Here is a 72,089-nt window from a genome sequence, read left to right on the forward strand (position 1 = left end):
AATTTAATAATAACATAAAAATTTACATATTACTTCTTTTGCTACATATTTTATTCTATGGCGGTCACAGTTCTAACCTAACCTAACCAATTTTTTCATGGTTTTCGATTCTGCGGGGGCCGCAGTTCAAACCTAACCTAAACCACTTTTTTGCTAGGTATTTCATTTTACGGAGGGTCTAAGTTTTAACCTAACCTAACCCTCCTTTTACTAGGTAGTTATTTGTTTGTGTGGAGTCGCAGTTCCAACCTAACCTAACCCATTTATGTCATGCAACTATTATGCCACACAAATATTATGCGACATCACTTGTTATAACAAATAATATGCTTTAGAGTATGTTATAATTATGGCCATGTATATTAGACGAAGTGTAAATATACCTTATGACCATTATACCAACAATAACATTATGTGTACCGTTAATTAGCTATTACGGTAGTATGCCATTCATTACGTTATTCGAAATAACGGTATATCAAACTATAATATATAAAAAGTAATTATAAAGAATGTAATGCACCCGTCGTATCAGGCTATCAAGGAGAAGTAGAACCACAGAACTAGTAATAGTACCTATTCCGTGAGCAGAACATAGGGTGAGGAAATTACTCCACCGATAAGAGTTTAACTATATGATGTTGATGGTACCTTAGTAAATAATCTTCTAATGTCAAATCAATCCCATTCATATTCATCCCTATTACTCCATCATACGCACAAGCAGACAACCAAAGACGTTCTTAATCCAATCAAAACACGATTGAGTTTTAATCCAATTGAGTTTTAATTCAATTGGCACGTTGTATTCCTGTCTTAACGCACCCTCCCAGACGAGGCAGCTAATTATGCGCCTAGGGTGTCTAGGGCTGAAGCCTACTTGCCGAAACGGGAATTAATTCTGATTTAGAACTTGGTGAAAGTGGTGAAGACTCTAATTTGTATACAAATTGGCTGCACCTGGGAGGGACGTGAATGCACAATTGCACACTCTTATAATTTAGTGGGATCGTCCAAAGTGTAGTGATTTTTTAACAAGCTTTTTAGTGTAAGAGGTAAAACATGATTGACACACTTGCTTGTAAAAGGTGTTGTTGCACACACACGATGCGGTCCGTAACAAAATTTCGACCTAGTGCTGTAATGTACAACCGAAATTATTAGGAAGAAGTTTAAGTTTTTCTCTTTTTTTCCTTACAACTGTGATTAAAAACATTGTGTGCGCCACGGGCGGTACAGGAATTACGAAATCGTGTTAATTAATTCAATTTTATTCACACTTGATCGTAAAGTCTTGTTTACAGCCCGTCTTGTTTGTTTATCGTGTGTCAATTACTAATTAAGTTCAACGATTGGGAAACAGACACAAGATTAGAGCAGTTCAGGGTTAAATAATGAGATAATATAACGTTGTATACGAAAACAAACAAATTTAAAACTATAAATCGTTACAAATAAAACTAGAGTACATATTACATATGTAGTAGAAGCAGAGGACTCAGTATTGCTCAGTATACACTGCGACATCAAACTACGCAGACCCCTTTCAAAACATGTGGCTATATATAGCACTAGCGTTGATTGCCCTTGTCTATTATGTGTTTAAAAGCCTCAAATATGATCATTGGGAGAAAAAAGGAGTACCCACAGCGTCCGGAAACGAAAGGTTTTTTGGACACTTTATACTGGTGAAAAAACATTTGATCGAATTTTATGAAGCTATGTACAAGTAAGTTCCAAACCAGTTAGAGTTAGACCAAGAAAAGTCTGCAGAGATTATGACAGCACACGCAGTGCAGATGTTATTTTAAACGTAAAAACTTGTATGAAATTATGGCGTATAAATAACACTTTTCTTGGTCTAACTCTAGCATTTACTTCATTCAATGCATTGACTTATAAGAGATTCACGCCCAGTTTCTATGGTTTGATGTCAAAATAACATCAACTCATGGCGCAAAATGCTGGTTCTCTATGCCGGTTCTATACATTAGTTATAAAAGTTAAATGATTCCATACTGTGACATTTTCAGGGATACAATTTTCGGTTGTCAATGCTTTTCTCTATGCCCGTAAAAATTATCGAAAATGCTCTTCAGAAATCAATGAAATAGACTTAAATAAGAAATATGTACTTATTTATTTATAATGTTTGCACCTCGGTAATCCAAGCTCGTAATAATACAGTTTATTTATTTACATAGGTATAGATAGAGTATAAGAAACTAGGAAGTTTATTGATTATTTTTTGTTTGTATATTACGCCTTCCTGCATTACTCATGTAAAGAATATCTATTACTGTGTTTGTTTGTAAACAAACTTGGAGATTCATTCGAACGTATATTTTGATATGGAAATGATGTCAGTTTTTATAATTTGTGTGTGCAAATCGTGCAGTTCATGCACTCGTAATCGTTTGTAGGTACCTACATGTTGAATCAGGCGCGAGTGAGACGCACAGTTGAATAACAAATTAACATCATTTTCACATCAAATTGTAAGCTGAACATGGTGCTGTGTACAAATCGCAAGTCACTTTTTAGACAATGACAGGATAGGTACCAAGCTCAATTGATATTTGTTGGAGCAATTTTGTAGTTAAAGCTGGAGGCCGATTCAAATATAAATATCTGTTATGATTTTAATCATGTTATTTCATGTTAGTGCATCTCATGTGAACCAATAAGTGCGAGCGAACTACCTAATTTGCGTCTGTCTGTTACCTCTTCACGCTTAAACCGCTGAACCGATATTTAGTTGAAATTTGGTATGGGGATAGTTTGAGTCCCGAGGAAGGACATAGGTAGTTTTTACCCCAGAAATCTTTAAGGAGGTGAAAGTTTGTATGGGTAATCGATAAAAAGCAGATTGGAGAAAAATAAACTACCCAAATTACTAACTCCGCGCAGACGAAGTCACGGGCAAAAGCTAGCAAGCAATAAACGGAGATGAGAGGAGACGTACAGGATAGGATCATTGGTTGTAATTATTGTATTAATCCAGCGGAGCGCAGAAGAGATATATTATGGATTACAACCAATGCTATTGGTTGATTCCCTCATGTCTTCTCTCATCTCCGCCTCAGTGGAAAGGCAGTCTAAAGGGGCCCACTGATTACCAGTCCGCCGGAAGATATCGGCCTGTCAGTTGTTCGGAACTGTCAACTTTTTGTTTTAACTGACAGGCCGATATCGTCCGGCGGACGGGTAATCAGTGGACCCCTTTAAGGATGACTCACGTTAGACCGGGCCGTGTCCGGGCCGGAGCTTCCGGCGCTTACTTTTCTAAGACAGGTGATCACGTGATGCGAAACGCCGGAAGTTCCGGCCCGGACACGGCCCGGTCTACCGTGAATCATCCTTAATCCGAGGGCCATGAAACGCGCGCTCCGAGCGTCGACGCTACGTCTTTTTGTACCCAAGGCATAATGCTTACTTTTTATGGCAGAGAATTTCCTGACGCACCATTAATCGGGTACTATATGATGTGCGTCCCCGCATTGGTGGTAAAGGACATGGATATCATCAAAACGATTCTGATATCGGAATTTTCCAGTTTCAACTTCAATGGATTTACGGTAAGACTCTTAATTAGCTTTCCGTATTATGTAGGTATAGTACGGCTCTTCTGAGGTGAACTTTTCGCTTCGAACCTTAATCTTTCAAACAAAGGCCATTGTCTCTATTATCGCAAAACCGCCTGCTCCCGACTTAGCACGTGCCAGTACAACATTGATATTGAAAAACAACCGGTATCGTCATAGTATTAAGGTTCAAATTTAATGTCACTGATATTCTAGATATTACGTTTTGGTAGTGTAGGACGATAAACCGCCCCGAAGCGATACGGCGCTCATATTATTTTGATACTTAGTGTGGTGTTAAAAATGAAATGTGGTTATTTATTATATTGTTTTATTTAAATTATTAGCTTGCGGTGGTAAATGTAATAATTGACAAAGGTGCAGCTGCAAGCATTGTTATTTTTTCTTATCTTTAAAATAACGATACTGTGAAATTAGCACCTCTGATGTGATGCCGACGTATAGTGACAATAAAAACACCGATAAGGCAAACGTGGAGCTTTGAAGCGTACAGCTTTTCTAACAAAACGTCACGTGTCAACGGTCAGAAGAAAGGATCTTATATTTACATTGTTACCTTAGATTTTGTTATATAACAAATATACAACGCTTTATCATAAATAACCGTGTTTCATTTTTAACACCACACTAAGTATCAAAATAATATGAGTGCCGTATCGCTTCGGGGCGGTCTATCATCCTACACTACCAAAACGTAATATCTAGAATATCAGTGACATTAAATTTGAACCTTAATACTATGACGATACCGGTTGTTTTTCAATATGAATGTTGTACTGGCACGTGCTAAGTCAGGAGCAGGCGGTTTTGCGATAATAGACACAATGGCCTTTGTTGGAAAGATTAAGGTTCGAAGCGAAAAGTTCACCTCAGAAGAGCCGTACTATAAGAAATAATAAAACGTCACTTTTGGATTTAGGTTTTTAGAGGAATTTCTTTCAAAAGGATTTTATTCGAAACATACTACTTATTAATGATTATGGGTTTAATTTGTATCAAACGTTGAAATCTTGAACCTCTTAAAACGAGTTTTGGAATGATTGGCTAGCTCGGGCAGGCGTGGCCTACTCCGCGATTTCGTCGCGTCACTACTAAGTACATGTGGCCCATATCAATTTTGGTGTCTAGCATAGTAGTCGCACCGCTACGGAACGAACGCCTGCTGCTCGCGTTTGCGCCACGTAGCGGTCATAGCCGCGCGTTTTGTTAGAGAGTGAATCTTCTGTACCTAATAGTACTATTAATGTGGCTCGGGTATCAATATGAGCCATAACTTTGCCCCCTTGTAAAACAAATAACTATTTTGTTTCTTTCCTTTTGTGTCTTTTTTTACCAAAGTATTTTTTTTTAATTATAGGTAGACAAAAACGCCGATCCAATAGCTGCTGCGCACCCGTTCGTTCTCAAAGGCGAGGAATGGAAGTCTGCTCGGGCTCAAGTAACCCCATCTTTGAGTTTAGCCAAGCTGAAGGGCTATTTGCCCAGTATACTGAAGGTGGGAGACGAAATGGTTAAATATGTGAAGAAAAACTGCGTTGGAACAGCCGAATTTGAAGCCCGCAAAGTAAGATTGTTGTTAGGCAAAGTTTTATTTTGTTGTTGTATTTTGCTTTTGTCAGATTTCAATAAATTTTGCTTGATAGATATACTTCCATATTATGTATAATATAAGCTCAATTTTACTGTATGTTCTACGGAAATCTCGACGAAAAAATAAAAGGTCACAGCAGAGGCATTTGTATTATATGGTAGTGTTTTTTTTTAGAGTAGGTAAACTATAATTAAGCATCTTTTTGCGTTTTTTATGTTATGTCTTAATACTCGTTTGGAAGAAAACTAGGTAAGTACTATTAAACTTATTTATAACTACCGTTTTAAAAATAAGACATTACATTTTTAAGCAATTATCTTAGCTTTTTTTTTCTCTTTCATTACAGTTATCTATGTTGTATGCCACAGATGTCATAGGAAGTGCCTTTTATGGTATTGAAAATAATTCGTTTGAGAATAAAGACTCATTGTTGTCTTTGTTAACAAATGAGTTACATTTTGAGACCACAGTTTTCGAGAATATCAAACAATTTATTCAACGTATGCCGATTATAAATAAGTTTTTCCCAGCGAGGTAAGTCGCTTTCCTAATTGCACAACGCACTATTATTTGAATATTTTGAACCTTTTACCATATATCTACATATCAGCAACTATACTGTACAAACAGATTTTATATAATAAAAACCAACCATTTTATAAACTGAATATTGTTTTTTCTGCAGGTTTGCTTCACAAAAACTCACGGACGTGATGGTCGCGATCACGCGTAAGGTAGTAAAGGAAAGATTGGCGACCGGTGAAAAGCGAAATGATCTTATTCAACTTTTGCTTACACAGAAGGAAAACGATACTAAAGGAGGTAGGTATTAGTTTTCATTTCAAATCAGGATCAGAAGTAACGGATCGTATTACGCGGCAAAAGGATCATCTAATAACCATTTGAAGTATTATTACTAACGTATAGAACCGGCACAGAGAACCAGTATTTAGCGTTACGACGAGTTGATGTTGTTTTGACATCAAACCATAGAAGTGGAGTGTGAATCTTGCGACCTAAACGCGTAAGCGCCATGAATTTTACGGCGCTTACGACGTTTGACGAATGAAATGTAACAGTTTGTGATTGCGACAATTTCATTGTTTGGCATGGCTTCTCTATACTAATAATAACTCAATGCAAACAACTTAGCAAAATGAGATATTTCACTGGATATTTCCTTATTATGTACCTACATAGAATAATTAGACTTTGACAGATACTTTATAAATTTTATAATGCAAACTGTAGAATATGTATAAGTACCTACTCTATTTGGAAAAGTGTACCAGTGTGGCAGATACTTTGGCGCATTGTTTCATCAGCTACTATTGTACGTCCTACATTACAAATACTGTATACAGAATATTTTTAGTGTAGGACGTATCATTAGAATACAAATGTAGAATTAACATTACGTAAAGAGACCGTGCCAAGGAGTATTAGTGCACATAATATGCTAATTTAAATGATATGATCCGTAATGCTGTGAGCCTTCTACAGAAGATATAAGTACGTAAACGAGTACATATAACCTCCTCCTTTTAGATTTGGAAGTCGGTTAAAAATGAGTAAATACCTAACCACTTTTATAAAGGTTTTTTTATGATACTGGAGGCAGACGAATCGCCTGATGGTAAGCGACCGCCGACGCCCATGGATATGCAACATCATGTGTACATTAAAGTGTCATTCTATGGAACTTTCTAACTATGTAAACAAACCGCCATATTAAAATTGTCTATAAATGTCAATTTACTAGTCACTAGTAACTAGTGACTTAGTTAGCAAGTTCCATAGAATGACACTGTAAGTACCTATACGTTATTTTATGAAGAACTGCATTTTTTTTACTTAATAAAAAATACACAGCAATTGACATTAGACATATTTTTTCGCCAAACTGCGCGACAGTTTGCTTACGAACGGTAGATAATGAGTATTAATGAATATGCTGAACGAAATAATTATATTTTGACATGATGACTAATACCTACCTATTATGTATGTAGGGCTGGCTAGCCAAAAATTGTTGACAGCTATTTCGTTGTTGTATCACCAATAGTCTATGATTAAAAAAAAAGCTAAAAGTCAGTTGTCAATTTATGTCATTCAATCAAATTGTTTGCGGTTTATAAGGGGTTTATTTTAAATAATATTAATAATGTCTATACTGAGTGAGGTCCGCACACTATTATTTAAGCTTGTAAATAATTACGACAATGTGCGAAGTCGACGTGTAGCGTTGTATGACGAAAAACTGCAATGTTTACAATGCAATGCAATGTCCTATACAAATGTAAACAAATTAGGAGGTTAGTGCTCTATAAATATTTTGATACTTAGCATTTAGCATATTTGGCATAGTACCTACTTATGTAATTTTTTTGGTGATGGATTAATATTACGGTATGATCAAGCTAGGTCTTATTTACACTACATTTAATTTTCGCCTTGTTACAATGGTATATGGTGAGAAAGTGTGTTTATCATTGACTGTACTTTACATAGTGGTAGAAATTATGTGAGCTGACTTTGAGTGCAGGTCAACGTATACTTTAACTCATATCCTTAGGTACCTTACGTGTGCACAGAAAATCTAAAATATTTTCTAGTATCTAAACTATAATTCCTGCTACACAAAGTGTGACCAGCCCAAGATTTTTTGAATTTCCCGCCAAACATTTGTGTAATATTTCAGTAACCAGACTTTATACCTATCAGGGATTGGGCCGGACATTTTGTGGCGACAGGCGGGAGCGTGTAAAAAGTTGTGACGAGTGGCGAAAAACAGAGAAGGCCTTTGCTCAGAATATGGATATTGGACACGATATAGGCTATAAAGGCCGACCGTCCTCGACGTTTCGAAAGTAGATTTAAGAATAACCTGGCGCCACCCATAAGTTCTGTACTAAAGCTACACAAATCAAGCCCAAACATGATGGCAATCAAAATTTACAATAAAATCAGCGACGACCTTAAATTGCAAACTTCAGACGCGCTATTCAATAAGCAGTTGAAGGACTTTTTAATCAACAAATGCTATTATAATCTTAATGACTTCTTGGAAGATGAAATGTAATTATTATGTAGTTTAGTAGGTATATTTATTTAGAAACTAGATTAAATTAACATTATATACCTATTGATATTTTTGACATAAACTGTAACAATTTTTTAAGCATGAACATTTAGTAAAATCCTATATAACTGTAAATATAAGTACAAGTATAAGTAGCGTAGTATAAGTAGTCTATTGTGTGCCCTTACAGGGTGTCATGAACTGGCCTCTTAAATTGTAACACCTTATTATGTACATGACAATGCAATATTGAATAAATGACTAAATGACTAAAAAAACCGGCCAAGTGCGAGTCGGACTCGCGCACGGAGTGTTCCGTACCATCAACAAAAAATAGAGAAAAACAAGCAAAAAAAAAGCGGCCAAGTGCGAGTCGGACTCGCCCATGAAGGGTTCCGTATTTAGGCGATTTATGACGCATTAAAAAAAAACTACTCACTAGATCTCGTTCAAACCAATTTTCGGTGGAAGTTTACATGGTAATGTACATCATATATTTTTTTTAGTTTTATCATTCTCTTATTTTAGAAGTTACAGGGGGGGGGGACACACATTTTACCACTTTGGAAGTGTCTCTCGCGCAAACTATTAGTTTAGAAAAAAATGATATTAGAAACCTCAATATCATTTTTGAAGACCTATCCATAGATACCCCACACGTATGGGTTTTATGAAAAAAAAATTTTTGAGTTTCAGTTCGAAGTATGGGGAACCCCAAAAATTTATTGCTTTTTTTCTATTTTTGTGTGAAAATCTTAATGCGGTTTACAGAATACATCTACTTACCAAGTTTCAACAGTATAGTTCTTATAGTTTCGGAGAAAAGTGGCTGTGACATACGGACGGACAGACAGACGGACAGACAGACATGACGAATCTATAAGGGTTCCGTTTTTTGCCATTTGGCTACGGAACCCTAAAAACGGTCACCTATCCAAGTACTGGCCCCGCCCGACGTTGCTTAACTTCGGTCAAAAATCACGTTTGTTGTATGGGAGCTAGGGTTTGCTCCCGGGAAATACCGGTACCGAAAGTACCGGGAATTCCCGGGATTTAGAGCCAAGCAAAGAACCGGGATTTCAAAATTAAAATCCCGGTACTCCCGGGATTTTCGGGACTAAAATTTCCGGTACAATATTTAACTGCTTTCTGTTACTTAGCATGAAATATCATGTTTAATAAAGAAAATAAATATATTTTATCAATCTAAGGCTGATGGTAATACTTTTACGGCTTACCACTACATTAAAATAAATTTAAAAAAAAGTCAATGGGTTTGACAATGCCGACAATATAAAATTGCGTAATTTGATACTTTAAGGGCATAAATGTTTGTACGATAAATAATTTTATACGAACAATTAGTTATATCATATTTGTATACTAACTAGAAGCAAAAATAGAGACAATTTTGTAATTAATAAAATACTACTTTTAATTCAAATTCAAACACGGTATAAGAAACTCACATATGATAACGATATTTTAAATGAATTAATAATTCTGGCTGAATAATTTCTTGATTTGTCGTATTGATAGTTCTGTTATTATATGTTCGAAGTAGGGCATGCTCCCGGGAATTCCCGGTTCTTAATTTCCCGGGAATTCCCGGGAATTTTGTAGTGTCAAAAGAACCGGTACTGAAGACCCGGAACCGGTACTTCCCGGTTCTCCCGGACCCGTGTTTAAATTACCTTTATATTGCTATTTTGTAGTAAGTAGTCATAATATATATGGCGTTATTCATAAACGGCTACTAAATTAATCAGTTGATGATCGTCGTTATGCCATAGAGAGGGACAAACGACGATCATCAGCTGATTAACTTAGCAGACGTTTATGAATAACGCCGATAGTATTTTAGCTAGGTGCATTAAGTAGCATTTAAATTTAATCATAATTATTATAATTTATTATGTAATTAGTTTTAAATATTTTAGATATTTTAATCACATATGGAATATTTCTGGAATAAATTTATTTCATTCATTTCATTCATTCATTAAATATGTTGGTTTGAAACGGAGGACACAAATAACCCGACGCGAATGACGGTCAATTGTAAAAAATAGCTATGTCGGTGAAGTCCGAATAATATTTCGTATAGTCAGACCAAGCTAAGTTGGTAGCGATTTTGATAGCACAGACTGTGCAAGTGTTATTTTAAACGTCAAATTCTATAAATTTTGGCGTTTACTTTAGTTGGTGAAGAACTATGCGAATGTGATTACCTTTTCGACGCCGTGTCAAACACAAAAGCTGTCTCTCAGACGCCACGTCACCGAAGTGTCAAAACTGAAATTGAACTTTATGCATATACACCTAGGTCTATGTTGCTCTGTGGTCTATGGCCGATTAATACGTCTTTGGCGTTGGACCTGCGGTGCGTATATATCGGTCATTGGCGTCCAAAAGGTTAAATAGTATTTTATGGCCATGACTAGATGATATTAAAACGCGATGGACAACCTTGGCCCAAGGAACGACCCGGAGCGTGGTCGAGGCTCTTCTCCTTGTCCTTTGCTATTATTTCAATTCTAAACCCAATTTTCGCTTTGCAGAATCATTCCGGCTGTTCAGCTTCTTCCTATCTAGAGAATGCACCAGCGACTGCTACGTACCCATGCCAGGATCTGAACCCTTCAAGATCACCAAGGGTACACCGATCGTCATACCAGCAGGGGCCATCCATAAAGACCCCAAATATTACCCGGACCCGGACAAGTTTGACCCTGAGAGGTTTACCGAAGAAGAGGTGGCTAAGAGACCGAGGTTTGCTTTTATGCCGTTTGGTGATGGACCGAAGAAGTGCATAGGTAAGTCAAATATGAAAAATGTATCTTTTTATGATACCAATTTAATTAACGTAAGAATAAAATCATTAAAATCGCTTGCGGGTCTATAAAACAAATATCTACAATTCTACACCGAATAAATCAAAATTTGAATAAACTGCCACAGTGGCACATTATATGCAACTAGCTTTTTCCCGCGACTTCGTCTGTGTGGAGTTAGTAATTTGGGTAGCTAATTTTTACCCCATCTGCTTTTTAACGATTCCCCATACAAACTTCCACCCCCCTTTTCACCCCCTTAAAGGGAGATTTTGGGATAAAAACTACCCTATGTCCCCGGGACTCAAACTATCTCCATACCAAATTTCAACTAAATCGGTTCAGCGGTTATTGATGGCCCATACAAATGTCCACCCCCCTTTTCACCCCCTTCATGGGTGAGTTCTGAGATAAAAAGTATCATATGTCCTTCCCCGGGACCCAAACTATCTTCATACCAAATTTCAACTAAATCGGTTCAGCGATTTAAGCGCGAAAAGGTAACAGACAGACAGACAGACACACTTTCGCATTTATAATATTAGTATGGATTAAAAAAAGAGAGAAACAAAATATACGATGCCACAGGAAACATTTTATCAATATTATTTTTAGGATAGAAAGGTGAAAGGTGTCACAATGGGTAATTGTGGTTGGGGGATAAGTGTGGCTAGCCTTCACATTGGGGGCATATTTACAGATTAATTTGCTACTTGTTATACTTGTGTGGCAAATGTATGAACTCGCAATAAACACTAATCAATTTGTCAGCTTCAATGCGAAAGCCAGCCACACTTACCTCGCAGACACACTTATCCTTATTCACTTGTTTCAGGTGCTCGGCTTGTCACATTGCACATAAAAGCAGCTATTATCAAGATCCTCGACAACTTCAGGTTGACACCTTCACCAAAAACCAAATACCCCTTCGAGATCGATCAGCACTACATCCTTACTTTCAAGCCTAAAGGTGGCACTTGGGTGAATTTTGAACCGATTACTCAATAATTGACCGAAGCGTAGCGAAGGTCTACGTTTTGACTCTGGCATTTTGCTTTTGTATGAAGCGCTGGTGGCCTAGCGGTAAGAGCGTGCGACTTGCAATCCGGAGGTCGCGGGTTCGAACCCCGGCTCGTACCAATGAGTTTTTCGGAACTTATGTACGAAATATCATTTGATATTTACCAGTCGCTTTTCGGTGAAGGAAAACATCGTGAGGAAACCGGACTAATCCCTAAACGGGCCTAGTTTACCCTCTGGGTTGGAAGGTCAGATGGCAGTCGCTTTCGTAAAAACTAGTGCCCACGCCAATTACTGGGATTAGTTGCCAAGCGGACCCCAGGCTCCCATGAGCCGTGGCAAAATGCCGGGACAACGCGAGGAAGATGATGATTTTGCTTTTGTATGTCCGGATGTTCTCCTCTACAGGTGACAATTCTTAACCGATTCTTGTGAAATTTTGTGACCAGATTCTATGAGTAAATAATTTTTTTTTTGTCGATCCCGTTTTTGGAAAATTGCAAAAATGGAGGAGTAGTGATATCTCGCGCTTAAACAAATAGTCGTATCGATATCTTAGGGCCCGGCCACATGTCAGCGGTGCGGCGCCGCCGCCGCCGCGCGGCGCGGCACCGCAGAAATCTGCGGCGCCGCAAACCGCTCTGCGGCGACGCCCGCCGCAACGCAAAATTTTGCGGTGCCGCGCTGCGGCGCCGCAAAGCGTGCGCGGCGCCGCGCGCGGTGCCGCAAAGCGGTGAGTTTCGCCGCGCGCGGTGCCGCCGAGCGGCGTGCGGCGCCGCAGATTTCTGCGGTGCCGCGCCGGTATTTTCTTTTGAAATGATTTGCATCTTCATTCATTATACGAAGATATGGGTTCACCCAAAATTTTCTTTTCAATTGCTTTTTTTTTTCTGCGCCTTCTTAATAGCGCTGGCAGTACACCGAGAAATTCAGTATAATGCTGCAAATGATGTTAAAGGTATGAAAATCGGTACGATTGATCTTTAGGACATTTGAAACAATTTGACCCGAAGCACCATTAAATAAAAAAAAACGAGATGAGTTACCTTTTTTTGTATGGAATTTGAAAAAACTGTTTTGAAACCTATCGTGTGTGGTATTAAACGAAAGGGCTTTCTGAGCCGATTCCAAAAATATCATATCATTACATTTCAGTCATTTTTTTAAATTATAATAAAAATAATTTTCAAAACATACCAAGTTTGGGCTTCTCCAGATACAATACCGTTCAATATTTTTTTGTAAAATATACCTCAAATTATACCTAATATCCTCATATCTAACCCTAAGAAAGCAATTTTGAAAATATTTACATTTAGTATAATGAGAGGCATCAAAATAAGAGTGTGGGTTTAAGAAACGAACGTTAGTGAGTTTCTTAATAGGATCACACGAGTTTTAATGCCTAATTATGTACAGTTACATACACTACTTTATCTAAACACATACTTAAAACTAATTAAAAGATAAACTGTACGCCAAATGACGGTGAATGAAAACTTTTTTCACGCATGTCACGCATCCATAGTTTTTTTAATTCCTAGACAAAAGAATAGAGTTCCTATTCTCATGTCACTCGAGATCAAATATCGTGCGGTTAATATTAAAAAATATACTAAACTGACGTTTCATATCGATAACTGTTTTAATATCTATGGATACTAGAATAGAGACCCACTTGAGTTTTGACTGCTGTTCCAAATTTAAACTCATAACGATACTAAAAATTTGTAACGTTGTAACTACTTATAACATTACAGTACAAATTTTCCTACTACCACAGATAAGAAAGTTCTCATAGTAAAATTAGTTGTAATAAAGCTGGTCATTTCCTACGGTTTCTGAACGCATTATAGAGCACTAATGACATGTGTGTAGATAAAATTTTTAACGGTATTGTATCTTGAGAAACCCAAACTTGGTATGTTTAGAAAAATATTTTTTATTATAATTTAAAAAAAATTACTCAAATGTAATGATGTGATATATTTTTGGAATCGGCTCAGAAAGACCTTTCGTTTAATACTACACACGATAGGTTTCTAAACAATTTTTTTTAAATTTTATACAAAAAAAAAGATGACGTCATAACTCCTCTCCGATTTTCATACCTTTAACACCATTTGCAGCGTTTTTTGGCGAACCGCTATCGCTATAACAACAGCAAGAGCAGAAAACGTGTGAAGGAATCCATGTCTGATTAAACAACTGGTAGTCGAATTTTATTCTTTACTATGCAGCGTGGCATCGCACGCGGCGCCGCACGCCGCTTGGCGGCACCGCGCGCGGCGAAACTCACCGCTTTGCGGCACCGCGCGCGGCGAAACGCACCGCAAAATTTTGCGTTGCGGCGGGCGTCGCCGCAGATTTCTGCGGTGCTGCGCCGCGCGGCGGCGGCGGCGCCGCACCGCTGACATGTGGCCGGGCCCATAAGAGTATTTTCTTTTTGAGACATATTTACATAGTAAATTGCGAAAAAACGCAGAAAAATTGCTGGTTTAGGCGGTATTTAGATATTTAGTTTGTACTCGAGAATGAGTAGCCGAATTTCGTCAGCTTAGCTAAGAACTAATAGGGCGCATTTTGTAAACAATCGCTTTTTTTGTTTGCACGCAGAAAGTCTGGGTTCGATCCCCAGTAAGACATAACTTTTTGTATTTTTTTTCACTTAAACTTCGTATTTTTTTGTAATAAATTAAAATCTTTATATTGTTGATTGATCAAACCGCTGTGTGGCGCTGTCATCATGCACGGTCCCAATAAGCTATGCTCGCGAGGTCTACAGCTCACAGAGCCACTAGAATATGTCCTTCTTAAAGCAAGTACTTACTATAAACATAGGGTTGGCACTTGGTACACCCTTGCGCCCGTAAAGGATAATACGCCGAAATTAAAAACACATTTTGAGTATTGCTGACAACATACCAAAAAAACCTCCGTAATTTAGTCGCTTTCATAGTTGCACGCCAAGCTTTGGTATGAGAACAACAAGACGCCTTCCGTTTTGACTTTTGACTTTGACCGTGGTACTAAGGACTTTTTAATGTAAAAAAAGGAAAGTGAGACAAACAGACAAACGATGCAGCGCTTTTTCTTACTACTAATAAAAGTTCCATAAGACCATCCCGTTCGGACTTGGTATTATAATTACCTTGTCATCTCTATGGTATACTTACTTTTGCCTTTGTTTATTGTGTTTGGGCACATGAGTTTCTGTTATAACTTTTTTGATATATACCTACTCTAGTAATAAGATAATATTATGAATTTATTTTTCCATATTAAAAATACAACACTAATGTTGTTAGTAATATTTATTTCAATTTGTGAATTTTTTAGGTTTGTTCAATTAGTATTAAGGCAATTTAAATAAAAAATGCAAAAACAGGCAGTATTGCTTATTTTTTTATACCTTGATGCTCGTAGTAACTACTTAGATGGAACATAAAGTCATACAAATGGGGTTGGCCGGTCGAAGTATTTTACAGATGGCGCCAGCATAGGTTTTATCTGTCATAAAGTGTCAAATTCTTGTTTTATTGGGCTTTTATGGCCTGGATACTAGCCCTTAAATCTCATAGAACAAATCTAGAGACATGTAAAACCTATGCTGGCGCCATCTATTAAAACCTTTGACAGTTGCCAGCCCCATTAACTACGTCTAATTTTACTCCAAGTAGAGGAACTTGGAGTAAAATATTGTATCGTTTTGTAATTATAATTAATCTTAATCATAATAGTAATTTATTGCAAGCGCGGCGCGCTCATTCTTTCTTCCGTGGTATTACCAAAGAGAATACGGAGTTACATATGTCTTTGGTACAGTCTGTGCGGAAAAAGATGAGTCGTGGAATGTATGGGGCCCAATACATTTCACGACTCTTCTCTTTTCGAATAGACGGTACTCTATCACAAAATGTTCTTTAATTTTAGTCAGTACAGACATGGACCCTACTATTATCATGGTTAAGGTGGTTCTCCTCATCCGAATTTCATACAATTGTGTTTACATATTTTCTAAAAGAAAAAGCTGATACAATTGCAAGAAACATGTTTATCCCTACATTTTCCTGCTTCACGGACCAACACAAAAACACAATCAGTCTCACAATAACTAAACCAACACTTTATTACGTATCGGTATTACGAAACCCTTTGTCCACAAAAAGGGAAGGAATATCAGTAACCGTTTTCCGTGGCGCTCGTCATTCAATACCCGGTGATATCTCATTTTGACGCGTGAGTGAAGCGAAGAATGGCGATTCGGCCTTTGAGGGCGGACGCAAGTTATACGCAGCGTAGATACTACGTAGGCGAACATCACGCGAACGCGAAGCGAAGCGATGCAGCGCGGGGTGAATAAATCCTTTAACGCGAACGCCGTGGGCCCGCCGCTCGCTACGCGTTCGCGAGTTGTTCGCTTACGCAAGACGCAGCGATAGAGGAATAGTCTCTTGGTAGTATACTAGATGATTTTGGGGTCGTGATCCTGAATATTTAAAACGTGTGTTAAGAGGATCCCCATTGGACTAACTAGAAATTCATGTTTTGTTTTGGAATTTTTATGGTCTGGATGACATAATTAGACTCGAGTAAAACCTATCATTAAGGGCCTACTGCAGCCGCGTCTGGCGCTTCGTAAACCACGCCCGCTAGTTCTTCCCTCCCCGCTAACACGCACACATGGAAACGCTTCGCGCCGCACGTGAAGTTTGTGTGACCTTTTAGCACCATCTAACGTTACAGAAGTTAACTACCATTATACGTGGTCGCTGCGGTCGGCCAGAAACTTAAATTCGGAAAAAAATTAAACAGATGGCGTTGTTACTTGTTCATAATAGCAAACAATAAAATAATTAATTCATAAACCTGCATATTTATTGTTATTTTGGAAGATGTTAACATCATAGAAGCAGCAGCGTATATAGCATATAAGTTAAGAGTATTGATAATAAGAAAATAGCACAAGAACAGAAAAGAGATTATTTTTGATAAAATATGATGAAAACAGATTTACTTGATTACGCTCACCTGACTTTGCGGTCACTAAATGCAAATTTCAACCTTATTGTTATGGGGTTACAATAACCCTGGGGTTGCAGGCGTCCATGGTCGTTATTATTATAAATGCTTTGGTTGAAATGCTTTTTAACCCTCGAATTTTTCATAGGTACAGTCACCTGCAATAATATGTTACTCTTCGCCGCCCGAAAAATATGTGACACGCTCTTATGGCTCTACAAATAAGATCTAACATGATCTACCGCAAAACGGCCTTCGGTGTGTAACATATTATTGCAGCTGACTGTACTCGTATTCATTGTTGTATAGGTAGGTATTAATATCTTTTATCCGATCGATTTGCATTTATTTGAAATAAATCACAGTGTTTAGTAATTATATGTTTTATTGAATAAGAGATTATTTAGGTATGTAAGGAATACAGGGTGCCTTTTTGAAACACTCATTTTTAGGGTTCCGTAGCCAAATGGCAAAAAACGGAACCCTTATAGATTCGTCATGTCTGTCTGTCTGTCTGTCCGTCTGTCCGTCCGTATGTCACAGTCACTTTTTTCCGAAACTATAAGAACTATACTGTTGAAACTTGGTAAGTAGATGTATTCTGTGAACCGCATTATATTTTCACACAAAAATAGAAAAAAAAAATTTTTTTTGGGGGATTCCCATACTTAGAACAACTGAAACACAAAAAATTTTTTTTCATCAAACCCATACGTGTGGGGTATCTATGGATAGGTCTTCAAAAATGATATTGAGGTTTCTAACATCATTTTTTTCTAAACTGAATAGTTTGCGCGAGAGACACTTCCAAAGTGGTAAAATGTGTGTGTCCCCCCCCCTGTAACTTCTAAAATAAGAGAATGATAAAACTAAAAAAAATATATGATGTACATTACCATGCAAACTTCCACCGAAAATTGGTTTGAACAAGATCTAGTAAGTAGTTTTTTTTTAATACGTCATAAATCCCCTAAATACGGAACCCTTCATGGGCGAGTCCGACTCGTACTTGGCCGCTTTTTCTGGATAATTTTGAATTTCAATTGTCAGGGGTGCCTACATTATTTTTTAATACATTTTACAACGACAACAAACAAAAGTTCAAATTCGCCGTATTTTTATTACCCGGGTCAGGTTTATTATAAGGATGTGTGTTTCTTCATGTTTTATGTGTCTTTTTGTACAATAAAGTGTTTTACTGCTACTAATATATCATATTAACGATTAACTAAAAAGGTATTTACATCTAATTTAACTGGTAAATTATTAAAGTCCGCTAAAATTAATATATATTCAAAAAAATATTTGTTAATATGTCCCAAAATCATGGCTCATTTTTTACCTGACTTACCAAACATATCGCAACGAAGGCAAGGGTACAACGCGGCATCGTGAACCTAATAACGTAACGTTTCAGTTACTTTTTTAGTCGCCGACCATTTTATCCGGGGTAGGAAAAGAGGTATTAGATCTATCCTGGGTCTAATATGTTATAAAAACATAGTTTTTTGAAAAATGTTCGTAGGTAGTACACAAAATTTACATTTTCTTTTAAATGTGATTTGGGTCATCGTTCTCCCTGGTGACTTTTCTGGTGACCCAAGAGACATCAATTTTATTATGACAGGAGACTTTTTTCTATGCACTTTGATTTTTTTGATGCGCTAATTTTGTAATCTAAAATAACTTTAAACTGCTGATATACTTATATCACTTTGCTGATGAGTGGAAGTGGAATTTAAACTTAATTTATTGTTCTCTCCCTTGACATTTTGGCATACATTTGACATGCTGCAGTGCACTCCTAACGTTAATAAAGACATAATTTTTAGAAAAAGCTTTAGGAAAACTCACTCTTGAGCTTAAAACGATTAAGTCCTTATCATATTATGTTAGATTTTTAGTACAGACCCCAAATCAGAGAAAATGTGTCTTAGCCAACTAAATTTGTCTCTGGGAAAAGTAGGTACGATATCCCTAAAAATTGTACGTACATTTCGCATTTTTCTGAAGGAACGGAATTCATAAATTGGGTTATTATTATTTTTTCAGATTATTTGATTGCATTGACATATCACCAAGATAGATAGAACATTTAAGTTACCAGAAGAAATGCATTTGTGTTCTTTTATACAGTGTGGAAAAAGTAGGTTCGATTCCCGGGCGCGACTAAGCGAATTTAAAAAAAAAACAACGTGTTGCATTCCGGGAGTGCCGACAGAAGTGAAAACTCAATGACTAGTCCAAAATGTCTGCAGCACTATGTATAATTGACCCATCCTCCTTTCTATTGAAAACTTTTGGTTCCGAAATTGCTGGTCAGTGAGCTTGTTTAAAATTCGAAATTCAAATTTATAGCATTAATTGTTTAAAATTCGAATAGAAATTGTAAAGTTACCTTGCAGACCTCGCGTCTAAATATATTTGGTCATGATATTTTGAGTTTTATTCACCAGTACTAGAGTTCACTTTTATTAGCGATTTCATCAAGATGTAGCTTTATTGAATTATATTTGAGTGATATAAAGTTATAATACTGTGAGATCCTCGTATTTCAGCCCGTACAAGATTATAACCTTTTTCATGTAATGTCATTGAGTTTTTCTTTATTGATTTAAATGCCATCTAAACCTTACGGTCACATGATCGCCTTACGCTGTCTCGAGTTTATCATTTTTTCCCCACCTCATAAAGTGCCTAGCGCCGCTAAAGAAGTTTTACTTCAAAAATCTTTGAATGCAGTTGTTTCTTTAAAAAACAATAATGTTTCATTTAAGTAAAATGAGCAAACTTAAGGTTTTAAGGCACTTTCCCTCCAGGGCCCATAATTTTTTTCCACCCGGTAGTAGACAACTATTTTTTTCGACTAAATGAAGTTTTATTAGATAAATCGTTGATCACATGGTTCGTTTCACACATCACATCAAATCGTTTGTCATCACAATCAAAATTTGTCAAAAGTAATGAAATTTATGCCAAAAAAACATAAATAAAACATATAAATTCAACACATTTTTTTAATAAAAATCTTTCTCGATGATATAAAAAAGAACATCGACAAATTATGTTCAAAGAATTAATATCAAAACAGATGTCATAATTAGGATTGGCTACTTTAAGAAAGGGACAGAGAGATTTAATCCTCTCGCTCTGCACGTTTTTCTCATTCCTCCTTGTCAAGCCAAAATAAACTATAAAATGATAGTAACACAGTACATTGTAATATTCACTTTTTCCACGGTATCATGTCATTGTAAATTACTTATGTGAAATTGTAGTGGCGTGCGACTTTCAAACCGGAGGTCACGGGTTCGAACCCCGGCCCGTGCAAGTGAGTGTTTGTAAGTAGAGACCTTTTTTAGTGGTACTTAAATATAATAACTTTTCGTATTATTGAAATAAAATATTTTATTCAAACATACTTAATAATATAATAATTAAAACGAATAATATCAATTAGTTTTTAATATTTATTCAATTATTTTAAATTATTTGAGCATGAAACATACTAGATTTATTTTTATCATTACAATAGAAAAAAAGCAAAAAATATATTCTTATAGATATTTTATTTTCAAACAAAAATAAAGCAAAAAGTTACGGTTAGATTCTGATGGCTAAATACCAAACAGCTACCGATACATTTCAATATCTGTCGAAATTTCCTAACCCGTTGTAACTGACAAAGAGTATAGATTTCGACGTAGCATGACGTAGCTAAGCAAACACGCACACATGCGTAACGTATAGGCCTGTAAGAAGGCACCATCATAGGTTTACCTCCGATTCCGTTACTACTCAATGGAGTTACGACTCAACGTTTATTGGATATTAAAATTTTACGTAATTTGGAGCGCTGCGCGAAGTGACATAGATCTTACCTCTTTGAGGCACGACGGCCATCTAACATTACTGGCATAAAGGATGCATTTATGACTTTGACGCATGACAGAAAGAGAAACCGAACTGCGTAAAATGGGCGTTTGCTGTTGAATTCATAAAATCAAAAATCGATAATAAATCCATCGGTAAAGGATAATAAGTTAATATTTAGTTCTTTGAAAGTTAACACGAGATGAAAACCTTTGCTGTAAGGTGGATTGTGCTGGATATGGATGTGTTTTCTAGTTACACGAAGCTAAAACCGAAAAATGAACACGTAAGTTTGGATTTATTTTCTATCGAGAAAATTTTAAGCATTCGTGTTTCGACTACTACGGAATGTCTTATCATATAGTCAAGAAACATATATCCGAAAATCACTACTGTTTGTTTCCGGGGCTAGCCACTGCCACGTTTCTAAGATCCTGTTATTTTTCGATGCACGGCCTTAAAGGGAAAATAAATAGAAGGAGAGAGAGGGGAAGACCAAGAAAAAGTTATATGATCCCAGTAAAGGAGCATGTAGGGGCCGTGTCGTACCAGGAAACTAAGGGGCTGGCGTCGGATCGACCAAGGTGGAGACGACTTCATCACGCTGCACCGACAAGAGCCCGCCAGCTCTTAAATTGCATAATGTTGAAAACCTATGCTGGCGCCACCTATGAAAACCTTTTAACAGTCCCAGTAACAGTAACACCCCATTAAGTTATTACGAAATACAGCTATCTTTTTCATGTGTAGTGTTTCCTGGGGGTTAGATTCTTTCTCAGATGTTACACATCATAAATATCATAAATAAAAAAAAAACATCAATCTTTGCAGCTTGGTGTTCAGTCCGATCTTTTATAACTTGCTCCACGCTGAATTTATCTCGCCAGAGGCTGTGGCCTCTCGGCACTGAACATTGAATTTTGTGTCGCGTAGCATTTTTCCGAATATCACCCCCGACGACGCAAACTGTCTTGCTTTAAATATTGAGGGTCAAACTTCAGTTTTAGGCATTTACCGCTCTCCTTCCTTCTCTGATTCAAGCTTATTTTTGAACTCCTTAGACACTTTTCTCAATGTTACAAACTCACGCCAAATCATCATAGCTGGCGATTTAAATATTGACATCTCCGATAATGCTACGCCCTCCCATCATAACCTATCAGATTATCTGAACCTTATGTCGGCCCACGGGTTTTTACCTGCGATTACTAAGCCCACGAGGGACAATGCGTGTCTGGACCATATTTTTATTAAGGCCGCGGTTGATTCGATAGGTATTGTTTGTAAATGCTCCGTAACAGATCATAACATTGTTATGGCTGGTCTCAAGTGTCCTTCACAAAATTCCCATAACAGAAATCGCTGGGTGCTAAAAACAGATTACAAATTAATTGCTAAAGAGCTGTCGGAGGTCGACTGGAGTCCTATCTCTAATAGTAGCGATGTTAACACTGCAGCTAACTACTTCAACACTATCCTATGCTCTGCAATTAAAAATAACACGAAAAAGATAAAAATTAGCCGTGCCAAATTCAATATTAAGCCTTGGGTAACACCTGGGGTAATTAGGTGCTTAAAACACAGAGATAAACTCCATAGGGACTCAAGAGCCTCTCCTAACAATCCGATCACACATATAATATACACCCGCTACAGAAACTTCTGTAACAACTTATTATACAATTTAAAGACTGAATTTCATAACAAGCAAATACAAGAAAATAAAGATAAACCTAAGAAACTATGGAAAACAATTAAGACTATATGCCAATTCTCAAACAATATAAACGATGCCGCCCACCTAACCAAATCTGGAAACTCCGCTCAAGAATCCCTTGATAGTTGTAACACTCACTTTACTACGGTAGGTAGTAATTTAGCTGATCAGATACTTTCCAAACTCGCGGAATCTCAACATACTCTAGCTGACAAGTTTGTTCCCTCACATACCACCCCACACTCATTTTTCATGCAGCCAACCGATACTTTTGAGGTAGAGATCCTTATTAGGCAACTCAAGTCTGACAAAGCTCCTGGATACGATGGCATTAAACCTTTACTAATCAAGGAAATAAAAGAGGTAATCCTTGAGCCTTTTGTCTGTCTCTGCAACCTTAGTCTAGAAAAAGGATACTTCCCTGACTGTTGGAAATTAGCTATTGTCTCCCCGATTCACAAATCCGGCCCAAAAGATCTGCCCACTAACTATAGACCCATCTCTCTCTTATGCGTTTTCTCTAAAATCTTAGAAAAAATTGTAAATATTCGTCTCGTGAACTATTTAGAGAAACACTCACTGTTGTCAGAACATCAGTTTGGTTTCAGACGCGGCAAATCGACTGAAGATGCCGTGCTTACTCTCACAAACATGATCTCTGGTCATCTAGATGCCGGTAAATGCTGTATAGGGGTATTCCTTGACCTGGCGAAGGCCTTTGACACCGTCTCAATTCCCATTCTTCTCAAGAAACTAGAAGCTCTCGGAATTCGAGGCTCTGCACACGACTGGTTTTCCAGCTACCTAACAAATAGACAGCAATCGGTTAAGATCGGAGATTCAACAAGCTGCAGATCTCACATCTACTTCGGCGTCCCACAGGGCAGTATCCTCGGACCCTCGCTTTTTATTACATACATTAATGACCTTCTTCAAACCACTATCCCAAACTCAGAATTCATCTGCTATGCTGATGACACCGTAGCTCTTTTTAGTGGTAATACTTGGGAGGAAACATACTTGTCAGCTGAGGCAGGACTATCATTAGTATCGAAATGGTTGGATCACAATCTTCTCACTCTAAATATGAACAAAAGCTATCACATCCCATTCTCAAAGACATCAGTCTCCTCTGCTCCGCTCACATACCACTTAAAGTTACATTCCTGCGACACAAATAACTTAAACTGCTCATGTGGGTCCATAAGTAGATGCTACACCGTCAAGTATCTGGGCCTTATCGTTGATGAACACCTTTCTTTTAAACAACACTTGACTAGTCTATCCAAAAAAGTGAGAAAACTGATTTATTTAGTGAAACGGCTGCGGGACTGTTCACCTCTAAGTGTCCTTCGCGTTGTCTACCATGCCCTGTGCCAATCTGTTATAAAATATTGTATTGCAGTCTGGGGCAGCGCAGGTAAGACGGCACTCCTAGAACTAGAGCGTGCGCAACGTGCTGTCATCAAAGTCATGCTAAGAAAACCTTTTAGATTTCCTACCGACTTGCTGTATAATGAAACGGGGATCCTCAGAGTCAGACAATTATTTATTTTCAGCGCAGTGTGTAGAGTTCATAAAAGTATTACAAATTTACCGGTAAGAGACCTCATTTTGAGCAGACGTATATATAGAGTCCCGGTACCTGCTGTCCATACATCTCACGCCAAGAGGTTTGCTTCCCATATGCACCCATTTATATATAACTCTGTTTGCAAAATTATCGATCTAAAAACGTGTACTTTATCAAATGTTAAATCTAAACTCAAAAAATGGTTTGTGACCCTATCCTACAATGATACGGAAAATATAATACGTTCTTATGTTTAGGTCTGTCATCATCTAGTCCTTACTCGCTCTCCTACACCTTTCACACACACACACACACACACACACACACACACACACACACACACACACACACACATACACACACACATACACACCCTAAAAGCATACACCTTATCACCCTCTTTCACACATCATTTTAATTAGGTTTAGTTACCGTATGTTACCTACTCTTTTGTAAGCCCCAAGATACAGGCTCAGCCTAGTTTGGTGCTTACCGGACACCTTTGTGATTGCCTACCTATTTTATTATAAATAAATTATTCTTATTCTTATTCTTATTCTTATATAAGGACAAAGATTATGTTGTATTGAGAATTTTACAATACAATCTTATGACTGCTGCTGCTGCTGCGTTGTAATTGGTTTTAGAGACCATAAAAAACTTTGCACCGACGTGGACCACACGAAGGGTCACAATTGTAACCAAACTTAACGTTATGGTTTTCACAGGTTGCCCATTAGGTAAATTAAGGCCCGTAGGAAGACCTATTCAGTGAAATAAAAATCAATAAAATAAAATATCGGAAAAAAATAAGACAATTATTTTAGGTAACCTATACAACATTTGTAATAAAAATATTTAAATCATCGTAATAGTTTAATTATAGAAACGCAGCTTAATCCTACGAATTTATTACTAGTTAATTTTTAAATCACTGGAGCACTGATACATCCTTGGTGGTGTTTCTACATAAAAAAACCTTATGATAAAAATATAGGTACTAATTGACTCTATTTTTTTATCAATGCAATCATATTTCTGCAATGCTAAAAAGTAAATACGTAGTTTTTTTCTAACAACAGTTAGTAAACTCTTACTTAGGTAGGTACCTACCCTAACTTACACACTTATCGAGTACCTACCTATTTGTTGTCAAATGCAAATAGCGAGCAAGTTTTACGCCATCAAAAGCTAACTAATTATTGGAGCCAGTTTTTTTATTTATAATTTGAGTTATTGTAGTTAGTTGTAGTCTTTAATTATAATTTATTGCTTAGGTATATTACTTGTTTACCTATTTAATAAAGTCATCTGCTTTTCTGTTACTAATTAATTGGTTCAAAATTAATCCAAGAACCGCCTTTAGGTCGAAGAGTAAGCGTAAATCGGGGGTCTATCTCAAACGGATACTTCGTTTTAGGTGAAGGAGTCAACTTGAAGTTGTCGAGGATCTTGATAAGCGCTATCTTTATATGTAGTGTCACCATGCGAGCACCTGAAATAAAAATAAATAAATAAAAAGCTTTTATTTCAAGCAGTTAATCAAACTCAATTGCATACAAAAAAAAATTAAACTACGTATGTTATTTAAAACTAACTAATTGACACTCATGTTAAAAACAAAATTTAAAAAAAATAATTTAAGTTACATAGTTACAATAAAATTAAGATCGCACATATTAAGTGCCGAGTCATTTTCTATTCTGGTCCATGTGAACAGAAATCCAGCGCTTAACTTCTTATATAAGAATATTGTCAGAAACAACCACAAGTATTTTGAAAATGATTTGTTAGAAATGAAACAAATTACATGTATCACACTGCATAAAACATTAAGACGAAAGTGGACGACCGCCCCGAAACTGCCTATTCATACAATATTAATAATATTGATTTTTTTTATATTAACCCATTATAGACTAGCGGTGGAAAATGGTACCATATTTTGTATGGATAAATGTTAAATGACCTAAAATTACTTCAAGAACTATACTAGAAAAATTTCACTGGTTACAAATGGGTTAAATTTCACTAGGCCGGCAATTTCCCATTTTCCAACTAGGATACTTTCCAAAACTTAAAATATAGGACTGTGTTAAATTACCTATGCACTTTTTAAGTCCCTCTCCAAACGGCATATATGTAAACTTCGGTCTCTTAGCCACCTCTTCTTCAGTAAACCTCTCCGGGTCAAACTTGTCCGGGTCCGGGTAATATTTGGGGTCCTTATGTATGGCCCCTGTGGGTATAGCGACGGATGTACCCTTGGTTATCTTGAAGGGTTCAGATCCTGGCACAGGTACGAGACAGTCTCTGGTACATTCGCGAGAGAGGAAAAAGTTGAACAGCCGCAACAATTCTGTGGAGTAAAACTAGCTTAAGTAAAGTACTTATGGAATTTTATTTCTGTACACTTTCGTAGCTTGTGACAGTAACAATAATATGAGGTCCTTAGCAGCATCCATATTCATTGTCACGAGGCACAGTCACAGAATAAATAATAGTACTAGGTACAGAAGGTTCACTCTCTAACAAAACGCGTCTATTACGACAGATATGACCGCTAGGTGGCGCAAGTGCGAGCAAGCGTCCGTTCCGTAGTGGTGCGCGTCAACTACTATGGCTAGACACCAAAATTGGTGTGGGCCGCATGTACTTGTAGCGACGCGACGAAATCGCGGAGTGAGCCACGCCTGGTACAGTCATCTTCCTCGCGTTGTCCCGGCATTTTGCCACGGCTCATGGGAGCCTGGGGTCCGCTTGGCAACTACTCCCGGTAATTGGCGTGGGCACTAGTTTTTACGAAAGCGACTGCCATCTGACCTTCCAACCCAGAGGGTAAACTAGGCCCGTATTGGGATTAGTCCGGTTTCCTCACGATGTTTTCCTTCACCGAAAAGCGACTGGTAAATACTGGGTAAATATCAAATGATATTTCGTACATAAGTTCCGAAAAACTCATTGGTACGAGCCGGGGTTCGAACCCGCAACCTTCGCATTGCAAGTCGCACGCTCTTACCGCTAGGCCACCAGCGCCCCGCCACGCCTGGTACAGTAAACAAATAAAATAACAATACCTACACAAATCGACCTTGTCCCACAGTATTCACAATTAACATTCATAACTCAACAAATATTTGTGATAAACACACAATTAATGCCCTTACCAATCTGGGACCTTTTGCTCCGTAGATAGGGTCATTAAGGCCACCCCACTCTGGGCCCGATTCGGATTTTGTAATAGATATCTATTAGACATCGCCAAGATACGATAACGATATGTTTAAGATCTAATCTGTCAAATTTGACATTTTCGCGATTCTGGAGATACTTTTGAACGATTTCCACAATATATTACTTAGAGATCTAATTCACATCTAATAGATATCTAACACGATCTATCGTAAAAGTGACATTGGTTGCCCGAATTGCGCTGCAGAAGAAAACTATAACGTATCTAGAATGGATCTAGTACGTGTCGTCTCTTGTGAATATCTTGAAGTTCAAATACGGCAGTCTAGCGTCTCCCGAGCGTCGGCGTTTAGTCAACTCTATGGCTGCTGCTCGACGCAACGTTGACGCCTTTTTCCTTAGCGTTAACTAGACGCCGACGCGCAAAAGACGCTAGTGTAGGGTAGCCCTTAGGGTTCCCTAGTCAACAAGGAACCCTTATAGTTTCTACATGTCTGTCTTTCCGTCTGTTTTACTTTACCGTTATACACCATTTCAAGATATTTTGCGCCTTCAATATCTTCAGCGGTGAATTCTCCTTTGTTTCTTGCTTTTATATCTTTGATTTCAGTTCGGAGTCTTTCCTGGATTTCAGGGTGTATCGAAAGCTGGAATATAAAGTAATATATAGGTAATCGTTTTGTTTATATGTAATTTTATAGGTCAGTAGAAAAATTGAAATCGGGTGTAGTGATGGGTAGGACATCAATTTAAAATGAGTTTGTATGAGTACCTTATTTTCTAAAATGAGGTGTTACAATGTCTTACTTCAAATGAGGTGAGGTACTAGCATATTTTCAGCGTCGACTATTCCATTAATTCCAACAGCGCCAATTTTTTTTAATGTATATACATATTTATGTATTCATCACTCATCACTTCCTTTATAAATAAATAAATAGTAATATTTAAGCAGGCGAGCACCTAGCGCCTCGCGCGATCCAGTGACTCTCTTGCGAGTTGTGACTGTTGTGAGGAGTGTATAAGTTTTGAGGGTCGCGAGACTCGCGAATGAATTTGAACGGATAGAGACAAACCAAAGAAAGTCTGCAGCGCAATAATTTGACATCGAATTAAAAAACTACATATGGCAATGTTTTTTAAGCAGTCAGTAAACGTCATGCACTATGGTATGTGTTTGTCAAAATCGTTTAAATTTTCATTGTGTTTTGTGATGAACGGAATAAACATGGTGAAACCTTACAAAACCGGCGTGCGGGAGTTACTTTTCCGCATGACGAATAATTTTACACTTGTAAAAAGTCAGCACGAGGCGATTCAAGCTGAAAAACGACAATGTTTACAAAATTTGGAGTTGATGACGGGTAAGTGGAATGAAACATCTTAATACTTCACCATATGTACCTACTTAGATAATATAATATTGGTTTAGACTAAGGTTTCACAGCAAATTGAACACACCTAATAGGTATAGGCATACTTATGAACTTCCTCTAACATTTCGAGAAACTCATTGGTACTAGCCGGGTTTTGAGCTCGAACCCACAACCTCCATGCTTATGCTCACGGCATGGGTACCTACTAGTTAAAGCTAAAATTAATTTTTAATATATGTTCATTGTTTCAATGGTTTATTTCGTTTTTCCGAAAACTTTAGTTCGCAAATTGCGGGCAATTTCTCTGTCAATCTAATTACGCCTTAATGGGAGTAAAAGAGAAAGATGCTCGCATATTGAGAACTTCGGTGTTCGCGATAGGCCCTCTGTACCTATTTACCGCCGTCGCGGATATTACAAAAGCTTATTAATTTTGATGAAGCCAAATGTCACATTCTCCCAATATTATTTATCAATATCAGTATATGTCTACATATTAATAGTGACATCTATTGTTGGAATGAAATTTATTTTATAGACGAGAGATTTTTCATAGACGGTAAATATGGTAGAAATTTCACAAGTATCAAGACTATTTAATCCATTTTCTGTGGTGTTGTCGCATACTGATTTTTAAAAACTACATTTAATCTAGCGCTGCAGACTTTCTTTGGTTTGTCTCTAAGAGTTTTTTGAAATTTGAAGTGTGTGAATGATTTGTGTGGCAAGAGGTGTTTGTGATGCGCGCGAGTAAATGAGTAAAATTAATAGAGGAGTGAAGTAAGACATTTTTGCGGTACGAAGTACTGCGACAAATTAACAAAATGAGTGGTACAAATGAGGTGCCTCACGAGTGAGCGACTCAACACTAATCGGGTGGACATTGATTTGATATTATGTACTAATTAATACTTACTAGGTATAAAAGCATTGCTATGACGTTACTTCCAGTCTCGTATAAATCTATTATAAACACGAATACTTGTCCGCTCATATATTCATCTGTAATTACTAAAAAAAAAAGAATACAAATTTTCATTTTATTTAGCTACCTAACAGAAAAAAGTTAGCTTTTAAATTCTATTTGTATAAGAACCATTACAAACTATAGGTAGCCTAAGCTAATCTAACCAAAGTGTAACATGAAATATAAAATTTTCCCGCTCTTAAATTTCAAGTCTCTTCACATAATAATTTTTCATCAAACAAAAAGCATATGTTAAAGCACCACCAGTTCATTGTATTTGCATCATACATCTGCACACCATTTCAACCAATGACCGTCTCACGGTCAATTTAAATTGTGTTATCTACGCGTATGTATGTCAGGCTATAAAGATTTTGCCAGGCAATTTAAGTCAATCACTGCAGTGTTACCCGAGGTTGGGAGCTAGGAAACAACAATGTCATATGTGCCAGTATATGATTGGAAAGCTAAGCGTCGTTGTCGATCTAATATTGCAAATTGGTTTCAATTACTCAAATTGTTTTTGTTAGAGTGAGCATCAAACTTTCAATGTCCATGCCAATCTAGCCATGTAAACCCTGTAGGTAATATAACAATGTCTTTATGTTTTTACTTTACTTCTTTTCATTTTAGATCTGTATTTAAACTAATTAATAATTATAAAAAACCATACTTCCTTTTGTATCATTTTCCTTCTGCGTTAGAAGCAGTTGAATCAAATCGTTTCGTTTTTCACCGGTCTCTAGTCTCTGTTTCACTATCTTGCGGGTCATCGCAACCATCATGTGTTGGAGATTTAGTGTTGCCAATCTGAAGGAAACAGAAACTGTCAAAGTATCATTATGTAGGTACTTAATACAAACTACAATCGCCAAAGTATAACCTTTTACTAAACACGGCCATATATTTGGTATCTATATAATATTGTAGTGTGACCTAGTTTTACGCCAAGTATATTATTTACTTTTTGATATCCTACTACATACAATGAAGATGTTAATCTGTAAAATTTTTAGCAATTTTGACATTGGCAATAGTGGAATATGAAAATAAATTAATGTAAAATTTGTTCCTTATTACTAATTAACTTACCTTGCAGGGAACAACCAACTTATTATTGGCATGTTTTTTAAGAAGAGCTTAATGTTCTCTTTAACAGAGCTCTCAAACTCGAGTTCTCTTGTTAAATGCGAAACAAGTGAGTCGTCACTTTCAAACGAATTGTTTTCTATGCCGTATATGGCATTTCCGATGACATCCGTACCATACCTCATTGCCAACTGTAAAAAAATAGTTAATTAGTCGGAATCCGGGAGACTAGAATCATTTTGTATGTATAAAAATAAGTGCCATAATCGAAATATTTATTCATCCGCACAACATCACCTAGAGTCTGTCCGGAAAGAGAATGTACTGGGTCCCATACATTCCACGACTTTTATCCTTCCGCACAGACTCAAACGATGCCCAATCAGCCCATACAAATGCACGTCATAAAAAAATATTTTCATTTTTGGTACCTACTACACACTTTTTAATAAAATGTTTCAAGTCGAAAGACAGGACAGGTGAAAACCTAAGCATGTCTCCCTTTATTATTCATATTTTCATTAAATATAGTGCCCTTATCAAACATAAGTCCTTCTGAGTGTTTAGGTATCATTATGACATGAAAATATGAGTTTGAATTGGTGTGGATTGGGAAAAACAAAAGCTGTCTCAATTGTCCGAAAGTCTGTGAACTTATAATTTATGATTACGATTTATATCATTATATCGTTATAGTTAAAATTGATCACAACTGTTTATGTTGTACCCAAATTGTATGCATTATTATCGTTTCTTTTGTCATTGGGAGTCAGATGATTAACATAAAGTGTTGATTAACATAGACCTTGAACACACTCATTTATTTTAAATTTCAATTGTTTTAGACTGTTATTATTCTCTTTATTTATTTTTGATCTTAAAGTCTATTTTTTTATTCCGTAGACTGAAATGACAGTTAATTGTATGAACATGAAATGTCATTTCATACTATTAACTGTCATTTCAGTCTACCGAATAAAAAAATAGACTTTAGGTTAGGTTATTTTATAATATGGATATAAAAATAAAATACAAAAACACAAAAACAATACAAAATATATATAAACACTAGTGTTGAGTCGCTCACTCGTGAGGCACCTCATTTGTACCACTCATTTTGTTAATTTGTCGCAGTACTTCGTACCGCAAAAATGTCTTACTTCACTCCTCTATTAATTTTACTCATTTACTCGCGCGCATCACAAACACCTCTTGCCACACAAATCATTCACACACTTCAAATTTCAAAAAACTCTTAGAGACAAACCAAAGAAAGTCTGCAGCGCTAGATTAAAAGTAGTTTTTAAAAATCAGTATGCGACAACACCACAGAAAATGGATTAAATAGTCTTGATACTTGTGAAATTTCTACCATATTTACCGTCTATGAAAAATCTCTCGTCTATAAAATAAATTTCATTCCAACAATAGATGTCACTATTAATATGTAGACATATACTGATATTGATAAATAATATTGGGAGAATGTGACATTTGGCTTCATCAAAATTAATAAGCTTTTGTAATATCCGCGACGGCGGTAAATAGGTACAGAGGGCCTATCGCGAACACCGAAGTTCTCAATATGCGAGCATCTTTCTCTTTTACTCCCATTAAGGCGTAATTAGATTGACAGAGAAATTGCCCGCAATTTGCGAACTAAAGTTTTCGGAAAAACGAAATAAACCATTGAAACAATGAACATATATTAAAAATTAATTTTAGCTTTAACTAGTAGGTACCCATGCCGTGAGCATAAGCATGGAGGTTGTGGGTTCGAGCTCAAAACCCGGCTAGTACCAATGAGTTTCTCGAAATGTTAGAGGAAGTTCATAAGTATGCCTATACCTATTAGGTGTGTTCAATTTGCTGTGAAACCTTAGTCTAAACCAATATTATATTATCTAAGTAGGTACATATGGTGAAGTATTAAGATGTTTCATTCCACTTACCCGTCATCAACTCCAAATTTTGTAAACATTGTCGTTTTTCAGCTTGAATCGCCTCGTGCTGACTTTTTACAAGTGTAAAATTATTCGTCATGCGGAAAAGTAACTCCCGCACGCCGGTTTTGTAAGGTTTCACCATGTTTATTCCGTTCATCACAAAACACAATGAAAATTTAAACGATTTTGACAAACACATACCATAGTGCATGACGTTTACTGACTGCTTAAAAAACATTGCCATATGTAGTTTTTTAATTCGATGTCAAATTATTGCGCTGCAGACTTTCTTTGGTTTGTCTCTATCCGTTCAAATTCATTCGCGAGTCTCGCGACCCTCAAAACTTATACACTCCTCACAACAGTCACAACTCGCAAGAGAGTCACTGGATCGCGCGAGGCGCTAGGTGCTCGCCTGCTTAAATATTACTATTTATTTATTAATAAAGGAAGTGATGAGTGATGAATACATAAATATGTATATACATTAAAAAAAATTGGCGCTGTTGGAATTAATGGAATAGTCGACGCTGAAAATATGCTAGTACCTCACCTCATTTGAAGTAAGACATTGTAACACCTCATTTTAGAAAATAAGGTACTCATACAAACTCATTTTAAATTGATGTCCTACCCATCACTAATAAACACATTATAAAAAACCTAACCTAGGGTGCCGCCAGCAGCGGGGCAAGGCCCAAGCTGCCGGTGGTCAGGGCTGCAGAGACAGGAACTGGCGGACTATCCGCGCCGTGTCCAAGATCACCGCCTTCTGACTGTTATTATTATTATTTGAATTTTCTGATGTCTTGTATTAATCTGTATAACGTCATCAATTTTAATTTTAATTACCTATGTGTTATTCAATATCCATATTTTTGACATGTTCTGTTTTAATTAACTGCATGGACTCTTCCTTATTTGCAATAAAGATATTGAGTATTGAGTATTGAGAACCAAAATCGGTGTACATTCTATTTCTTTTAGCTAGCAAGAAACAAAACTTCAACCAGTTTTAACACTTTATTATAGGCTGGTATGCAGATAATTACTAGGTTTGCTAAGCTGGTACACGGTACACCATCGCATGCTAATGAAGAAAAACCTTATTCGATAGCAGTCAAGGTTTATTTTCAATTGCTGAGAAGCTCAGTATGAACGTTGACTATGAGTTAGACCTTAGTAGAAAATATTAAAGCCTATTTTTGATTGTGTAATATCTAAAAGTGAATTGCATTGCGTAGGGAGACGACCGCACGGCCTTGTCGGCACTGCGTTGCATTTAAAGGCCGGTGGAAATTATCCTACACCTATGCAAAATGCGTTTGCGCATATATAAGGCTATAAAATATTCCTTGTCCAGTGTACCGGCCCAATTCGAACAATGCTTATAAAATGACACACCGATACGATACTGATATGTCAGTGTCCGGCGTTAGGCGCAGTCATAAAGCTACTTACATATTACGTTAGTAACTAACAAGTCTAAATCCGGCCATAACATAACTATCAAATGTCAAAATGGCTTACGTCTCGTGTCTCTATTTCTTTTGATTTGCTCCTCTTCACATGGTTGACCATAACGTCTGCCACTTTGAATATATTGGGGATGTAGCCTCTCAGCTTGGCCAGAGTCAGTGATGGCGTTACTTGGGCCCTGGTAGTTTTCCATTCTTCTCCAGATTGGAAGAATGGGTGGGCTGCAGCGAGTGGGTCGGCTTTCTTGTCATACTGAAAATTTTAATTTATTAGTACTATCACGTGACTATCACGGATGGATTAAAAAAATATATAATTGAAGTTACAAAAACTGAGCCGCCGGCATAAGATCAAAGTTACGATCTCATTTTCAAGCGACATGAACCTTGGCATCATCTACTCGTAAAAAGTTATATCTAGTAGCTAAAAATTATAAAACAAAGAAATGTAGCGAGTAAGGGCTTATTTAGACGGTGCGAGAACTCGTATGCGAGTTTCATTACATTGCGTCATTTGATCGGTCGGCTGAATTGATGTCACCTCGATGGTCCGCAATGTAACTAAAATCGTGTACGAATTCACGCGCCGTTTAAATGAGCGCTAAAAGTTTTACTAATTCTATTATTGTGTTAGAATTTGTACGTTAATTTAGCTACAACTTTTTCCTTGTTATTTCAGCATGTCGTTTTAAAATGAGAGCGTACTCCTAACTTCAACCGGAGGCTATATTATTGTGACTCATAAGGAGATTAATTGTTTTATTTCATAATACATCAGAAAAAAAAAAATTAAATTAGTGCTTATTAAAATTAAAAATATAGTGGCCGATCGCGCTTTTTATTGGTATGGTCATATGGTATTTACACGATTAATTGTATATCAATTTATGCCTCTTCGATTGATATTTTTTGATTAGGTATTATTATAAGAGTAAGAACAAAAAACAAAACTATTACAAATTATTAATATATCTTTTATAATAATTAAAATTGAGCTACTCGTACGAGTATTGATGTTTTCGAGTGCCATTGCTGTTTGTGACTTCATCATCATCTTCCTCGCGTTGTCCCGGCATTTTGCCACGGCTCATGGGAGCCTGGGGTCCGCTTGGCAACTAATCCCAGTAATTGGCGTGGGCACTAGTTTTACAAAAGCGACTGCCATCTGACCTTCCAACCCAGAGGGTAAACTAGGCCCGTATTGGGATTAGTCCGGTTGCCTCACGATGTTTTCCTTCACCGAAAAGCGACTGGTAAATATCAAATGATATTTCGTACATAAGTTCCGAAAAACTCATTGACTTATCACTGTAATATTTTTTATACATTCGTTTTGTTTACTGTTAAATATTTTTAATTAGTCTGGTGTTTTCGTTTGTGCTATCATAACTGATAAACACTATATCATGTTTACAAATAGTCGTATAACATATTTATAATTGCAACAAAGAAATTGTACAGAAGTTAAAAGTCATATAGTCATCATAATATATTCTTTTTACCTTATTGTTCTATGGAATTTTGTCTGAATGATTTTATTTTATTTTGTATTTATAATCATTGATAATAAAATGTTACGCGAACGAGTTAACCATACAATAAAAATTAAATATGTATGACCCGTTTTGTCGTCGGTTTTTCGCCAGCGGTCAGAAAAGTGCTGTGCTAGTGCACAGTGGTAGTGGTAGTGGTAGTGGTTTAGTAACCAAAATGACCACAGCCATATTCGAACTTTAAGATATGTCAAATACTAAATATTGAAACGATATGGATTGGATATGTCAGTCTCAAACAAGTGTCAATAGTGACGTTTCATCAAACAAACACGTCACTTTTGACACTTGTTTGACACTGATCTTGGTGATGTCTAATAGATATCTAGTTCAAAATCGGAATCGGGCCCTAGCCAATTTGATTGGCCGTCTTCAAAGAATACTGTTTGTGACACATTTATACCGTATTTATTATGTAGGATGAATAACACAAACTTACCTTCATTCCATTAGAATTGAAGCTTGAAAACTCCGAAATAAGGATCGTTTTAATGGTGTCCAAGTCCCTGACCATCAAAGTCGGGACATTCATCACATAGTAGCCAACCAATGGTGCATCAGGAAATTCTCTAAAAATACCACAGTTTTTAGTAAGTACTATGCTTAAAAACTTCTTCTTCCTCGCGTTGTCCCGGCATTCTGCCACGGCTCATGGGAGCCTGGGGTCCGCTTGGCAACTAATCCCAGTAATTGGCGTGGGCACTAGTTTTTACGGAAGCGACTGCCACCTGACCTTCCAACCCAGAGGGTGAACTAGGGCCGTATTGGGATTAGTCCGGTTTCCTCACGATGTTTTCCTTCACCGAAAAGCGACTGGTAAATATCAAATGATATATCGTACATAAGTTCCGAAAAACTCATTGGTACGAGCCGGGGTTCGAACTCGCGACCTCCGGATTGCAAGTCGCACGCTCTTACCGCTAGGCCACCAGCGCTTTGCTTAAAAACGATATCAAAAATATGTTATAACAGCAGAGAAAACAAAAAGAATAAATACACTAACAAAAATCATCATGTGATCACTGATCATCAACGGTCATAGATAACGAATATTGGATATCTCGGGCCGGGCCCGAACCCGGACCGTTCTAGCGTGAGTGGTCCTTTATCAATGACAAACGTTAACTTTCAGTTCACATTTCTATATATACCGAAATATTAAAACTTTTCAATGATTTTATTTTTAATATTTTCTGTTTACCGACCCGAAGTGGATGCCATTGAACAATATTGAAGGAAGAAGTAAACATCTATTATATACTACTAATGTCTATTTTTATATAACTTACTTATAAATAGTTTCCATAACTTCAACCAAGTGTTTCTTCAACAGAAAAATCGGCTTGAAGTGTCCAAAGAACCATTCATTCCCTGATGCCGTCGGCACTCCTCTCTTCTCCCAGTAGTCATATTTGCAACTTTTGAACACAATATATGCCAAAGCAACTAGCCCTAGAGCAATATATAGCCACATATCGAATAAGTCCGCGTAGTTTGAGGTCCCAGTACGTACTGAATCCGTGCTATCAGGCTCCCAATTGCATACAACATAGTATTTAGGTAGCTCGTTGTAGATGTATTTTATCTCTGGTTTATATGTATTTATGGTTTATATGTATTTACCTTATACTTTTAGTGTGCAGGTATTAGTAATTATGTAAACGGATTGAATCGCGTACTCGTATAATGTATTGAAATAAATACATACCGACGGACGTTTCGAACTTTTTACAGCGTTCGTGGTCAACGGGAGACAGAGAGAAAAATATTCACCTGTGACAAAATTACAATATGCAAATTATTTAATCCTTTTTTATAAGTTATCTGGGTCGCCTAAATATTGTTTAAAATAATAACGGAGATAGCGGGACGACCTAGACACCTTTCTCAACAACTTGCCGGAAGAGACACTAAATCGGGGGTTGTGGAAGACTAGGGAAGAGGCCTTTGCACAGCAGTGGGACACCATAATAACAAAGAAAAAACCGGCCAAGTGCGAGTCGGACTCGCGCACGGAGGGTTCCGCACCATCAACAAAAAATAGAGCAAAACAAGCAAAAAAACTTCGGTCAAAAATCACGTTTGTTGTATGGGAGCCCCACATAAATCTTTATTTTATTCCGTTTTTAGTATTTGTGGTTATAGCGGCAACAGAAATACATCATCTGTGAAAATTTCAACTGTCTAGCTATCACGGTTCGTGAGATACAGCCTGGTGACAGACGGACGGACGGACGGACGGACGGACGGACAGCGGAGTCTTAGTAATAGGGTCCCGTTTTTACCCTTTGGGTACGGAACCCTAAAAACAAATAGGTATTTCATTACTTAGCATGCAATACTTAACACTAATTATTGCTTCGCAAACAAATGTTGATAATATATCTTAATTTATTCGCTTACCCTTGAACTGTTATTTAACGCAAGCTTGTATGAAGTGTCGCAGTGTCGCGAAGCATTGGCCTAGCGATAAGAGCGTGCGACTTGCAATCCGGAGGTCGCGGGTTCATACCCCGGCTCGTACCAATGAGTTTTTCAGAACTTATTTACGAAATATCATTTGATATTTACCAGTCGCTTTTCGGTGAAGGAAAAGATCGTGAGGAAACCGGACTAATCCCAATACGGGCCTAGTTTACCTTCTGGGTTGGAAGGTAAGAGGGCAGTCGCTTTCGTAAAAAAAAAAAAATTACTGAGATTAGTTGCCAAGTGGACCCCAGGCTCCCATGAGCCGTGGCAAAACAACGCGAGGAAGATGATGATGAAGTGTCGCATTGACCGAACGAAAACATATCGGACACCGCGCGTTTCAGTTTGGGCAAACATGCTTTCGTATACTTATCCGATTACCTATCCGGCTATGATCAAAAATTCATCCTCATTATCATAAACTAAAGAGCTGCGCTCTTGTCGGCGAAGCAATATCCATGTTTTTATTTCCTTAGCCTTTCTCTTGGCAGCCTGATACGACACGATGTTCACTTTCTCCTTCACCTATTCTATGTATCCTTTCTTGGCATCCCTTTCGTCCTGAAAAAAATAGAAGCCTTATTTACAAAAAGAGTAGGAAACCTCTAAGCGCCACTTGCACCAACACACTAACCAGGGGTTAACCGCTTAAACCGTTAACCCAGTATCAAATTGCACTGGTAACTCCAGGCCATCGTAACTCCAGGTTTAACCGGTTAACTCCGGGTTATTGAATGGTTCAAGTGGCCCTAATATGCAAGACCAGTCAAACACATCCATTTAAATTTGCCGACTACCCTCAAGCTCTACCTGTACTGTATTCAACCCGTCAAAACCATTCTCAATTGACGAGGGTAACCCATTACAATACCTGCTTGACCCCATTCTTGATCGAGGGTAATTTGAGCGATTAATAAAGGAATCTCTGTTTGTGTGTACCACCAAACTTCACTTAGACTATGACATTTGATTCACAGTTCACTTCATAACCAAATAATTTCTATAGTTGAACAGTATCCTTAAAACATGTACATATAATTATGATCAGCGTAAGCCCTAATTCTCTTAGTCTGTACGGAAAGAGAAGAGTTGTATTTTATTTTTTATATTCTACGACTCGATTTTTCCCGCACAGACTCTAACAATAATGTTGTGTTCTCCGATACATCCTAGCTACTGAATAGTAAAGGAGTAAATAATGGGGTAAAAATACTATAATGTGTTAAATTTCACATTCAGAGAGGGAAATTAATATTTCATTTATAGGGGGCAATATTTTTTTAACAATGATAATATTTAACTTGTTACTTTGTTTTGAAGAATTCCTGACGAGCTTTTTTTAAAGAGCCTATGATTATTATTCTATTCAAAACAATTCCTACACAAAATATACTTAACTAAAATATGCTACTCGTACCTATAAAATTTCAGTAGAAGATAAATTTTGCAATTTTGTAGACTACGCTGTCAACAGCTGAAAGTGACGCCGAAAGCAATATCTGCATACTTTTTAATAACACGCTGTAGGTAAAAGTATAAATAGTTCAGTAAGACTTTAGAAAAACGTTGCATACTTAGATAGGTTTTATAAGGACTTCGTCTATTTGTTTAATTTATTTAAACATTATTGCACGATATAAAATTGTACAAATGGCAGTCAACCATTGGGTCATACAATGCAGAATTATACAAATAAAAGTATTGTTAAAAATTAAACAAATCTCTTGACGTTAATATTTATGGTAGGAATAGCTCAAAGGTCCTCGCATTTTTAACACATTGAGTGCCGGAAACCCGCTCGGTGGGTTCTCTGTTTGTAGTCGCTTTCCTCTACAACGCGGGAAAACGCTAGGATAAACTACGAGCGTAGCGCTACGAAAACGTTGGCAGTGAATGTGTTAAATGTTTTTTATACCTTACACTAAGTTAGCTAGTCTCTTCCCATGACTTCGTCCGTAAATAAGTCTTTGAAATGTGTAGTCCTAGAAATTTTGGAACCACCATTAAACCTCCTTTAGGGGGATAATTTCCGGCATATTGTGCATCCTTTGTCCTTTCTTATGAAAAAAATATTTTAAACCTAATCGTAATCTGTTTGTCAGTATTAGTGTGACGGAGGAACAAACATTCAAACTTACAAACATTCACATTAATAATATTAGCAAAATTCACTCTAAAGTCTAAAGTCAAAATACGGTTAAGACATAAATAAATCATAAGACAATCTCAATAGGTAACTAACTTGTTGACAACAATTCGACCGTTCACTTCAAAACAATTGGAAAGGAAAACATAAATAAAAGGCAATTGTTACTTTAAAACCAAAAAGGGTATTTGAAAACGGACGCAGAAACCGGAAACAGCAGTCTGCTGCAGGGGCTGCCGTCGAGATATTCAGCACTTCCGGTGTGCGAGGGAGACGGAGAGAGGAAATGAATGCTCCGATTCAAAGATTCTATTGAATGGTCTTGGAATATTGAGGAAATCTTAGTTTTGCTGGCGTGACTTGGCTTTTAGTTTCGCTTTGCTCTATAAGTACTGAATAAAATGAAATTTCGAAATGAAATTTAAAACAAAACTCTCTTTATTCTTTCGTTTTGATCATAATACATCGGTTCATACAGTCTTAAGGGCAGATACATAAGATTTAGGCAAGTAATAACATATACCGAAGTACCGAACAATACTTGTTTAGCTAAAGTGTCATTCTATGGAACTTGCTAAGTACTCGTATGTAAACAAAAGTCACTAGTAAATTGACATTTAGAGACAATTTCAACATGGCGGTTTGTTTACATAGTTAGCAAGTTCCATAGAATGACATTTTACTTACCTCATCGAACTTTGCCAGTATTCAAAAGAATATCAATCTATCATTAAAAAATATGATACCTCTGAAAAGGGATGATATTGAATTTATTTGATACTTTTGTCGTCCAAAGTTCCCTTTTTCTGGATCAACCGCGAATCGGTAACTAGATCAGCCTGTAACGCGATTACTACGAGTTTCTAGAACTAAACGTCGTAAGCGACATGAAATTGATGGAAAGATAAGACGTTTTGCTGGTGAGTGAAGTTTATGGGTTTCGAATACTACAGGATGCTTTTATCCGTAATATAATGTTATATTGTGTGCTTTACTTTGCCAATATCTACCTACTTCAAACCGCGTTTGAAGGAAATTTGATATAATGCAATTTGATGTTAGTGAGAGTGCATTTGTTAAGGTAAAATTGAAAAATGTGGATATATTTTTATTGGGTTGACTTTTCTTATTTTTTTCATCTTCAGTGCAAATAGGTTTAGTTATATAAATAGTGCTTTAGTTTTAACAGTTAAGTATATAATTTTTTTTTTAATATACTCTCTCCTATAATAAATCCTAATTTTCTCGAAGTTTCACGTATTTTTACTTGAAGAAAATAAACGCCTGTGATCTTTTACGAGCAATTCATATAAAACTGACGTTTGTCGTACAAGTCGATCTAGAATATGGTAAATTTACACACTTTCCTTATGACTATATCACCATTATAAATTATCACCAAATTTTCCGCTACTTTTAGAAATGAGTTTGATGAACTTTTACTTCTCAATGCAATAACTATTAAAAATTTTGCATTATATTTTTAATTTCCTCCTTAATCTTTTAAAGTTCCGTAATTTCACTTATAATTCAATCAAAATCTTTACTTTTTCATCATCCCGACAATTCCATCATTTTCCGTTAGGCCGGCTACCGAACCCTTTAAAATTCAATTATCTACGATGCATTTCACAGGAAGGTAACGAGATTACGAAACTCCCGGCCCCCATCGGCTCATATTTGAGAAGTTAGAGGATTTGTCATCGGAGGCGTTCGACCGGCAGACATTAGGTACGCCTAGACACTCCCTTGATGCAAGGGGTGTTATTCCAGTAGTTAACGTGCGCAGGCAAGATTGTTCATGTTAACCAGTCTTAAATGGCCCAGCCATGATTTTTGACAGTAAGCGGTAGAGACAATGAGCTACCACACAGACCCTTGGTGAGGCGCAGGATGGCCTATCTTGGTCGATGTGAATCGTAAAAGGTGTGTTCTATGACAATGGATTAAATTGGTCATTGTTGTGTTGGTTGGTTGGTTGTGTTGTGTTTGTTGGTTGATTCGTGGTTGTGTCTCATGGTCTTCCTTATTAAACTAGAGAAATAAATTCTCACTGGCCAAATGAAATTAAAACTTAAACCAAGGTCAGAAAAAACTTTATCAAAAGTATTTTTTATCGGTACACTAGATTTTTCAGTCCTTGACTCGCCTGTGCAATTTGAATACTGACCACGCGACCAGGGGTATTGATATACAAGGGTTGTTATTGGTAGGCGTTTCGGAGGGAGGCTGATACTGCGCTTGGTGCTGACAGTTTTTTTTTAATTTTCACGGTAAAATCAGTGTTATAATACCAAACTTAAGGTTTTCAATTCTAAATAGGTTTGAAGAATCACAAATTGGTTTAATTTATAATAGGCAGTTTGAGTTACCGGAAAGTGACTTACATACTCAAATATAATGAAATTAATAAAAAAATACTTTATCTATTTGCAATAATGCATTTTTGAATAACTAAATATAAATACTTACACGATACCAATTCATGCAGTGATTTATTTATATTGCACATAGAAATAACAACAAAAGAAACACAGTTACAGAGTAAATTAAATACAACAAAGGTAAACTTATCCCTGTATAGGATCTCTTATAACCTTTGAGGAAATGAGTAAAGCATAAGTAACGATGAATGACAAACAAAAACAAAGGTGTACAATCACTAAAATTCATTTTCATGGGACACCTTTAAAAGTCGAATAATAATTCAGTCAAAATTGTCCAAAGCACCGGTTATGACTAATAACGTCAATGCTATTGTGTATCATAAACGAAATGAAGTAAGTGTAAGGCCTGAGTGGACGCTCGAAGCGGAGCGTTCGGCGGGGCGTGCAGCGTGGCGTCGGGCTCACGAGTGATTTGAGCAGCGTGCACTAAGGCCGCTCCTATACGCTTGCATTTGTTTAACATGCACGCCGCACGCCCCGCCCCGCTGCACGCCCAACTCGAGCGTCCACTCAGGCCTTACACTAAAGATCAACATTATGTGCCTATTAAAAAAAAGCTATGAACCACAAAAATGCGCCATGAACTGTTTATAAAGCTCTTTTATGATTACTACTCATGCAGTCATTAAATTGATGACAGCTAACGAACAGAAATAACTATACACGGAATTAAGTACTATTTTTATGATGGAAGTTAAAATTGTACTGAAGGAAATAGATGATGGCTCATAAAATAGTGATAACTGGCTTTTACGTAATTGACAATTCTACTGATACTGTCAGAGGATCAATACATTGCTTATTTTGAGCTTATGTGAGAAATGGTTCAATAAATCAGGATGAGAATATGAGATAGTTTTCATTGAATGCTGATAAGTTTTAGATAAATAGGTATACAATACAATACAATAACACTCGCACTGCGTGTGCTATCAAAATCGTTGCAGACTTATCTTGGTTCAACTTTACTTGCTTAGTTGAAGTCGTTCATTTAATACAGCAAAACTAGGATTTATTTATTTCTATCGACAATCAACAATACGTTTAATTTTAACACGTTACTCTTTGGTACTTACTAATAGGCATAAAGGCGAATTTTTATTAAGTTTTTCATAATTTATTAAAATACCTATAAGCCTGCTAACACACAATAATAAAGCGAAAGTTCATACGTACACGCAAACAGCCAGCAACTCCGCAGACAGAATGCAAGCAAATAATGAAAGTTCGTCACCGTTTGTTCGACGCCCTTAAGGGGGAGGCGTTTGATGGTGCTTGCCTCAGACCGTACCACAGAATAACTAATAGTACTACCGTACAGAAAATTCACTCCTTCACAAAAGTCAGATTTAGGTATAAAATTACACCTATATCGCCGCCTGCAAGCAAAATTGAAACTTATAACCGCGCACGAACCGTGAATCTCCTTTGCGCGCCGCAGTTTTATGACCGAGCTGTGAGTGTCGGCACGGGGTTATCACTTGACAAGTTTTTATACCTAAAGTCTATCTTTTTATTCGGTAGACTGAAATGACAGTTCATAGTATGAACATAAAATGTCATTTCTTACTATGAACTGTCATTTTAGTCTACCGAATAAAAAAATAGACTTTTATACCCACTGATTTATTATTTTTAAGATAAATATGTAGGAATTACAAACGTTGATTATGTAAACATACATTTTTTATCCGGAGATAGTAAGTATGTCTGATTCTCACGGAAGTAAGTTTCGAAGCCATTGTGTATTTTCAATTTTGCGCGAGCGCCGCGTGACACGACTATCGTGCGCGCCGAGCGGCAGCCCACTGCCATACGCCTGTCCGATGGGCGCGCCGGCCAAATGTACCTAAACTGCGGAGTGACACCCCCCTGACCGTACCTCTTAATAATATGTATTTGAGTTGTTTAGAAGTCCAGATTTTCTACACATTAATAATATTATTCGCGGCACAGCACATAACTATTTTTGCCTCTTAAATATACTTTAACATAGAAAGAGGATGTAAAATAATAAAAATTTTGATGGTGTATTAGACATGTTTTACGGTAATATACTCGTATGGTGGTAATTTAGACTATTTAAAATACTACGTAAAACCAGGAAATACTTACATCAAATTTTAGTGTCTCAAATTTATACAAAACGCATCGTAGCATCTATTCTGTCATCCCGATACATATTTATTTTCGTTTGGCGTTTGTCGCTGTACGATTGTCATCTAGGCCCCATAGGATGGCAAAAACATTACCCTTAAGCTCGCCATGACGGCATCCTAATTAAACCGTGTTACAGGCGTCGCACAGTCTTGTACGGCCGCCATTGAAACAACTCGGCAACGCAGGTAGCTTCCGTAATTAGCTTTAGTGACAACAGACGCTTCTTTACACTTATGTAGAGTACCTACATGGCTCTTATTTGATACATTACTATTCTTATCTCCCTCGCGGTAGCCGTCTAAGGTGGCCGAGAATCGAGATACACTTTTTTTGCACAAGCACTGTAGTAGTACATTTCATTCGATAAAGTGACGTGACATACGCGTTTGCGTTAAGTGTCATTTTGTATGGGATTTTCAGTTTCCAAAACGTCCCGCTTGGGATGCTGTTCAAATTCCCATACAAAAATAGACATAACACAAACGCGAAAACGCTCGTCACGCTATCGAATGAAATTTAAGGGTTCTGAGGAACAAGTAGGTATATAACAAGTAGGTAGGTATATTCATTGGTTTAGTCAAAAAAATGTATCAAAATTTATCACAAGAAGAAATCTCATCTCGCACACGATTTTATACCTACCTATCCCCCTTCGGCCGTGTACGTAACCGACCTTTCGTAACTGGTAACGAAGGAAGAAAAAATGATCTTTGTACGATACTGGTTTCGAATAAAGATCATTTTTTTCTCGTACGTAATCAGTCACCATCTTTCGAAGGTGGTTCGTAACCAGTTACATAGTAAGAATTAATTTTCTTAATACGATCCTTCGCCTAGACTAAGTAAGGACTAGATTACATAACGACTATGTGAGCAAAACCAACTTAATTTCATCAGGTCTTGGTTGTAAAATGTCTAATTTTGTAAACCGTCTTAATCGATATATTCCTGAGTTGAAGATTAGACTTAACTAGCTCTTTTGTATGTATAACACCATTTAATATGTCTGTGGGGCATTGCTTAGAAATTTTACGTTTTAATTAGGTACATATTATAACACATGTAATTTTTTTCATTTCCTTACCTTTAGTTTAAAGTTATACTTGTAGACTACTATTTTGATGCTGATTGTACCATTAATTATTCCATCGCCGATTTTCAATATAAATATATACCTAAAAGAAGAAACTGACTGACTGACTGACATATGAACGCACAGCCCAAACCGCTAGTTCTAGAGATTCCAAATTTGGCACGTAGGTTCCTTATAAGGTCTAGGGGTGCACTAAGAAAGGATGTTTCAAAATTCACCCCATAAGGGGGTAAAATGGAGGTTCAAAGTTTGTTTGGGGAAAACCTCATTTTTTAGTAGTCTTAGTACGCCGGCGAAGCCGCGGGAAAAAGCTAGTTAATTACAAAGAAAGGCTTAATAGATCTATATTATCATTTAATTATAATTTGGTGCACCTAGTACACTAGCAACTGTATAATGAATTAAAATAATTGCTTGGCGCATAATGTAATGATCCGTTTAAGGGCATAATTTAGTATCGTATTCCCGATTTAGGATCAACTCGTCACACCAAAATTTTGTTCTAACCGGTCATACTGCAGAAAGCAATAATATTTGTTTCAACCCGTCACAAGTAAATTTAGTTCTATTAAGTCACATACTAATTTTGTAGCTATTGGTCACACTGAAAATCTGTTCCTATTCGTCATCCCGTCAATAAGTTCTAACTGGTCACAAGGAGGATACAGAATATAGAGTCTTCTTTTGAAACTCATTCATGGATATAACAGTTAGTCTAGTCTATAACAGTAAGGAGTTTGAAGAGGTTTCATATCAGTATGTTACCTACGCTCAATGATGATTAAAACATTTTGACTCAGTTACGTATGAGGAATAGATAGTCTTTTTTCGTAATTTCAAATAGAAAATTTCTTCTCTCGTAACTATGGTTACGTACGAAGAAAAAATAATCTTTATTCGAAACCAGTATCGTACAAAGATAATTTTTTCTTCCTTCGTTACCAGTTACGAAAGGTCGGTTACGTACACGGCCGAAGGGACCTATCCAAATAAACACAGAATTATCCGATATTTTTATAAATCCCATACCCAATACCAAAATTTAATACGCATTTGTATTTAAACCTCTTACAGCCCTCAGATCTTTCTGGAGTGGTTCACACCCCCACATCAGCCGTTCAAGGACACTTCAGAGCAGATATAATAAAAAATATAACTTTTAACATTTCCAAATCCAAAAAGTCACTCTATTACACTCATTTTAAGGTTCATAATTCTGTGAAAGGAAATGGAATTGTGGTCTTTTAAAATGAACAATTTTGTTGTGCAAGCGTTTAGGCTAAGGGTAGTTTTTGCTTGATTTCTAGGGGATGTTATTTGTTAAAAATCAAAATGTGTAAACAACAGCGTATTGAATTAATATAAAGTACACGTTGCACATAGCACCCCCAAAGCTTTAGACTCTTTCATGTAAATGTGAAGGTAAAATAGTAAATAATAGGTACAGCTACGTACATTACATGTGTATCATTAATTTTGATACAATCATATTTATTTGTTATAAGTATTACTTGTTACTAAATTGTATTTTATCAACATCAACATCAACATTGAAAAGCTCAAAATAGCAGAGGCACCAACAGTAATCTTTTAGAAAAATCATGTATGTTCCTTTGCGCCATTGATATGACTTATGTACCTACCTACTTTATAGTTTATTCCGCAAAATAATGGTTGGAATGAGATACTCGTACCTAGAATCTCGTAAAGAATCCTATGAAGTCCATTATAAAAATCATTATCTTTTGTGAAAGCCGAATTTATTAATAAGATATTGAAAATACAGCTTGTAGCATCTGGCCAATTCTACGATATCAGGAACACATCAGCAATAAAATCACATCGTAAAACTCGGAAACTTTCGCAACACCCTATATGTCATTGAATATATCACTCCGGTCGGTGTCGTGGAAAATTCTCCTCAAATACTAACAAAAACGAAACAAGAAGACCGTGTGCCAAGTTTCATCTTCATATTTTCCCGAAGAAATCTCTGCAGATGATCAGAGACCAACTAACTTGGTTCTCCCGATCGCGACCAATCGCCTTTATTCCTTGCAAAAAGAGTCTAGAGTTGCAAAAGCGAGGGGTCAGGTAAATTTTGGGATAGTAACGCTAAGTGAAATCGAATATTTTTTGCCGTAAACTCCGACCTCTGGCGGTGGCAGGGTTTCTTTGCGATGCTATTTTGTTTTTAACACGTAGGCAATAACTATATTACAAGGTGGTGTGAATCGCTCTCCGCTCGTTTGAATACCGTGAAAAGACTTCACAAGAGTTTTATTTCTGCTAACTTTTTACGTTAGGGGTTGAAACTTTTCTTATATTTATAAATATTGTAAGAAATATATTTATTTAGATAAAAATACCGCATGTATTTTTCCAATCCAATATCACCCAGTAATCAATGGGTGATTTTGGAATGATCACTGGGTGATTATGGAGTGATCACTGGGTGATCTTGATGTGATCACTGTAAGTGTAAGTTTCTTTTCTAGTTTAATTTTTTTTTTATTATGTTTTACTTGTATTCCGTTATTGAAGCATTATAAATACTATCTACCAGAGGAAATTTACTTAACATTTTTACCACATCGATTCTTAAACATGGCGTGCATATTTCGCAGTCTATAATGTGGGAATGACATCACCTGGAGACAGAACTTCTAGAGTTCATAAAGAGCTCTCCGTTTTAATAAATTCCACGGACATTTTCATAAATTTGCAAGCAACATTAACATTTTAGTTGATCATGTTTGCATAGTCATGAAAATACCGTACCGAAGCTTTGGGTATAAATTTGTTATATTATGATACATTTTAAATATAAACTTTTTTATGCTTGTAGTAGTTCGCTCCGTCATCTATGTAGAGAGAACCATATGTCTAGTATTAGTACAGGTAAAATAAGCCTAAATATATGGCCATTTGGCGGCAAAATATGTACATCAATAAAAATTAATAAATAAATATATTAGGTCGAGGTGTGTACCTACAGTACTGTTTACGGGCCCGGCCACATCGAGTGGCACCGCTGCGGCGGGCGGCGCCTCATCGCTGACATGTGGCCGGACCCTACGTGGATAATAACATCGTAACCATCGTCATTGGTTACGATGTTGAAACATTTATACAGCAAGTTATGTTTACAGTTTTGCACCTTACTTTTTTTTAATAAAGCGAAAAAAGTTAACATGATTACTTGATTAGTAAATCTAAAAACAAAGCACCTACCTTAACAAACAAGAAGTAAAAAAACTAAACTTACCAAACCCCAATTACAAGAAGAGCACCCCGTCCAACTAACAAGTCGGCCTGCGGCATGAGCACCTTCATAGTGGCGGTTTTACCCATCTGTAAATAAAATAAGAATGTCTGTGAAGTTGCGAGTAGAAAAATGATAACAAATATAATCCAAGTACATTGCTACAAAATAAAATAAAAACTATAAAATGCATTAGCTAGGAGACACAACAATCAATAATTTCAATTTAAAGTGATCTACGTACTATCTACCTACTTATTGTTAGTACAGTCAACAGAAGGTCTGAGCACATTTTAGTTTTGAATAAAAGCGCGTGGAGATAATTTCGAATACATGGTCCGGTTATTTCTGCCGCTGATTGAACAGTCACCTGCAATAATATTTTATACAACGAAGGCTGCAAAAATATCTGACACGATCTTATTTGTAGAGCCATAAGCGCGGGCCCATATTTTTGCGGCCTTCGAATAGCAACATATTATTACAGGTGACTGTACAACTAAATTTACTAAGGTAGGTATCTACTGCTACGTGAATTTGTATTTCTATTTGCAATGTTAGAAAAAATATTCCAATTCAATTGAGCTCAAGTCTACTTAACCCTCTCTAGAATGTGCACAAATATCGTAATTTTCTCCAGAAGATTGAAGTATAACCCCATTAAAATGTATACATATAAATTTCTAGGTAGCCCATTACTGGTATAATATATAAAAACCTTTACCCTAACCCAAAAAATATGTTCAAATATAGAAACGTAAACGTTCACATTTAGAGGATACGAGAACTTTCATCCGGGTTACATTACATTGCGGGTTTTGATCGGTCGGGTAAATTGGACGTAACCAATAGTACGCAATGTAACTAAAATCGCATGCGAGTTCGCACGCCGTCTAAATCAGCCCTAAAATTTTAATTCCTACTAAGCAAGCGTGCTCACTTTTTGTACAGGAATATGTTGTGGTTGTGACTTTATTACCTGAGCCAGAGAAGATGGCCAACGATCACACTATAAAATACCCTAGCCCACCCCATACCTTATGCAAAAGTAACGCATGGCTTCGCTTAAGCCTTAACCCATATTCCAATTCAAAAAATACTCTCAACCTTACTAAGATTAAACGAACTTACGACCTTTCATCCTCAGTCATGTAACACCGACTCCATTAATATTCATCGATATTACACGTCTATTGACATATCAAACCTGATCAGTCTCCCATGTAAAGGGCCATAATTCACTCTGTCAAAAATATGGATCAGGAAATATTATTCGAGCGATGACGAAATACAATTTTCTACATGCTGGATTTGGAAAGAGTACGTTTGTTCAGAATGGTTCATAATAAAAGATCGGGTTACTATAATTTAACTATAGCTACCTATTTTATCAGTGAAACTGGGTCTTTTTGGGTCTGGGTATAGATATGGGTTGAGTGTATTGATATTGAGTTTGTTCTCTATTCATACATTGTAAAAACATCGCTCTAAAACAATAGAAGATTCATTAATGTAAGGTGGAGTAAGAGCAGCAGTATAGTCTATCTAGTTCGGGCCGAAAGAAACCGTATGAGGAAAGTCCTTCTACGTCAGTATTTTTAAGTTAATATATTATGTACACACACACATTAATTTTATTCTTAGTATTATCACTTAATTTCGTTTTTAGTAATCTTAAAGTATTTCTGTTTATTGTCCCATAGTTTCTTTTACCCCACCTAACCTTATAGCATTGTTATTTATTTTATAGTTATTTGATATTACCCATCAATCAAATTTGTATCAATCTACTTTCAGGGAGACTTACTCTCTGAATCATTTCCTCTTTGACTCCAGTAGCTCTCAAAGCGCTTTATATCGAAGGATTTAGCTTGACGTCGACATCTGAAATAGAAATAAAATTGATTTTACGGAATAAAGGACGCTGGTATAAGGCTTGAGTGGGGAATTTGAAAGTAAATCACTGTTAGAAATACAGTCACTCGCGATACAGCGAATGCGCGCATTTTGGTAGAACTTTGAATAATTTTGTGAAACGATAAATACAATTGTGGAAAGCAAAAATGGAGTCAATGAAGTCGGCAGCAATGCAGCGCCGTATTGCTGCAGCAGTAATAGTGTAGTTTTAATCCGAACGGTACGTTTAGACTTTAGACTCAAACCTAAATAAAGGTTTTCATAAGTTGTTGTAAATATGTGTTTTTACAATATTATAGTTCGTTTTTTTAGCATTAGAAAGAAGGTAAGCGATCTTGACATGTCTTTTCATTAAAAATCACTATTAAAAAATAAGTCACAGCAAATATGTTACAATTATAAATCATATACGATCTTTTACATTATTTTGCTTTCATAAGTAATATAAACTAATTTTTAAAGCGTTTTTCAATATTTTTTTAATAAAAAGACAAGATTCTTGCTAATGCTAAAAAAATGTACTCTATATTAATTCTAAGTAATCAGAATTACGGGCACTATTCTAGTAAGATTATGAAAGGGGTTCATAATTTCATTACTTCCATAAAAGTGCTCATTAATAAACAGTGCATTTTTTCTTTTCTTTAGTGAAATAGTTCTCGTACTAAAAACCTAAAATTTCTTAGAATCTTTAAAATTCTTGAATTTAAAACGATTTGTGAAAACCACATCTATCACCACAAAGGTAATAAACCATTGACGTAATACGTATAATATCTAAGGACAGGCTAATGGGGCACTAAACATCGTACTAGTTCAGCGGTGCTACTCACGAATTCCAGCCAATCGTGCAGTCTAACGCGACTAGTTGCAACCAATAGCGCGCGTAATGCGAACTCGTCAACCAATCGCGCGCGTGATGCGAACTCGTCAACCAATCGCGTTGTAGCGATTTCACACCGCTGTACTGGCCCCTGTTATGCCTCATTATTATTGCCCGTAAAGCCAGTCCCTAGATATTTATGTCAATGTAATAAACATAATTTCTATTTTAGGCTTCATTTAACTAGCACTATCAAAACGCTGGCAAATGGAAACCATAACATCATCAGCCTCCTAATGTATTGAATAAACAGGTTAAATTAAACGCAGCACAAACGTTGCGTTTAGTTATTGCTAGAGATGGGTAGGGGTGAGTAAATACCGAGTATTTACTCGGTATTTACTCAAAGCACCCGATAAATACCCGTATTTACTCATTTAGGTGGGTAAAAATGATTGCTTATAAAATATTCAAAAAGTGAGATTTAAGAACAAAATTGTCTTTTATTGAAGAATGCTAACGTCTGTTAATAATATCTATAAAATAAATAGCATATAGGACGCTTAATTTTGGAAAAAAAGGTAATTATCAGTGAGAGGCAAATTGTGATAATGCATAGTTAACAATTTTGATTAAAATAAGAATATATGTTCTAGATATGTAACTGAATGTCGCGCAAAAGTGCATGTTTACGCGGCACTTACGGCCTTTTATTAAGGGTTTTTTAAAGAAAACTCGAAAATGGCTCAACCGATGATGTTCAAAATATAGTTTTTTGTACTCTATTATACGGCTAATCTCCCGATATGTTTTTATATTTTTTCTGAACTTTGGTTCGAAAGTTATAGACAGATAAACATTATTATGGCCTTTCGAAACGGTTTTATTCCAAAAATATTCAATGTATCCAAAAAAGTTCTTAGAAACATTCCAGTTATTTTTAAAGACCCATTTAATGATGTGCAACACGTTGGTGGTTTCTGATTTTTTTTTTGTGACGATTAGTTACATGTATGGAGTGCCCCTCTTAAAAATACATTTCTTACAATTTTGAGTACATAATCCAGTAGCGGCTTACAAAATACACCTATATTTCAAATTTATATGCCTCTTTCAGCACTTTAAATAGTTTATACCCACCAATTTGGGTATAAACGAGTAAATACGGGTATATTGAGTAAATACTGAGTATTTACTCGGTATTGAGTATTTACTCACTACCCATCTCTAGTTATTGCTAGTGTTCGAGCTGTCAGGTACTCAGTGGAGTTTGAGTACTGTCAATACCGCATGTTTGTGTGGGAATGGCGTAATATTTAAGAATTTGCGGGCAGGTTAATTATTACTAAAATATTGATCGTTGCTATAGGTCTTGAAAATTAAAGACGTGAATCTAATGAATGAAATCACGCGCACATCATAGGTACTTTTTAATAGCACAATCGAACTAGCACAAAGCTTAAATACCCTACTACCCTAAATTACTACTAAAACTGTCATGAAATTTGGTGTGTACCTATGTTAATTCAAAGTCCTTTCTTTTATATCCACACAATTTAACGTTTGGAGACCTCGAGGAACTTTGCTGCCGCCATCTTGGAAAATGTGTATAAGTATCATCCTGGAGAAATTCGCCTTTTACTCTGAATCGAAATCATAACCTTCTGGACTTGCGGTACTTAAGAGCCAACAGGAGTGGTCATTTCTCCATACAAACGTACTCGACTGTTTCCTCCGTGGGTTTTGAAGCTAGAGCAATTATTTTTTCAACACAGATTAATATTGTCAATATCTGTGTCGGACCGTTTTGCTTTTTTTGGTATTTTTGTTTTTTAAGGCGCTAGAGCCCTTCAAAAATGGCCAAAATGGCCTAATTGACTATGCCGCAATGAGAGGCGTGCTATTCAAAACTGACATCAATTAGTCAAAAAAGCAAAACGGTCCGACACAGATAATGTCATAATAATTTAGATTTCCAAATTTGGTTACGATTGGTTAAGTTTTGGAGGAGGAAACAGTCGAGTACGAAACCTCGATTTTTGATATTTTTACGCAGGATTTTTCGCCTTGTCCTTATCGCATTAGTTTTAGGAGCCGCTTCCGTTAGCGAGACGGGTATATTTACCTAAAATATTTAAATCTTAGCTCCTGTTGGCTCTTAAATGTGTTCTTCAGTCAACAATACCATTAAGTACAGGTAAACACTGGGTCCCTTCTCCCCTAAATGCAGAATAAGTAACTCAAAAGGTTAGGTACATTCTTCCAAAATATTTTCCTCGTTCAAAATTACGCCGCGGCCGACCGCAGCTCAAATATTTCGCGTCCGCCGAGGCCTAAAGAGGCCAATTTGTGCCCAATTTGCTGCGTCCGCATTAGTTGTGTAAATAGAATATTTGACGATAAACATGGAATAACTGTTCGATGCGTGTTATGGCGTTTAATGAACTGTTGAGTCAGTTATCAGGAATATATGTGTGTGTTTGGTAAATATATGTTTGGTAATCAAAATATAATAATGAACGCTTAAGAAATTGACAAAAGTACCTAAACATTATTTCCTCGATAATGTGACAAAACGTTGCACAAAGTGGCAATTCATCATTTCGACTTTATAAGTCCATTGTCTTGAAAAATTTCACATTTCGCAAGTGAACCGTGACATTACCATTTTATTGTAATTTCTGCTATACAGTAGACACATCTTCCGCCCTTTTATCTAGTTCTAGAAATACCCTGTTTCATAAAATACCCCCTACGGAAAAAGCTGTATATCAGAAAACGATGGTTTCTTTATAAATTATATTTTAGGCATCCTGGACATATGATATGCAGATACTTCAATTTCAAAGTTTTGTACCCATTGTACAAAAGAAAATAATGCTAAACTGTAAGTTCATTAAACAGTGAGGCATTTCTTGAACCAATAATAAACACAATCCATTTGTAAAATTATATTATTATCTAAAACACACAAAATTTCCTTTTGAACCACGCGGATGCCGTAATATACAAACAAAACAATACCTTCGATACCATCTTAAGTAATTTCATTAAAAACGTTGTCCCGTAATATCTTTTTAACTGCCTAAGGTATACTTAATCAATGAAAGACTTGTCACCTCCCACAATCGCCAATGAAAGCAATCACCGGTCACTCACCCCTGATCAATATTTCGGCTTTTCATTCATTTGACAGTTCTAACTCAGTGGGTCACTAATAATTTGTAAATTTTAAAACGTCACATTGCCCGTACAAAGTAGTTTTTATACGACCTTTTGTGAGTAAAAGGTTATAATATTTTATAGCGCAATGCAAAAGGTTGTATGTGCATATACAATACGGAGGTTCATATTACTATGTATTGGATGTATGGTTCGAATATAGGAATTACCTATTTAGTGGTTAGGGTGGTAATGGTTGTTGGATGAGTTTGGAATTTTATTGAATTTGTAGGTTTGATGAAGCTTACACAGGTTACCTTTAGAAATTGCACTAACACACCAATTAGTATGAACTGTACTACTCACTGTAAGTAGGTATCTGTAAAATCCATCCTCTAGAAGACTTACGGCCACTTGCACCATCCCACTAACCCGTTGAATCACTTGAATTAACCCAGTGTTAAATTGTTCTGGTAACCATGGTAAGTCCAGGTTTAACCGGTTAACCCCGGGTTAGAGGGTTGGTGCAAATGGCGCTTAGGTCACGAATATAAACCGATAATAATCCTGGTCTACTCTAATTAACCTATAATTAAAAACATTATTTATTAAACCAGGTCAAATTGGTGGATTAAGGAGTATAAGAAGTATTTAAGCAATTATAAATTGTCAAACTTAATTATACAGTATTTATTAACTGTATTATTAACCTACGGATTAAATCATTAAAATTTCATTATAGCTTTAGCGTTCCTGAAAACGGGCACTTTCCAGTGGACAATATGAAAATGAACGATCTGGGTGCATTTTAGTAAGGCTTAAATCATACCGATTTCAGGAAAGAGAAAGTTTGAAAATGACTTTATGGGTTCGGCAAGAAAATTATGCCTTTAAGTTAGTAAGAAAGATGCATAACCTCAACTAAAAAGTATTGAATCACATCGATATCTAATATATTTATAAAGAGCAATTCTTGCATATTTATTTATTTATATATATATATATATATACCTATATATATATAGGGGATCTCGGAAACAGTTCTAACGATTTCGATGAAATTTGGTATATGGGGGTACAAGATTCGTAGTATATGTACAATATAATAAATCTTTGCAAAAAATGCAACTGGCCGTTTACAATCCCCCTTTCCACTAAAGCCTATCACGGCATACCTTTTCAAATTAGGCTCAGCCTAAGCCTTTATTGTCCCGCGTGTGCAGCATTGATACCGTGACGTCACGAGTCATGGTCACGGACAAACGGTATTTCACAAACTTTTTTCATTCCAAGGGCCACTTTATGTGAGGGGTGCGAGTGGTCATCGTGATTTTATTCGCAATTTTATTTATCCATTTATCAAAGGGCCAGATGCGTTTAAAGTACAGTAACTGTAGAGTACCTAAAATGCAAGTGACTCTTGTTCATAAAAAAGTTTTGCGAGGGTGCAAATCACACTTCTTTGCTAAACGTACCTTAATATATAAGTATGAAGCATCATTATTTAACTTTTTATCTCGTGCCAATACAACAAATGTACAACTACAGGCTATGTGAGCTGTAGATCTCGCGAACCTTAACCTCTTAATTTTTGAAAAAATTCAAAAACTGAATCGATTAAACAAATCTATTTAATTATTGGAGAACTGGAAAGGTAGAGATAACCTATGCATAGATGCAATTTTTTTTTCATTGATAGCTATTATGAATAATAATGGAAACAGGAGTAAAAATCTGACTTTTAATTTAGCTACACATGCTACGATTTCATACACATGCACAGTTTTATGCTTACTTTAAATTTTGTGGTATAAATAATTTAGCACTTCACAGAAGCTGAATTGACTGAAAAATTCATGACAATAAGTGTACCATGAAAATCCTTTCATAACATTAAAACTTATGCACATAATGCGTCGCCTCATATTTCAATATTGAATCAACCTCAATTGTGCGCGGCGAACAATGTCCGAATCATTTGGAAATTGTTCATTGTTCAATATAAATCAGCCTTTTATAGTAATAATTTTTCGATAAATCGGTCATTCGAGCTTTTATCGCCTTCATTTTGTATTAAAACTGCTTTACAAGCGGTAATTTGTCGACGATTATGTGATTTTTATTTTTATAAATTAATATAGGTACTCGTCATATTTCTGAGTAAATAAAGGCCGTAGCCCTTACCAATAAAAAAGATTGCCCATTGCTAATCTACAAACACACCTTAATTTTTTTTAAAGGTGAAATATATGTTTAGATGTTTGGAATTAGGATTTCGGATATGATATTTTATTTATATCTAGTCTCAGCAATATTTTAATACGTTCATAAGTCAAACCATGCCTAAAGATTGTTTCGGAGAAGACAGAGAATTCACATTGTCTTTCAAATATTTTTTTTTCAAATATTTATATTTATCAGAGAAAATGGGATAAAGACTACCTATTCTGAATTTTTTTTTGAATATGCAAAAATATCGAGGAGATTATTCATTCGTGCACTTTCGACGGGAGTGCATATTAAAATTTAATGAATTAATACAACTGAATTCGACGGCGATTCTGATATTGGATGAAAAATATCACAGAGCTTTTAACTTTGTGTTTGATTGTTATTTCTCACTGCAATTAAGAAGTCTATTTCAAATCATATGTTTGTGATAGTAACAAATAAACAAGGATTCGAAGTAGACGACACTGACACGACGGGAGGTATTAAAACTTTATTTCTATTAAAAACTCTAAACATAAAGTCAGGAAGCAAAACATCGTTAAAGTTTACCGTCGCATCAACCTTTCTCAAGACAGACTTAAGCACATTTCCAATTTAAGAAATAAAACCTTGCGCACACATTATCTAGCTAAGTGCGTCCGCAAACAGCTTTAACACACTCTTTTCAACGATATCAAACAAGTCTAGACATGACAAAAATACCAAGACCCTTGTCATTCCCTACCAAAGCCTCTGACAACTCGAGATTTACTAGCGCTAGAGAGGAGGGCGGGAGCTCTAGACTCTCTGGTCGACATGAAGATAAGGGTGCATACAGACTAACGGGGAGATCGACAAAGAAATGCAATTAAATGTAAAATAGGGGCTGTTTCACACGATTGTTGACACGGCGTGACGAATGGGGAGCGCGGGTGTTTCGTCTATTTATTTGATCAGTCTTGGTAAGTGGGAATTGGAAAAGATCTGTCACTATTGATCTAATGCTTTAAACTTCTTTATATATAGAAAAGGACAAACAGAGATCGTTTGTTTCATTCTGTAGCAAAAGGATACTTATTGCGGTAGCATAAGGTGCCACATTAATAAAGATTCAGTTTGAGATCGTGGTAGCTTTTTGGTGACGTCACATTTTATGAACAATAATGAATTAATTATTTCAAAATAAATGAGTAACAATATTTAATGGAATCTCAATATTTCCAAATCCCAAACAATGTTTTTGCATCCGGCTCTCAGTAAACACACCATATTAACATACAGTATATTCACTTGAATGAGTAATGTAAACCAATAGGCAAAACTCTTTAGCAATCCTACTCGTATTATAAATACTCACATTTTTTTAAAATTCAGTTAGCAGAATATTTTGTCATAATCATGTTTGCTTACATAGTACAATTGTAACCAAAAGCATACATAGTACAAATTCTGGGTGAACATTATAGCGGTTAGCTGCAAATGACTGACTTCCTGACTCTACTATCACTGCAGATAACTGTACAACAGTCCTGAAATTGTATTTGAACTAGTATTTCAAATAAGCCTTCCGTATAAGAAAGCTAATTTCACAACTCACAACTTTATTTGAACGTTTACGTAGTCAATGTACCGTTTATATTTATATTGCAAAGTATTCATAGCAATTACCAATTCATAATACAGAAAGTTAAGCCCGCGGGTATCGAGTTAACGGTCCGCCAGAGCCAAGGAGATTTATGCATTTTAAATCACTGCCGAAACGTCGGGTTGAAAGCGTGCAATTCGTGTTGTATACTTCGAATTTTTGATGCGCTAGAACCAATATCGTATCATAGGAGTTTTTAGAACTAACATTTTAAAGCTACAAGTCAATTTTACAAATAAAATGTGGCTCACACTGGTCAAAAGGTTCTTGTAGGTCTACCGAAGGCGGTTGATAATAAAGTTTTTAGTAGAAGCTCGCGATGATTTTTCTAGTAGAACGTAGGTACCTAGCTGAATTTAGGGACTAAAACGAATTTAAATGTATTTTGTGAACCAGTCTACTACTGATCATAATAACTTTTTACCTACCGCCTCAGTTAAGTGGATATTAAAACACATAAACCTGAAAAATTGTGATTTGTAGCAAAGTTTTTTCCGTTTTTTTTTATATTTATTTTTTATCACGTTTATGTAGGTAATAGGAAGAAAACGTGCAGACGAGCCGCTGATACGGATTGTACCACGATTATACCCTTACATGGATCATCAGTATTTTTATCACAACCGTAGGTATTTTTTAGACAAGTCAATATTGTCATCATTACACGCCATGAAGCCGGAACGCTCGGAGTTAACGAAGCACGCTCGACTAAGTATTTCCGCGGCGCTACGCAGTACGCATCCACGGCTGATTAGTCCGAGACGGCGCAATTGCTGTACGGAAAAAAATGTTTTAACCAGAAATGTGTTTTAAGTATGTAGGAAAACGTTTAAAGTAGAGGTAGATTCACTTAATTTTAACATAATTTTAATGGAGAAAGGTCGCCAAGATAAAACTTGCCTTAGTTGTGAAATTTTAAAGCAGTCTTTTCCACAGCTCCAAACGTTTTGTGTCACCTTCGCGTAAACGAAGTTAAGGGTGTGAAATTTGCTTATTTCAACTAATAAAATATTGAAAAGAGGATTCTTTTTCCTAGTTAATCCCAATGAAAAAACAAAATCCTTTTAGAACAAAGTCAGTAACGTCCTACCTCTGCATGTAACTCTCTTTACAGCACACATGCCGCTAATTTACCGCCCTAGTGTGGTAACTAGCACTATACGTGTGTCGAAAATTCGGCCAAATTTGTCGAAAATTTAAAGGGCCATATGTACTGTAAAACGTAAAATACACGTACGAAAAGTGAATTCGCAACTCGTGTCGATTTAAAACACTCCCTTCGGCCGTGTTTTAATTTATCGCCACTCGATAATTTTTACTACTTTTCGCAGTTGAATCATAATGTACCTGTAATGTACTTACCATGAGGAGGTGATACTGTCTAAAGAAAGCCAGTCGGCGACACATGCCTAGAATGTACAATATTGCCTGTCAAAAATCAAAAGCGTGTTAGAAGTATTTAATTCAGAATTAATATGCGATTGATAACCAGATAACCATCCACCGTATCTCCTTTCTAAACGCAGCTTTTTGTGTTTTCCAGTCCGCTAACATTACGTTTTGTAAATTCATGTTGTGAACCCTGCATGTGTAGCCTGTCTCTTTCGGACTCATGAAATGTTCACATATAAGTGATGGTCGTGATGGCATCTCTTCAGCTATCTTTAAGCGTTAGCGCCATTCTAAAGCTGTGGCTGGCGATAAAATCTAGTACCTAAATGGCTATCTCGTCTAACCAATACACTTATACGGTGAGCGAGTAGCCGCGAGGTCGGGCGCCGTCTCCGGCGCATCAGTCTTGCTGCCTCATCCATCACCGACCGCATCTCGAGGCAAAAAGGTCACCAAGCGGAATTCAATTTAATTTACTAATAATAATAAAAACCTCCTATATAACCTAATAAACAGTTATTATTTACCGAATTACTTTTTGTAGTTTGTAATGTTTTCGTAAAGTACTCTTTTTATAATATTTCCTTTTTATATGACACTAACTTCTGTCCGCGACTTCGTCTGCGGAAAAGATAATGATTGATAAAAACTATCTAATGTCCTTCCCCGGTCCTCAAATGATCTCCATACTAAATTTCGTCTGAATCGGTTTAGCGGCTTAAGAGTGAAGAGGTAACAGACAGACAGACTTGACAGACAGAGTTACTTGCACATTGATAATATATATGTAGACAGCAAGTACGTACACAAACACCTGTGAATACATAAATAATTAAATATCTTGTCACACTTATAAATGTCCTTTCCGGTATTTAAACATACGACTATCCCATCGGCTTCGCACCTAGACCACTGTGTAAAGGCAGGTACTTACCTAATCAAAAATATAGAAAAAGCTTTTTATAGCACAGACATAGCTCAAATGCTCCAGTCATTGAATTTTACATCCAAATGCTTAAGTTAATTCCATTGCTCATTTTTATCCACCAGAATAAATTTGAAGACAACATCGAACACGAACTTGAACACCTAAAAAAACACATCAGAGAAAATTTAAAATCACTCGTGAATAAATTACCCAAAAGCACCAAAGAAAATTTAAAACAGATTTCCGGCCGAAAATATGTATCCGGGTGAAAACAGGGTTGAAAAACACCCTGACGAGGTGTCGTAGTCGCCCCTTCGCCCCCCTGGTGGTTGATGGCAAGTTTATACTGTGTAACACTAGCTAAGTGAATCAAACTGTCATTCTGGCTGCATTACGTAGCAACTGGAGGTGTTAGATTAGTGTGGATAAGCTTTGAATGATTACCGGAGTCTTAAGTAAGTACCGTGCTGCGATTGGGGTTTACAGCCACAGGAAAAGATGTGTCGCATCTCCGATCTCCGATGGTGCATAGGCCTCTTCCTCCACCTCTTCTTTCTGCCTTGTCTTCTTTTCTCTTCTCTTCTTCTTAATAAACTGTTGCTGCAACAATCATCAGTCAAGATGCTGTGGCCAATGATGATAATTGGAACTCACGTGTTGGAAAATTTTAGAAATTTAGGAGACATTAGACAAATGCTGTTGCTGCTGGGGCCTTGACGCGGGCGCTGTATGACACTGTTAACTTCTTTGACACAATGAGTGACGGATTGAACGTTCTCATCGCGGCAGTAATACGCCGGCGAACATCACTCATTTTTTGAAGGATATTGACAGTTACTGCGGCGGCCGCGTCAATGTCGCAGCCACGGTAATGCCACAATCAATACCTTTAATATATTTTTGTAATGACACTAGTATAAAAGCAGTGGGAAATTAAATTTTACAACTAGCAAGATTTTATTTCACGTAAATAGTTTCTATTCATACTATCTCAATCAAAGTTACCTTATATCTACGTTAACCAAATTGACCTGCGCCGCGTTTTATATTACCTACCATGAAATCATTGCATTCACGATTCTCCAAATGTAGGGACCTGTACCTACGTCCAATTTATTTTCTTTCTTTCTTTCCTTCAATTCACGCAGGGGCCTTTTTTAGATATTTTAGTTTTAATATGTTAGAATAGTTTGTATTTAGTTTAATTGTAATTTTAAGTTGTTTTTATTTATTGTTTTTTGTCATGTTTTTGTTATTTGAGATTATATAATTTTGAAGATTATTGCCTACTGTACCGTTTGTCAAAAAAAAATCTCGTTATCTTGTGCCAAATATATCACCTTTATAACATCATGGTATACATTAAAAAAAAAAAATAATAATAATAAGCCCGCAGGGCAGCTTGTGGCGAGCTGTTGGGGAGTAACGACCCCACGGACCCGAGTGCTCCAGAGAGTCGGTCAGGGTCTCCGTCTCCGGCGTGTCTTCGTCGGTCGGAGTGGACCCCAAGGGGACCCGCAGGACTCGGCTCTGGCTAGCCTTCATTGGCCGTCCAGAGAGGAGTCGTTAGAGCTATATGCTCCAGGGGTGTAAGTGAAATTTGCGTAAGCGCGAGTTGGCACAGTGGCTGTTTACAGCCACTGGGTAGAAAGCGGTGTACACCTCTCGACACCCCTGAGCCGCTCACACCGATGTTGCCCCTGGTCGTCTTTACGACGACAGTTTCAGGGGCCCATCTAGTCAGCGGCGAGTCACCACCTGCCTCGATAACGTGTGTTAGCATTGTTATGGCAGGTGTCCGGACTTCTTTACACTAGCCCAGTCTCATTGTCCACCCAAACTTCAATCCATAGACCGATATACTGTTTACTTTTTCTACAATAGTCCCAATGCCTGCTACGACCGGTTCATGAGTGTCTATTGTTGCACCTGTGAACGGGTTCCAGCAGGCGTTCTACATGACATCAAAGCTCTCCAAGGGGCCTCTACGTGTTGGATCTATATCCCCACGCAAGCCTATCAAAAGACCGGGATTATAGGCCCGTGATCCCAAAAAAGGAGATACAAATAATAATAATAATAATTCAGCCTTTATACGTCCCACTGCTGGGCACAGGCCTCCTCTCACGCGCGAGAGGGCTTGGGCTATAGTCCCCACGCTAGCCCAATGCGGATTGGGGACTTCACATACACCTTTGAATTTCTTCGCAGATGTATGCAGGTTTCCTCACGATGTTTTCCTTCACCGAAAAGCTAGTGGTAAATATCAAATATTTCGTACATAAGTTCCGAAAAACTCATTGGTACGAGCCAGGATTTGAACCCGCGACCTCCGGATTGAAAGTCGGGCGTCATACGTATCCACTCGGCCACCACCGCTTTTTTTTAATTTTTTTTTTTTATTACAGGTCATATCCTCCTTATTGTCAATTCTCACGGTTTGCGTAATATCATCCCTTGCAGAACAGGGGTGCACCTTTCCATCCTCGCACCCTTCTGAACCGAATCTTTTCTACCGTAAAAACATACCTCCCATTTTTTTCGAATTTGTTTCCTATTAAAAAACGTTGGGCACCGGTGAGGTGAAAAAAGTGAAGTAGATCCTACTTATTTTGGCAAGTAAGTATCAACAACGTTTATTTCAGTGCCATTTAATAAATAAAATACTTATATTATGGGACAACTTTTTACAAATCGATCTAGCCTTCACTAGATGATGACATATACATATATACATATAGATGAATAATTAAATATTTACATAGAAAACATCCATTAGCCTGAAAGTAATATTTGTGATGAACACACAAATAAATGCCCTTATCAGGATTGGAACCCGGGACCTTCTGCTTCGTAGGTAGCGGCACTACCGACTACCGACTAGGCTAGGAAACAATAAGATTTGATATAAGTACATGCCTAAGTATTTATTGTTTAAAATGGTTGCCATTTTGTTGTTCACCTATTTGTTCTGTTTTTCAGTTTGACATGTATCTCCGTTTGCGGCGCGTTGGATCCAATAAATAAAACCGCTAAACCCTAATTTCAGCTAAAAAAGCGCTGCCAATAAAAGGCATGTGTGACCACTAGACGTGATCAGGCGATGCTTAAGCGCTTAAGCGATTTAAGCCAAAGGATTTTACGCCCGACGGATTTCAGCAATCCACGCCTCCGGACAGCGACTGGGCGTTCAATACGTTTGAGTTATTACTATGTGCAAGGAAATAGGCTATGGCACAATATAGCGCTAAGGATGACTCACGTTAGACCGGGCCGGAGCTTCCGGCTTCGGGCTTCTTTTCTATGACAGGATGCTCTCAGAATGCTGGCTTTATGTCGTTTATGCGTGATGCTTTCCATAGAAAACGAAGAGCCGGAAGCTCCGGCCCGGACACGGCCCGGTCTAACGTGAGTCATCCTTTATTCACAAACGTGAGTCAAGTCTAACAAGCAATTGATACCTACCTAATCTATTTAAAAAAAAAATCGTTTATTTCAGACGTAAGTAATACACAAACAACAGAAATATCAAAATAACTATTTGATATTTCTGTTGTTTGTGTGTTACTTACGTCTGAAATAAACGATTTTATTTTTTTATTCACAAGACACCAGCCGCCGTCGTACAATCGAAGTTAAGAGCGTAACTTAAATAATGTCCCATTATGCCAACTGGAATGCACAATTTAATAGGTAGAGTCTGTTCGGAAAGAGAAGAGTCGTGGAATGTATTGAGCCCCATACATTCTACGACTTTTCTCTTTCCGCACAGACTCTCTCTCCCGCTCTCTGACTCTTTTGGTATAATTCTACGCGTGAATTTCGCTCGTACCTGTTTCTACGGGCGAATGATATATAGGTATAAAATATTCGTTTGGGTTGGCCCTCGTCATACGTAATGAGAGCCCTTCCCGCCCTGCGGACAGTGCGGGACTGCTCGCGCGGAATTGCAAACCGCACGATCGCCGCCAATATTGTCTTTAAATGCATGCAACTATGCGGAACCGGGACAAAGTGATTTAATATTCTTTTATTAAGGCCCCAGTACACAATGGGCCAGCGTGGGCCATTCTGGGGGACGCATTTATATTATATTATATTATTATCTTATACATTTTATTAATCAAGCAACATGGCTCAAAAGGCTGTTAGCTTTATGCGTTAGAGGGAGCAAGTGATATTGTTATCTCATTCTACCGCATGGCTGCGTCCCTTGGACTGGCCGGCGATGGCCCGTTGTGTACAGGGGCCTTAACATGTTTTATAAATGGGAAACGGAGATATGCCCAACAGTTTAGTTTAATTCGATTTTTTCTCTTTCCTGAATGGCAGATTGAAGACGATTACTTACTCATTATAAGCACATACGGTCCCAGTAGGTACGGTGAAGTGTGGCTGGCGTTTACATTGGGGTCTATTTACACATTGATATCGAATCCATACATTTGCTACTTGCTACTTGTGTTTAGTGGTATATTTACGAAATCGCAATTAACACTAATTAATGTAGGTATAAACAGGCCTCAATGTGAAAGGCAGCCACACTTATCCGTATGTCATTGTCACACTTACTTACCCCTTATCGTACTATTTACTATGAAAATTTAATATTACGTTAATGGTGTTATTAATTAACGTCTGTCGAATGCAATACACTGAAGCATATGTAATATGTAAATTTCAGGTTAAAATGACTGAAATAATATTTTCATTAGCGTCCATCTATCATCAATATACATCAAGGTTAAGGGAATTATACGCTTTGCGCGTGCTCCGACACAAATAACTGATGCAGCAACTGACTTTCATTTGGTGTTCAACGGCTTTGTACCGCACCTAATGGGTAGTAAAAATTATAACCTGCAATACTTAATTACGGTTTGAATCGACGCGAAATAGGCTTTCAATTCCATCTAAATCGGCGTCTATAATTGCAGTATCCAATAAATAGGAGCATATAATCAGACCGCAGTTACACATGCCGTTCATATGCGGTCGGCGGTCATGTCGGTAACGTCCGTGGCAGCAGATGGAAATGAAACGAGCAGATCAAGTTCAGACGTTGGTTCAGTGTGAAATGTTCAGTAATTGCATTTAATCATTTTTCTACTCGTCGACTGCAATGCTTGAATTAAGACTTCGTATACCAAAGTGAAATCGCATACTTTTTTCACTATGGGACCCCAACTCAACTATAATATTTATTTCGATACAGTTTAGTCAACTATAATATTCATTTCGATACCGTTTAGTCAACTATGATGTTCATTTCGATACAGTTTAGTCAACTATAATGAAATTGACCAATCGAAAGCGCGGAGCAAGTACCAGGGCCTCATGAGTTACGAGAAGGTGTCGTTGACCAACCGGCCAGGGGCGCGGGGCGCGGGGGCCGGGTCGCGTACCAGTATGAAGGTATCGCGGCTGCTCGCGTATCTTACTTGCTTTTTGGTGTTTTTACCTACATAGGTATATGATTCTTCTACTAGTTTATAGTATTATTTTTGTTGATTCGTAGAAAAAGTATTGTATACAATAGTGATATAATCAAGCTTTTCAATCTCGTACCTTTACTTAGGCAACTCAGCAAGCTTCGTTGCCTAAACACGGTACTCGACTGAAAAGCTCTCCATTATATCACGATTGTATAAAATACTATTAATTCAATTTCTGCATAAATATATTACGAACGCTGGGTCCAGTCTTGCTACACTTCGTTTTTGACGGGGAAATTGTGATCATGTGATGCTTTCTAAAACTGAAGTGTACACGTTGGACACCTCGGCCCGTTCTAACGTAATTCATCCTTTTATCCTTGCCAATTTCGTATAAAATATGCAATTTTATATAGAGACTGAAGTATTTACTGTTCACGTCTTTGCTATAACGGGGGGTATAACCAAAATTACAATCGTACGTCGACAAACGCCAAAAAAATATAAAATAAAGTAAAACCGGCCAAATGCGAGTCGGACTCGCGCACGGAGGGTTCCGCACCATCAACAAAAAATAGAGCAAAACAAGCAAAAAAACGGTCACCCATCCAAGTACTGACCCCGCCCGACGTTGCTTAACTTCGGTCAAAAATCACGTTTGTTGTATGGGAGCCCCACTTAAATCTTTATTTTATTCTGTTTTTAGTATTTGTTGTTATAGCGGCAACAGAAATACATCATCTGTGAAAATTTCAACTGTCTAGCTATCACGGTTCGTGAGATACAGCCTGGTGTCAGACGGACGGACGGACAGCGGAGTGTTAGTAATAGGCTCCCGTTTTTACCCTTTGGGTACGGAACCCTAAAAAATATGGATGACAGATACTACGAAAAGTCACGTCAATATTTACATACTTACATTATTTAGCTTTCGATTAGCGTTTTCTGTCAACGATTGTCTTGGCTGGACCCTGTGATGCTTTTATTAAATAAAAATAAAATAAATTTTGTCGCATATCACAGTCCGGAGTAAGTAGCGTGAGCAATCTCAAAACTTTTCCAAACCTCACCGTGTCATTTACCAACTTGGTACGCGAGAACACTTAGGACCCACTTAAAATTTACCAACACAAATTCGCTAAATGCAGGATGCAGGCAATGTTTTCAATGCAAGTTGCTAAGTACAGAATTTCTTAACTCCTAATTACTTGAGAGTTGTTGATAAGTTGCGGTTAGTTCGAGACGTGCTGTGCGTGGGTTAATTATTGCTATGTGAAGATAATTAATTAGTTAATATTAGGGAAACTTAGGTTATGATTAAATTAATAAACGAAATTCATGTTGCAGTTGGCAGGCTACTTATGTGTATTATTATCGTTACGATTTTTACCCGATGGCAGGTTTCTCATTGATGTAATGTCCATGATTATTTTTACTCGCCATATACAGGGCCTTTATAAGGGCAGGGATTTATTTTTATAAGCACACGCCTTGGTTGCGAGGTTGCGACAACTTATGGTATTTCTTATATAGCTTAGGTACAGTGGCAGTTGTTATCTCAATACATAATGTATGTATTAATCGTCTGATTATTAAAATTTCTGATTTGCATAGCAGAATGCGAATGAATTCGTTCTTAGGTTAGCATTTTTGCTGATCAATATCTCTAGACTAGGCACCCATACCTACTTAATTAATATTAAAATATTGAAGCATACTTCATTTACTTTAGGTACAGCTAATCATGTAAACTAAAAACAAAGGTTTCCTTTTTCTGGTAGAATACCTATACTTACATATACCTATGCTATCAATATCTGCATTAAATCCGTTTACATTCAATAAAAACTCAATCCAATATATTTTCTCCTAAATCTATATTAGCATGAGAGTAATATATTCCGAGGCTCAAATTATCCCGGAATATAGGAGAAAGGAAATAAGCGGTAATTCTCTGACATATTCTACTATCCAAGCGGATATTTCGATTGCCGAGGTATTTGAATAAAGTTAACCCCCCTTCCGGGTCAAACACAGTGGGGAATTGAAAACAGGACGTAAAGGCCCTTGATGTCATAATTAACCTCTCATATCCCACCCCACCTCTGTCCTTTGGCTAGTCTATATGGGTCCGGAGTTCGATAGCCCACTTGCAGTTTCTTCCCTGACCTCCCTAGATATTATAGCTAGTGCCTTGGCGATAGGTTTAGGGTGGAATCACATCTGTCAGCATCGAGCCGCATTTTATATATGAGAAATTGCTCGTTAGTATGAAGATGCGTACGCATGCTTTCAGCTTTCCGATGCGTACGCATCTTCATACCAACGAGCGATTTCTCATATATAAAATGCGGCTCGATGCTGACAGATGTGATTTCACCCTTAGCGACTGTCCCTTGGCTCATTGCAACAGGAGTAATGCCATACCCAACCTTGTCGTCTACTTCACGTTATTAGTTTAATTACCAAGTAACCAGTTTCTGAACTCATCAAATGTATGCAAACACTTATAGGTATGAAATCTTAATCAATAAAAAACCGGACAAGTGCGAGTCGGACTCGCGTTCCAAGGGTTCCGTACATTAAGTCCGACTCACGCTTGACTGCACATTTCTAATAGTTCATCCTGTAAAGAACTATTTTGTGTATTTTTTCATAATTTTAGACCCAGTAGTTTCGGAGGTAAAGGGGGCAATGGTCGGACAGACAGGCAGACAGACGCACAAGTGATCCTATAAGGGTTCCGTTTTTTTTCCTTTTGAGGTACGGAACCCTAAAAAGTACCTATCGTTGACATCCTCACCACCTTGTTTCTGATCGGTTACTGCTACGAGCAAGCTGTAAAATTACCCCAAAAGCTGGTTAAAGACAACACCAACTGCTAGTAAACTGTATACTGCGGCAAGTCGTGATGAAACGATGATTGATTTCTGTTTGCACTGAGGGTGGGTTGCAATTTAATATCTTATTGTTAATCGAAGAAGCGTTTGCGTTGCGGGAGAGCTTAATTATTGTAAACGCCATTATTGTTTTGGTTATAAATTTAGTTGCGAAACCGGTCTTTGATGTTTGTCTTGGAAACGGATTGTTGGCTGGAATGGTTTCTTGATTTGGATGGAAGTTATTTGAGTTGTAGGATAGTTTACGTAAAACGAGAATTTGAGTGGTAATTTAGGAAATTAGAATATTAGTTTCCTTATTAGTTCAATTTTGAACTATAACTACTGTAAGCAAAGGTTTACAAGCCAACACGCGGAAGATTTTAAAAATCTTCAGAACGTAGGTACACTGTACTAAATAGGTTTTTATTTATTAGGTACAGGCCGCGTAGCCAAGATGCCGATCGCTTACGCTCCGTAGCGATCGAAACGCAACTGTCACTGTCGCACTAATATGTAAGAGTGATAGAGATTTTCGTTGTCGAAGCGATAGCGATTGTAACCTTGGCTAGGCCGGCAGGTTTCGTTCGAAATACGACTCTCTCTTTCATCTTAGCGTTTATCCCTTTTGCATCCTCCTCTATTGCTACGAAAGCCTATTAGGGTCCGCTTTCCTGCTTGTTCCTCTTCCACTTTGCACGGTCTTCGGCATCGCTTTTATAAAGACCCACTAACCATCATCTCCAGAGTTTTCCGAGCCCAGGCGGAGGTGTATAGCCAGATATTTTTTACCCACGTAGCTAGCCGGTTTTCTCAATATGTGGCCGTACAAAATTAACGTTGCGTACGTGTAATTAAAATTACAAAATTACGTTAGAAACACCATTATGTATAGATAATTTAGTAACATTTCACTAATTACTCATGCACACCCCTGCTAAAACATCTAAACACCATTGAGTAGACACTAATTCAATTTCTTGGTCGTCAATTACATTTGATGAGATTAAAACAGCATCAATCTTTATTAAAATGTTAGAATTTTAAGGAAACTCTAGAGATTACTCGGATACTCGGTTTACTCCAAGTTGACTTTTCCATTTAGACGAGTGTTACCGAGCCTAAGCGAAGGGATTGAAATGTGATTTGTGTGATACACACGGTCACCTAATCTTATGCGGTGTCTAATCTAATGTATGTGTCTATTCAAGTTAAGAGCACATCAACTTGCACACTTTTTTAAATATCTTTCGTTAAATTGAAATAATCACGATTATTTAGCAGTGGCGCTAGTGTGCACGTTGAATGGGCTCTTAATAAGTAGGTACCATAAATGAAAATTCAATTTATACATAATAAATGAAAATATTTTGCGTCTCGTTAGTTATAGGGTAAAAAAAGGCTGCGGTATAATTGCCACGATCCATACAAAATGTATGAAGACAGCTGTAGCTAGTAGCAATTAGGCGCAACGCAGACATACATCTCAGAGAATGCTGATCCAGTTTTAATTGTTTTTTTTTTAACCGACTTCAAATTTTCAAAAGGAGGAGAAAAGTGTGTGTTAGTGTGTGGAGTCTGAATTCTGTTGTAAGTATGTTTGTTATCTCAGAATTCCGTCATTTTTACATAATTACTAACATACAAAAATATGAGATGTTTCCAAAAATATTCCGTGTGGAAATTTCCCAATTAAGGAAACTACACATCAGCATCAGCAGTGTGTCAGCAAGCACACGCACCTAATAACATTAGTGTAATTGCGATGCAAGGAAAGTTAGTCCATTAGTGGCATTATTGATGGGTTTCAAATTGCATCCTGCCCACTGGGACCTAAACCGAGGGTGATACGAATATTTCTATTGCTTGTGTAATAGTTTCCTTCTGTGACGGTACTCGGTGGAAATATTGATTTTACGATGCGTTTCGCGTACGTAATTTTTAATGACACATTTTTTTTTTATAATAAAGTGTTCGGCGATTGGCTCTAGTCACACCTGATGGAAAGTGAAGACAGATCCTAAGATGGAGCTCACCGGTCCAGAGATAGCCTATTCACTCTAGGTCATATTTCTCAGGGAAAGGTACATACCTACATTTAGGTAATGGTAATTGGCTGGAATGAGGAACGATACATTTTTACCTTTTTTCCAGTCACTTCCTATTCAATCGCTATTTTCAGTACAATTTATAAACGGC

The 72,089-nt window shown here is 36.9% G+C and overlaps 2 protein-coding genes across 2 annotated transcripts; one reads left to right on the forward strand and one right to left on the reverse strand.

Moving 5' to 3' along the window:
- The first annotated feature begins 1,530 nt into the window (after positions 1–1,530).
- On the forward strand, positions 1,531–12,120 carry LOC134647538 (cytochrome P450 6j1-like). Its single transcript, XM_063501890.1, has 7 exons — positions 1,531–1,729; positions 3,449–3,578; positions 4,963–5,169; positions 5,543–5,730; positions 5,882–6,022; positions 10,772–11,094; positions 11,948–12,120. The coding sequence occupies exons 1-7, from the start codon at positions 1,554–1,556 to the stop codon at positions 12,118–12,120; spliced, it is 1,338 nt and encodes a 445-aa protein (XP_063357960.1). The 5' UTR covers positions 1,531–1,553.
- Positions 12,121–25,626: 13,506 nt separating this feature from the next.
- LOC134647323 (cytochrome P450 6j1-like) lies at positions 25,627–37,448 on the reverse strand. The gene is made up of 9 exons (XM_063501628.1): positions 37,208–37,448; positions 36,358–36,487; positions 34,418–34,618; positions 30,945–31,132; positions 30,526–30,662; positions 29,802–29,896; positions 28,030–28,156; positions 26,422–26,676; positions 25,627–25,812 (listed from the first exon to the last, which is right to left on the reverse strand). The coding sequence occupies exons 1-9, from the start codon at positions 37,390–37,392 to the stop codon at positions 25,643–25,645; spliced, it is 1,488 nt and encodes a 495-aa protein (XP_063357698.1). The 5' UTR covers positions 37,393–37,448; the 3' UTR covers positions 25,627–25,642.
- Between the last annotated feature and the right edge of the window lie 34,641 nt (positions 37,449–72,089).

The sequence above is a fragment of the Cydia amplana genome, chromosome 4 (genome assembly GCF_948474715.1).
Source record: "Cydia amplana chromosome 4, ilCydAmpl1.1, whole genome shotgun sequence".
NCBI classification, from domain to species: Eukaryota; Metazoa; Arthropoda; class Insecta; order Lepidoptera; family Tortricidae; genus Cydia; species Cydia amplana.

Coding starts and splice junctions, on each gene's coding strand:
- LOC134647538 (XM_063501890.1), top strand. CDS start 1,554: ATGTGGCTATATATAGCACTAGCGTTGATTGCCCTTGTCTATTATGTG. Junction 3,579..4,962: donor TCAACTTCAATGGATTTACG/GTAAGACTCTTA, acceptor TTTTAATTATAG/GTAGACAAAAACGCCGATCC. Junction 11,095..11,947: donor TGGACCGAAGAAGTGCATAG/GTAAGTCAAATA, acceptor CACTTGTTTCAG/GTGCTCGGCTTGTCACATTG.
- LOC134647323 (XM_063501628.1), bottom strand. CDS start 37,392: ATGTGGCTATATATTGCTCTAGGGCTAGTTGCTTTGGCATATATTGTG. Junction 28,157..29,801: donor TAGCAATGCTTTTATACCTA/GTAAGTATTAAT, acceptor TTTATATTCCAG/CTTTCGATACACCCTGAAAT. Junction 25,813..26,421: donor GGGACTTAAAAAGTGCATAG/GTAATTTAACAC, acceptor TTTTTATTTCAG/GTGCTCGCATGGTGACACTA.